At 39.7% G+C, this 72089-nt stretch overlaps 3 long non-coding RNA genes across 6 annotated transcripts; all 3 read left to right on the top strand.

The window, feature by feature from the left end:
* The first annotated feature begins 17102 nt into the window (after positions 1-17102).
* On the top strand, positions 17103-21291 carry LOC131239829 (uncharacterized). 3 transcript variants are annotated; one of them, XR_009168438.1, is made up of 5 exons: positions 17103-17675; positions 17800-17894; positions 18501-18977; positions 20900-21033; positions 21173-21291. It is a non-coding gene; the product is annotated as an uncharacterized LOC131239829 (long non-coding RNA). The 3 variants fall into 3 exon arrangements; XR_009168465.1 differs by having other exon boundaries at positions 21156-21251; XR_009168469.1 differs by lacking the exons at positions 20900-21033; positions 21173-21291 and adding an exon at positions 19482-19588.
* A 21366-nt stretch (positions 21292-42657) lies between these two features.
* LOC131244732 (uncharacterized) lies at positions 42658-45365 on the top strand. 2 transcript variants are annotated; one of them, XR_009170521.1, is made up of 5 exons: positions 42658-42912; positions 43042-43073; positions 44313-44803; positions 44892-45081; positions 45175-45365. It is a non-coding gene; the product is annotated as an uncharacterized LOC131244732 (long non-coding RNA). The 2 variants fall into 2 exon arrangements; XR_009170514.1 differs by lacking the exons at positions 42658-42912; positions 43042-43073 and adding an exon at positions 43871-44186 and having other exon boundaries at positions 45175-45363.
* A 721-nt stretch (positions 45366-46086) lies between these two features.
* LOC131239775 (uncharacterized) lies at positions 46087-47078 on the top strand. The gene is made up of 2 exons (XR_009168394.1): positions 46087-46355; positions 46548-47078. It is a non-coding gene; the product is annotated as an uncharacterized LOC131239775 (long non-coding RNA).
* Positions 47079-72089: the final 25011 nt, after the last annotated feature.

Here is a 72089-nt window from a genome sequence, read left to right as displayed (position 1 = left end):
CCGATTTCGATTGTCGAGGTCGATTGACGAGGCCGATTTCGATTGTTGAGGCCGATTGTCGAGCCCGATCCCGATTGTCGAGGGCGATTCTAATTTATGAGACTGATCATCGAGGCCGATTCTAATTATCGAGGTCAATTCCGATTGTCGAGGCCTAATGTAATGTATATAAGGCCCATGGGATGTGGCCCTTTGTGATGTATATTAGGCCCGTGTTAGAGGCCCATTGTGATGTATATGTGACCCATGTGATGCAGCCCACCTGATAAATATGAGGCCCAATGTGACATATTTATGGCCATCAATTGTGGCCCACCTTGATGTGATGCATATAGACACATGTGAGAGGCCCATTGCGATGTGTTTGGGGCCCATGGGACGTGGCCCATCCGATGTATATAGGCTCATGTGATGCAACCCATGTGACATGGCCCATTATGATAGAATGAGGCCCATTGTGGTGCATTTGAGGGCCGGGCTATGGAGCCCATTATGATTTATGTTAGGCCCATCGTGATGTGTATTAAGCTCTTGAGTGAGGCCCATGGTGTTATATTTTTGGCCTTTGTGTGAGGCCATGGGTCCACTATATGTTAGGTCCTATGTGGGCCATTCCTTGGGGGTAATGTTGGTTAAATGTCCACGTCGTCGAGGTCGATTGTTGATGTTAGTTATTAATATCGAATATGAATATGTGACAGCATAGCATCATGATACATGCATATATGCATCATCTGCATGTTTGTTATGAGGTGTGGTTGACCATTGCATATGTTATTGGGCAGGTTGTTATAAGACTCCCTGATAGGCGGAGGTTATCTCACATGAGTACACGGTATGCGCAAGATTGATGCATGACTGGATTATGTGACTCATGCATCTTGCATTATGTATTGTGATTACTGTACGCCCTGGCGACATCAGGGCCGTAGCCTCCACAGGCATATCGTGGATGACCAGATGGGACATCGAAAATATGTTATTAGCATCAGGCTGCCATAGATAGTCCTGGGTGAAAATCCCTTAACCCTCTTGGTACCAGAGGACGCCCCAACATTTAGACCGAGTGGATATATATGAGCGCATGAGGGTCGTATACCAGTATGTCGCGTCTCTCACTATGACGTAGTCGGTTAGGAGGGGGTGTGACCTTACCCGTCTGAGTGAGGGGGCAATATATAGGTTGAGTTTGACTAGCTTGAGGAATGGGTCCGCTATTGATGAGCCGAACTCGATATTGGCAAGCGCATAGTGAGGTCTCTTTCACTTACCTAGTTGTGCGCTCGGATAGGGGCGACAAGCTGGTGTAGAGTGTAATAGACCCTTGTGATGATCCTAGAGAGGAACCGTACCGATATGTGGACTTATTGAGCAGGAGTTGCATACTCATTCATTCATTCATTCACTACCCACTCGGGCTGGTGGTGCGCAACTATTTGTTACGGGTACCTTCGCAATGGTCAGGATTTTGATTGGGGCATGCGACTAACCTGAGATCAGGAGTCTACCACATTGAGTCTGAGTATCCAAATTTAGGTATGTGACTGGTTTGGATAGAAGTCCCTTACGATGGACCCCATAGCCTGCGATACTATGTACTATCATCCCGACTTCACACACCAGCATGGTCATTCCATTCGCACCGCATATTGCATTACATCCACGGCATATGACATTTTAGGTTACTATATTTCTACATTTATATGACCTAGATAAAGCTGATGGTATTCGTAGATCTTCCGAATTGCATATTGTATTGCATCCTCGATATCTGGTATCTGGTTCATTATGTTTCTGCATTACATAGCCGATTTACATTACTTTCTCAGTATATGACATTGACTTGCTATGTATTTTCATCGCATATCCTGGATGAGGTTGATGATATTTTTATGGACTTCCAGTATTTTCGCTTACTCTGATATTGTATGATTCATGTCAGTAATTCCGATATTGTATGATTAAGTCATTGTATTGAATACCTGACACTTATCTTGTGCACACACTTACACCACCCTCTAAGCTTTCTATAAGCTTATGCATGATAGATGCGTGCAGGTGATGATAGGACGCAGGAGTGTGCGACAGAGCTTCTGGAGATTTTATTATATGCATGTATTTCCTTTTCAGTATTGTACTCAAATAATTATATTAGTGGATATGTGGTGATGATGTTGTTCTTATGATTTGGGTATACTTATGGTTATGCTTCTTATGAAACAAATTCATATTAAAAATCCTCCTTGTAGGATCCCATTATCGGAATCTGGCGTATGAACGCTGGGAGCCGAGAATGGGGTACTACGGAGGCTGTTGGCACTGGATTCGACGATCGAGAAATTCGTGAGCCTAGTTTCCGAGTTTGGGGCGTGATAGTATACCTCACTTTTAAGCCTAGTATCTTATTAAGCCCTTTAAAACTTACCTTCCCATATTATCCCCTACTGTATGGACGCGCATTTACTGGACCAAAATGCCCCTACTTTATCAAAAATGTAATTTCTGAAAGACGCGGTTTCCTATAGCTACGAATTATAACTGTAGCCATTGAAATTGACCGCGAAGTGAACAAAGTGAATGAAATTCACTACGAAGTGAACGAAGTAAATGAAATTCACCGCGAAGTGAATAAAATTGACCGCGAAATGAATGAAATTAACTACGATTGAAATTGACCGCGAAGTGAATGAAATTGAATGCGAAGTGAATGAAATTCATGACCACAAAGTGAATGAAGAGAATGAAATTAATCGTTAAATGAGTGAAATTCATTTTGAAGTGAGTGAAATTGATTGCGATCTGATTGAAATTAACCGTGAAGTGAATGAAATTAACCGTGAACTAAATAAAATTCACCGCGAAGTGAATGAAATTAACCATGAACTAATTGAAATTGACCGCGAAGTGAATGAAATTGACCGCAAAGTAAATGAAATTGATCATGAAGTGATTGAAATTGACCGCGAAGTGAATGAAATTGACCATGAAGTGAATGAAATTGACCACGAAGTGAATGAAGTGAATGAAATTGACCGCGAACTGATTGAAATTGAACGTGAAGTGAATGAAATTCTCCGCGAAATGAATGAAATTCACCACGAAGTGAATGAAATTCACCACGAAGTGAATGAAATTAACTGTGAAGTGAATGAAATAGATTTTTGACCATCGACCTGATGGAATCTTGGAAAATAGCTAGGTTGGTTGGTTGGTTAAAGTAGTTTTTCCTACTCTAAAATCATATATGGCACATCAAGTAACTCATTCTGGTTTGGGAGATATGCTTGTTAAAATGAATAAAAAGAGAAAAATATTTTTATATGCGTATATATACATATTTACATAAATATGTATTAGAGAAAAATGTAGATGGAAAAAAATTTCTTCTTGTAAAAAAAATAAAAAAAAAAAAAAAAAAAAAAAACCACTAAACTGGACAGACTGCTGTGGCACTACCGCGCCATGTAACAGGAAGTGGATTAGCTAGTGCAAGTTCTGTGGGTCTTATAATGAGGTATGTGTTATATCCCAACTGTCCATCCATTTGGCGAGCTTGTATTAAGGATTGAGACGAAAAATAAGACAGATCTAACTATCAAGTGGACCACACTGTAAAAAGCAGTGGGGGATTGAACATCTACCATTGAAACTCCTTTATATATATATATATATATATATATATATATATATATATATATAATGCTCTGAAATGATCTCAAAATATGGATGAATGTTGTGTATATAATAAATACATAACTGTGGGGCCCATGTACCTTTGATCTCTTTTGAACTGCTCATACAACTCGGAGTTGAAGGAGCGTTAGCGCTCGTCTTCGCACACCAACCAATCCGCTTTCAAAAGGAAGGCAGAGGTATTTTGGTTCGGTGAAAAATTGACCATATAGCAGGGGCTTAGTTTGGTAAGTTAAGTTCGGACAAGTGTAATAAGGTATGTGGCTCAAAAGTTAGACGTACAATGGGAAAAAACTCATTCTCTTTTATTATGAAAGAACTGAGCACCTATAAGCAAGAGCACCACAACAGTTGTGGCAACATACCACCTAGACCACCGGTATGGTACTTTTATAGAAAATCCATACCATTAAAATAATAGATACTACCCGAAACAAGTATCAAGATAGTGTACTCATGAGATAGTCTCACCATTGCAAACAATAGACATCAAACAATCTAAATCAAATGGGGATTTTTTTTTTTTAATCAATTCTCCATTTTCAACATTTATCTATTAATGAATGTCAAATTATAAAGATACAATCAATCCAATTTTGTGGCTATGTTTCATTTGTGTGGGGCTATGGTTTGAAAGGTTTGGATTAGGTAAAATATACCACTTTTACAGTTGCAACGTGAAAGTATATGGATGTTCATACTTCGTCAACATAGGGTTATTTGTCCAAGTGTCCCTGTTGTGACATGATTCCAGCTTCGAATATACTTTTTCAAAATTTTAAGGATGAAAATGCTCTAGTAACTCGTTAGATGGACTCTCATCTCAAAAAGTAAAGGTTTTTTTTTTTTTTTTTTAAATTTTATTTTAAAGATATTACCTCACCTAAAATTAAAATTCGGCATATGCGTTAGCTAATTCGATCTGTTAATTTTAATTGGACAACGTTGAACTAATAGAAGGATATTTTACTGTTCTATGTTTAAAACTCTCCGTGACTCACAACTATAGTAACGTTGTGCATTAATTTTAAATTGTTTTCTCATATATGGTACACTTGTAATGAGTTTTGTCTTTAAATTTGTGCCAATGATATAAAATTAAAACCTCTTACATGTAAACAAAATGAATTTACTTCAAAATAACCTAGTGGGCCCACATAAGATATGGATTGATTCAAAACGTGAGTCCCTTCCACACTAGGGCCATTTGGTCGTTTACTTCTATATTTCTTTATTATTTTTTTCACATGAAAAGATGATTATGTTTTTTGGCTCCATTCCTTCTTCTTTCCTTAATTTCCTTTATAATTATTTTTTAGTTTTTTTTCAAAAAAATAAAATTGGTATGAATGGTGAGAGTTTGTGAAAAGTAATAATCTATGGAAGAATACAATAATAGATGAATTTTTATAATGAAAGGATATTGTAGTTGATGAATTTTATAATAGAAGAATGTTGTAATGCATGAATTTTGTAATGAAAGAATATTGTAATGGATGAATGCGATAAATGTTAGAATTGATTAATGTTGTAATGGATGAATTTTTATAATTGGTGAATGCCGAAATAGAAGTATGTTGTAATCGATAAATGTTGTATGGTGGATCATCGATATTTACTATGGATCACCAATATTCATTGTGGATTATCAAAATTTTCACTATGGATTACTAATATTCAGTATATATCGTTGGTATTTACTATGGATCACCAATATTAAGTGTGGTCATTGATATTCAGTGTGTATTATAGATATTCACTATGGTGTACCGGTCTGATGAAAACGATTATAACTCTATCGTTACATATTGAATTTTGGTGATCTTGTGCTTTTTAGAAAAGTAATTTGATGAACTTTTAAACGAATTTGAAATCATCTTATTTTCATAGTATTTAATTATCCAAAATTAGGCCCAAAATTCATCATTCATTGTGGGGTACTAATCAAATGAAAACAACCATAACCCTCTCATTATATGTCGAATTTAAGTGATCTTATGCTCGTTGGAAATGTAATTTGATGAATCTTCAAATGAATTTAGAATCATCCTATTTTGAAAATATTTTATTATCTAAAAGTGGGCCTAAAATTCATTATTCACTGTGGGATCGTTGATATTCATTATAAGGTACTGATCTAACAAAAATAGTCATAACTCTCTCGTTGCATGTCCGACTTGAGTAAACTTATACTCATTGAAAAGGTAATTTAATGAAAATTCAAATGACCTTAGAATCATCTCATTTGAATACCAGTTGATCGCCTAAAAGTGAGACCAAATTTTATCATTCATCGTATGCTAAATTAGACATGTAATGAGGGAGTTATGACCATTTGAAAGTGCATTAAATTACCTTTTCAATCACATGTGTCCAAATGATATGATTCTAAATTCATTTGAAAGTTCATCAATTTACCTTTCTAACGAGTATAAGATCATCCAAATTAGACATGTAACGATGGAATTATTGTCGATTTTGTCAGACCGATACCCCATAGTGAATATCAACAATCTCATAGTTAATAATGAACTTCGAACCCACTTTTGGGTAATCCAATAATGTTCAAACAATATGATTCTAAATTCATTTAAAATTTTATCAAATTACCTTTCCAATGATTACAAGATCACCCGAATCGAATGCAACGAGAAAGTATTGGTTGTTTTCATCAGACCAATACCCCATAGTGAATATCCTCAATTCTATGGTGAATAATGAACTTTGGTCTCAATTTTGGCTAATTAAATAATGTTAAAATGAAATGATTCTAAATCCTTTTCAAAGTTCATCAAATTACCTTTCCAACGATCATAAGATCACATAAATCGGAAATGTAATGAGAGAGTTATGGTAGTTTTCGCCGAATTGGTATCCATAGTGAATATTTACGATTCATAGTAGAAATATTAGTTATTTACAGTGAATATCGGCTATCCAAGGTGAATATTAGTGATCTACATTAAATATCAGCAATTCACAATATAAATATCAATGATCCATGGTAAATACCGATGATCCACCATACAGTATTCATCCATTACAAAATAAAACTTTATCAATTACAACATTCATCCATTCCAATGTTCATCACATTAATTCATTATAATATTCTTTCATTACAAAATTCATGCATTAAAATATTCTTGTATGAAAAAATTCATCTATTACAACATCATTCTATTATAAAAATTCATCCATTATAGTACTCTTCCACACTCTATTCTATTTCACAAACTCCCACCATTCATACAATTAAAAAAAAAACCTATAAAATAACTACAAAGGAAACTAAGGAAGGAAGAAGGGAAACAAAAAATACATTCCTCTCTTCTCATGAAAAAACCAAAGAAAGAAGAAGAAAACGGCCAAATGGCCCTTTGCGGAAGGGTCCCACATTTTAAACCTATTTACATCTTATGCGGGGGCTCATTGGGTTAGTTTGAAGAAAATCCATCCCGTCCACATGTAGGGAGTTTTAATTTCATGTCATCTGCTTAAGTTTTGAGTAAAAAATTTATCACAAATGGAGCACACATAAGAAAATTGTTAAGAATTAATGCACAACGTTAGTATAGTTGTGAGCCATAAAGAAATTCAAACATAAAACTAAAAAGACCCTTCTATTGGTTCACGGCTGTCCAGTTAAATGAACGAAAACGATGGGCCTAATTTCAATTTTGGGTGCAGCTCACGTCCCTTTTGAAAATAACCTTTCAATTTTTGAGACAAGATCCCACCATATGAAGCGCAGCGCAGCTGCGGCAGAGGGACATTTTTATCCTCCAAAAAATAAAAAAGTTGATTCAAGACTATAATTCTTTATTTCTAGTTCATACGAGCTCCAACTACAACCACTTAACTTTATGGTGCACCTGATCAAACTCTTGATGAGAATAGTCAACACTTAATTGGCCTTCCAAGATGCCAAACTTGTATAATGGAGTGATTGGATGGCATGTCCTATTGTGTTTCCGAGCCCAGTTTGACCTAGCTTTGCACCATTTAAAATGTGATGGCGACCTTTCAAACATTCACATGGCATAGTTGCATGGCGATCTAGACTGTCTGGATCACTCACCTGATGGTGGATGGAGCATAATCAAGAAATTGCATTAAAAACATAATATTAACCATCTGACCACCCACAATAGTTTTTAGCCATTCATTTCTAAGACATTAATTGAATATAGAGGATTGTTAGATTATTAGAAATGTTGATATGTGCTTCATCTATAAGGTCCCATAATTGGACCACATATGAGGAGGATGAGTCATTGCCATCTTTTAAATGATGCAGACCTACGAGGGAGCGGATTCGAGGAGAGCCTGGACTCACCCAAGATGGTGTGGCCCTTATTGTGGGTCCCACATTGATGTATCTATTCTATATCCACACCGTCCATCCTTTCTTCCATATCATTTTAGTGATTGATCCCCCAAGAAAAGTAGATCTAATTATCAGATGGACCATACCATGGGAAACAATAGTGATTGACCATTAATGGGCCGTAAAAGTTTTGGATCAAGCTTATATTTGTTTTATCCCTTCATCTAGGCTTATGTGACCTTATTAACGGATCCGAAGACAAATAAACACTACAAAAACATTAAGGTGTGCCTTAAGAAGTTTTGAATAGTAAAGTGTTTAATTTCCATATTGTCCTAGAGTATGGTCCACCGATGATTTGGATCTTCTTCCGTTTTGGGATCATACCCTAAAATGATCTGTGAACGGATGGACAACATGGATATAGAATAGATGCATCAATGTGTGTCCTACTGTAAGGGTCGTCCATCTTAGGCGAGGCCTCGTATCACCTAGGGCTGAAAGTCAGCCGGGTTAGGTTGAGTCAGGTTAATGCTCAACCCTAGCCCAAGCCAAGGTTCCTTGTCACGCCCCAAACCCGGAAATCAGATTCACAGAAATCCCGATCGCCGAATCCGGTGCCGACAGCCTCCGTAGTACCCCATTCTCGGTTCCTAGTGTCTATATGTTAGATTCCGATTCTAAGATACTACAAGGAGGATTTTTTTTTTGTGCATTTAACTCATAATAAGCATAACCACAAGATTACCCAAATTACAAAGAAAACATCATCATCACATATCCACTAATATAAACATTTGAATACAATACTGAAAGGGAAATACGTAAATCAAAAGTCAAGCTCCAGAAGACCGCTGCACGCTCCAAGCTCAACACTGCTGCAACCTATCATCATCTGCACGCATCTATCATGCATAAGCTTATAGAAAGCTTAGAGGGTGATGTAAGTATGTGCACAAGGTAAGTGTCAAGTATTCAATACAATGCCGTAGTCATATAATACCGAAAATACTGGTAATCTATAAATCGTACAATGTCGAAATAAGCAGGAATACTGACAAGATCATGAATTATCAGAGTAAACAGAAATACTGACAAGATCATAAATCATAAAATAACAGAATAAGCGAAAATACTAACATATCCATAAGTCATACAATATTAGAATACGCGATACGAATCAACTATGCAAATGGGAAGTCATAAAGAGTCAAATATCCGACGTCGTCTCTAAACTATATAAATGCACACACACAGGTAACACAAAATGCCATATGCCATAGATGTAATGCAATATGCGGTGCGAATGGAATAATCATGCTGGAGTGTGAAGTCGGGATGATAGTACGTAGTATCGCAGGCTATGGGGTCTATTACAAGGGACTTCTATCCAAACCAGTCCCATACCTAAATTTGGATAGTCAGACTCAATGTGGTAAATCCTGATCTCAAGTTAGTTGCGCGCCCCAACCGAAATCCTGGCCATTGCGAAAGCACACGTAACAAATAGTTGCGCATCACTAACTTGAGTGGATGGTGAATGAATGAATGCATGAATGAGTATGCAACTCCTGCTCACTAAATCCACATATCAGTACAGTTCATCTCTGGGATCATCACCGGGGTTTAGTACGCTCCAAATGACACTGTCTCTCTCCTAGCAGCACAGTCCAAGTGAGCGTAAGAAACCTCACTATCCGCCTGGCCAATAGTCTGCCAATACCTATCCGGCATGTCGATAGCGGACCCATTCACGAGCTGGTCAAACTCAGCCTAGTAATGCCCCCTACCCTCGGGCTGGTAAGGCCACACCCCCTCCTAACCGACCACGACACAGTAGGAGACGCGGCCTCCTGGTATTCGGCACTCGGATGCTCATGTATCCACTCGGTCTTGACGTCGGGGCGTCTCCTGGCCACGGAGGTTTAGAGATTTTCACTCAGGGACATCTATGGCGCCCGTATGCTAGAACTAAAAATTTTTAGTGTCCGATTGGCCATCCACGATATGCCTGTGGAGGCTACGGCCCTGATGTCGCTAAGGCATACAATAATCATATTGCAAGATGCATGAGTCATACAATCCAGTCATGCATCAATCCTGCGCATACCGCGCACTCATGCGAGATAACCTCTGCCTATCAGGGAGTCTCATAACAACATGCTCAATGACCTATGCAATGATCAACCACATCTCATAACAAACATGTAGATGATGCATGTAGGCATGTATCATGATGCTATGCTGTTACACACTCATAATCGGTATCAATAACCGGCATCGACAATCGACCTCGACAATGTGGACATTTAACCGACATTGCTTCCCAAGGAATGACCCGCATAGATCCTAACATATAGTGGACCTATGACCTCACACAAGGGATAAATATACAATACCATGGGCCTCACTCAAGAGCTTAATACACATCACGATGGGCCTTTCACATGGGCCTAACATAGATCACAATGGGCTCCATAGCCTAGCCCTCAAATACACCACAATGGACCTCATACAATCATAATGGGCCGTATCACATGGGTCTAATACGCATCACATGGGCTACATCACATGGGCCTATATACATCGGATGGGCCATGTCCCATGGGCCCCGAATACATTACAATGGGCCACAACCAATGGGTCTCAAGTGCATCACAATGGGCCTCTCACACGGGTCCATTATGCATCACATCAAGATGGGCCTTAATGGATGGCCATAGATACGTCACATTGGGCCTCATATACATCAAGTGGGTCGCATCACATGGGTCACATATACATCACAATGGGCTTCTAACACGGGCCACATATACATCATAATGGGCCTTTAGCACGGGCCTAATATACATCACAAAGGGCTCCATAGCCTTATATACATCACATTGGGCCTCGACAATCTGACTTGGCCAAGATACTTGGCCTTGACAATTAGAATCAGCAAATCGGTCACGTTAATTAGAAGCGGCCGAACAATCGACCATGACAAATCAGAATCGGCCTCAATACTCGACCTCAACAATCGGAATCGGCCGAACAAGGCCTAAGGAAAGGTCACAATGTAGACATTCGACCCCCATTACCCATCAATATGGACATTTAACCGACATCGCTCCCCAAGGAGTGGTCCACATAGAGCCATACGTATAATGGGCCCATGGCCCTACACAAGGGCCTAACATACATCGCTATGGGCCTCACTCATGGGCCACATATGCATCACATTGGGCCACGCCCATGGGCCTTGGATACATCATAATGGGCCACATCCCATATGCTTCTCATACATAACGTCGGGCCTTGCCATCTGGGCTGGAAATATATCACAATAGGCCTCAACCCATGGGCCTTAATGCACAATGGGTGGGCCCTACACCTAGGTCTAATATACATTATAGATGAGCCCTGCATAGGGGCCTCTTACACAACAAGCATGGGCCTATCAATGGGCCCTAGGGAGGGTTATAATGCGGACATTTAACTAACATTATTCTTACAATGTGAACGTCAAACCAACATTGCTCCCAAGGCATGGCCCGCCATAAATATCATTACACAAACCATGGTGGAATCACACTCAATGGGCCTCATGTACATCCCATTGGGCCTCGACCTATGAGCCTTAAATACATCAAATGGGCGTCAACCCACGGGCCTTTATACATCACAATGGGCCTAACCCATGGGCCCCAAATATATCACAATGGGCCTCAACCCATGGGCCCTAACACATCATAATGGGCTTTACCAAATGGGCCCTGATACATCACAATGGGTCTCAACCCATGGGCCCCAAATATATCACAATGGGCCTCAACCCACGGGCCCTAACACATTACAATGGGCTTTACCAAATGGGCCCTAATACATCACAATGGGCCTCATAAATAACAAGGTGGGCCCCAGCAACAGGCCACAAATTCATCAAGGTGGGCCTCCTCAAATGGGCCTTATGAATATCAAGATGGGCCTCAACAATAGGCCACAAATTCATCAAGGTGGGCCTCCTCAAATGGGCCTTATGAATATCAAGGTGATTTCAGTGGTAGACATTTTAATGCTCACATTGCCGTGTGGTCCACTTGATACATAGATCGGTCCACTTGATAAATAGATCTGTCTTATTCCGTTTCAAGCCTTAAAATGAGCTTGTCCAAAAAGGTTGGATGGTTTGGGTGCAACACATGCATCATGGTGGGTCCCATATAACAGTGGCCAACCACAGTAATTATATAATATATAATATAATATATTATATGTATTATATATACATATATACATATACATGTGTGTGTGTGTGAAGCCATGTAGTGGCAACGTCCAGCGTCTCTGGACGCTGGACGGCCTTAATGAAAGGAAAAATAAATTTCATATTAATCCAAAACTTAGGTGAAAACCTCAAATGGGTTCCAATGGCAGACATTCAATCCCACTATTTCTTGCCATGTGGGCCACCTGAGCCACGTATATGGCTGAAATTTGGAGGGTGGCCCACTTCCCTAAGCACCTACAAAATGGACGACGTGGATATGCAAAACACATCACGGTGGGGCCCACATATGGGACCGTGCTCCCTGGCTAATCTGACCATCCACCCACCCGCGCAGCAGCGCCTGCTGCAGCGGCTTGCTCTCATCTCTTTTTTTTTTGTTTTTTTTTGTTTTATTAAGGTTTTTCATATGTGGGGCCTGCTTCTGGTGGATCCACTCCACCCATTGGATTCCAGGGCTTAAGACCATCCAAATGAGCCCAATATGCAGTATATTTTTAGCGAGTAAAAACATCAAGGTGGGTTTCAAAGGTTAAAATACTGTTTCCTACGCTATGGCCTGCCAGAACATCGGATCAGCTTCATTTTTCGACGCATCAGCTAAAATGAGCTCGGGAATGAAATGGATGGTGTGGATTAACAACGTGCATCAAGGTGGGGCCTGTATAAGTGGTCCTCTCCAAAACCTTTATATCTAAACTTTTTTTTTTGTCAGTACACTCACACAGTTCATGCTTCACTTTGACGTCTAGCGTCAAGGACGCTGGACGGTTTTAGATACCATATATTAAGGTGGGCCCTACCTTCACATGTGTTGTCTAGGTGGACCACCATAGGCACGGATGGTGTGGATAAAATATACACCAAGGTAGGGTCCATCTGAGTGGGCCACACGACCATCTACCACAAAACAAAAAAAGAAAAGAAAGGGAGAGAGAGAAAGAGAGACACACGTGCGATGGAGGGGCCCTAACACTATGGGCCCTCCGATCTATACATTCAATTATACATCAAGCGGGTCCCAATACATGTGGGCCCACCAAATCAAAGGTCAACGGTGAAGATTCTTCCTCCACCCAAAATGGACGGTCTAGATGACCTCTAGCTATGCAAAGAAAATAAACATCAGGATGGGGTCCATGGAGAATGGCCCCATCATGGAACGATCATGTGGATCAAGGTGGGCCATCGGCCACACCTAGGGTCCAAAGTGAGATCTATACCATCAATCGGTAGGCCTCACTTGGCCCTTCATTAAAAAAAAAGAATCTAGGCCTAATAGAGCACCCACTATGATCCAAAGGTCAAGATCTACACAAAAGAAAATCACTCACCTCGAGATCTCTTCTTCCTTCTTCCGCCAATGCATGATAGAGCCCCAAAGAGACAACTTCAACGGTGGAGATGATCCTTAGATGGTGGAGATGGGAGATATGGAGGTGGGCCACACTAGCTCTCTCATGGGAGTCATGGACGTGGGAGTCTCATGGTTGCTTGAAAAATGAAGAAAATAAGAGAGAAAGAGAGAGAGGATGGGATGGGTGAGTGAGGTGATGGGTGTACTTGTGTAAGGGAGAGAGTTGACTTTAAAGGGGGTGGTTGTACTTGAGGATGGGTGTGAGTGATGGGAGTGATGTGTACTTGATTGATGTGATTGATGTGATATTTTCTAGGGATTGCAACGTGCGGCGTTCATCTTCGAACTGAACGTGGGCCCACATCTCCTGGCCAGGGTACTGCATCGGCGTGCAAGACGCAGCATCGGAACCGCGGCGACGGCGTGGTTGCACTGGTACAAGTCTCGGGTCAAGCCGACTCAAATATACCAGACACATCTCAGGGTCGCGCGCAAAAATCGATAATTATTCGCGAGTCACTGGAATTTGACCAGGATGACCGCGGAAGCCTATGGAACAGTACGGGCTAGGATACGGGTCTTACATTCCTATACCTCAACCCTAACTAAACCTAACCCAACCTCATGTGGAAAATTCTCAACCCAAGAGGCTTGGTCGGGTTGGTCAGGTGGATACATGCTAATATTTTCCTTATCAAATTAGTCTATTATACTTCAATACACATTTAAATTTTTTATATCTATAATTTTATTAATTATATATATAGTTATTTATTGTAAAGAACTATTTTTTTTCTAAACAAACAAGGACAACTACTCCATTAAAAGTCATGTTGTGTAGCATGCAATCTATTTTGGAGAGAGAAATCTGGCATATCTTGTTAGCTTGAGTCATCGAAAATGACGTGGACCAATGATAATACGCGACGGCATTGGAATTTCCTGACCTTCAATATGGATGATCCATACTCAATTATAATTTATAAGCGTTTGAGTTGGGTCAAGCAACCCGAGACCTCAACCCAAGCCTGACCTTAGTTTTATAGGGTTGGTGTTTGTAAAGCCTGAGCCCGAGACCGGGCCCTATACATCCTTCCCGAGCCCAACCTAATGTGGGGTCGGGTTGAACCCAACCAACTTACAGCCCTATTATCACCTAATCGGCCTAGAGTCAGGGCCGAGCTTGAAATCTAGGCCCATCACACCCACGTGATCAAAAGACTGTCGACAAAAGCACTTTTGGTTTGGGAAGTAGATTGGCTGGTGTTGGCACACCACCAACCCGAGTGATGTGGGTACGTGTCATTCTAAGACGAGCGCTGACGCTCTTCGAGCTCTAAGTTGTATGGAAATGGATTGGCTACTCCCCCTGCCACCATCCAATGGCTGGGGGTCGGTGCTCTGTGGGCCCCACCATGATGTACGTGTTTCATCATGCCGTTCATTTATTTTTCTAGATCATTTTATATTATGCGACCAAAAATGAGGTATATCCCAATCTCAAGTGGACCACATTATAGGAAACAGTGTTGAATGAACGTCGACCATTAAAAACTTTTTGGGGGCCATAAAGTTTTGGATCAAGTTGATCTTTGTTTTTTCCCTTCATCTGGGTCTGTATGACCTAATCAACAGATTGGATGTCAAATAAACTGTACAGTGGGCCTTAGGAGGATTTTAATGGTGGATATCCAATAACTATTGTTTTCATGTGGTGTGGTCCACCTGAGATTTATATCCCTCTTAATTTTAGGATCAAGCCTAAAATGATCTTTAAAAATAGATGAACGGAATGGTTGAAACTCACACTCAAACCCCCCCCCCCCCACACACACACACACACATATTGGTCTTTACACAAACTCACACACACCCCACACATGCCACAATGGGCACTTTAACACATGACCTAGTGTTGAAACATGTGGAGTTTACCATGGAGCCATGAGTGGAGACCCTTATATTTAAGGTAAAATTTATAAAATAGTATCTCATTAATATAGTATTTACATCCTGGTATTTTTATAAATTACATAAAATACCTTATTAATTAAGTTATTATCAAAGGCATACCTTCCGCTACTTTTTCTTCAACTTCCGACATATTTTTTCTTAAAATGATAAAAATGCCGATATATTATGAGGTTCGGTATGAAAATTAAAAAGATTAATAGATGTAATTATGATTAATGAGGTGTAATTTTATAAAAATGATAAAATATCCTAGAATTTTTTTCGAAGCATATTGCATACACTACACCAAAATCATTAAACTGGTACGGTTCAGATTTTGGTTCAGAAACGGCTTTAAGCCGCTCCTGATTTGAAACGGTAAGGAACCGTACCAGATTCATTGTGTTATACATTGTTCTTTCCACTATTTTGTTGTTGTGTCCCAATTGAGTGTTGGATCTTCTTATTTCTTCTTATTTTATTTTATTATTTTATTTTGAAACAAATGGACGAAATGGATTCGATTAAAAACCTCTGAGTGGACCCCACAAGGCCCAAGAGGCACATTACTCTATATCTGTTGCAGACTACCAATGGGTTTTAACCCTTTTCATACGCCAAAATCCCTAAATTCCTCAATTGCATCTCTGTCTCCGTCTCCGTCTCTGTCTCTCAATCTCCCTCTCCCTCTCTTTCGATCTTCTGATCTCAACCCTCTCTCTCGATCTCCCTCTCACTCTCCCTTCTCCTCCCTCGATCTCCCTCCCCCAATCTCCCTCTCCCGATCTCAACCCTCTCTACATCTCCCTCTCCCGATCTCAACCCTCTTTCTCTCCCTCCCTCTCACTCTCCCTCCCTCTCTCAATCTCCCTCTCGTTCTGTTTAACAAGTCTGGTAGTATGACTTTCCCAACTTTGAGAAATATTCCACAAGATCAGTGAGTGCTAGTGTAGACGATGCACCCTTCGTCATCATGTCACCAGAGAGCTTCAAAAGTGCGTCGTGAAATGGCTATGGCATAGATCCCAAAGCTTCATCCACACCAGCACTAACGCGAGGAGGCAATTGAATCCCAACACTTGGAGACCTTGTGGGAGTTGAACTCTCTGCAAGTGATTTGGTGCCAGGTGTCCTAATTTTATTAGTGCTCAACAACACATTTATCCTCAAGGGATTCAAGCGCTGAGTTGCAACAGCATCACACAGATCATCATCATCCACAAGTGTTACAGCATCACCATCTTCATCAACATATGTAAGGGTGAAATCAGCATCTGGGTTGAGTTTGAAAAGGTCAAGGATCTTTGCTCTCAGTTCATCCACATTGAGTTTTAAATGGCAAAATTAGAGGGAAAAAAGGTTTCCCCAAGAAAATTGCAACCGAAACAATGAAAAGTGCAAAGGTAAAGCACTTTCCTTTCATAGTTTCAGTACGAAAACAAACAGGTGCAAGGGATTTCCTTCCGCTAGTGCTGATGTCAGTTTATTATACACTTAAGTTTATGTTACACTGATGCAAATACTCAGATTTGGACTTCTTTTCTCATTACAAGAGGTTTGTACTGAAAGCATTGTTGATATTGAAAATAGTCAGTTGTAGTCAGGGTTCAAATTATCATTTGAACACCATACAATTTTTCTTGCAACACATTACCAATACCAGCACAATTCGATTCTATCCACTATAAATCTCATGTTCTTGATAGCCTACACTTGAAGTTTGAGCAGTAACAGTAATAGTAGCAGTAACAACTCCACCAGAGATTTTTGAGTAAAGCCCTTCTCTACATGTGCTAGTGCTAGTGCTAAAAGCCCTTCTCTACATGTTCTATTGCTAGTGCTAAAGCCCTACTAGTTTGATTGAAATTCTGAATTTTATCTTTTTGTAATTTCATGTCAGAGCCCTTGTTGTCCTAACATTCTAACTTGAACTGTTTTATCTTTTTGTTTATCATCGGTAGTGGTATATGATTACTTAAGGGCATTATTTTTACTCTTTACCGCGATGTAGATACGTCAATGGAAACATTGGGAAGATTCTATTAAGAAAGATAAATATGATCAAGACAAGGGTAATGCTTTTGGATTCTGAAAACTCTTTTGAAGCTGAATTGCTGGACAGTTAAGGAGCTGGAGAGAGCCATCTTTATTTCTTTTTTGTCTGATTTTTCTTACCAGGTGGCAATATTTGTGCAGTTGTGAATAAGAAGGTGACTCATGTGCATCAGCATGCTTTTATCAGGGAACATTTTCTTGGAATTGGGTTTTGTTTAACCATTCTGAGTTGGCTGGTAAGTTATTTAATCATGGGGTGTAAATTGCCATCCATCCCTATTCTTAAATGGTTCTTCAACATGAATTAAAGAACTTTGCACTGGTGGGTTACTTTGTTCTCCTTTGTAGGATATAGATCTTTTCTGCCATTGTAAAATCAGGAATACGCTAATCTAATGAAAGAAATTGAGAACAGAGGAACTTTGGGGGTTTACTTTTATTCTCTGTTTCTTTAATAAGTAAATGTGGGAATGACCAAGAGTCAAAAGGAATATTTATAGAACAAAATGTAGAAGAAAGATTATCCTCACTAACTCAAACCTATAGGACGTCATGCATCCTCACTAACTCTAAGAACTGTGTAAACATTTTCTTCTTTTCTTCTTTTGAATCAACATTTATGGAATATCCTTGTTATTTTCATGAAAGACTACACTGAAATGTCTATGGAATTTTTGGATATTTTAGAGATAAAGAAAACCCCTTGCTATTTCTTATATAACATACGTTTGGATTCTCAATTGAAATGTAAGTACAAATATATTTCAGTTTTTCCATCAAATATTTTTTTTTTCCCCCGGCTCTAACAGATATGATCAATACTTCTACACTTTGATTCATAGGGTCATAATGTTGTGTTGATCTCCAACCATCAGACAAAAGCTGAACCAATGATAATTACCTTGTTACTTGAGACATCACACCCTCATGTTGTTGAGAAGATGGTACGCTACTTTGTTGTTTGTTTTATTTTAGGCCACCGAATGAAAAGACAATCTTGATTGTTCTTATTGACTAAATATTGTGCTTTGTACCACAGACCTATGTTGCTGGAGATAGGGTTGTGATGGATCCTGTTTGCAAGCCCTTCAGCATGGGAAGGTGCTCATGAAGCTTAGTGATTTGCAGTGGAGAAATACATATCTTGTGATTTGACTATATTTATTGAACTCTCACAATGTTTATTACTGCATACTGTTTTGTGCCAAAAATCTTGTCTGTGTATACTCAAAGAAGCAGATGCATGACATTCCTGAGCTTGCTAAGATGAAAAAGAAAGCCAATACCCTGAGTCTTAAGGAAATGGCTCTACTTTTATGGTATATCTTCTTTGTTTAATTCCTTTTCTTTCTTGATGATACATTTGGAAATACCCTTCAAAAAGATAAGACCTTTAGAAATGTGAAAGATGCAGGAGAGAGATTTGACACACCAATGCTAGTGACATAACAAGAATCTATGCATTTAATTAATTAATTAATCAATTTATTAAGGCCTATATGAGTTTTTAAAAGGTGCACCGATATTTCGAACATTGGCCTTTGAAATGTATCTTTGCTGCCAAGCATATGAGACTGCATGTGGGAGGGCCCTCAGAGTGATCTAGACATTGTTTGGGTCATCCATTTGCAAATGATCAAAGCCGTTGATCCTGTCCCTCAATAGATTTTATCTCGTGATCCATCATTCTGCAACTTGTGGGATTCGTTGGTCAGGCAAACAATCGTGTTGATTGAGTCCACTGTTTGGATTATTTATAGCCATCCATTGTCCAAGAACTTGTGTGGCCAATCTAATAAATTGACTGTCCTAAATTCCACCAGGTCATCTACATGGCAGGGCCCACCTAATGCACGGGCTAGACAAAACATCGAGATGGAGGTCAAATTACTTGGCAAAGAAAAAAGGCGTTAGAGTTCTATCAAAGGTTATATTTTCCTTTGGCACCAAGGCTACAAAGGCTATACACGTGTGCATTCAGTGTTAAATATAATTTTAATATTATCCTATATACCTTTTGTTAAAAAAATTAATTAGTAATCTTCTTTTTAAAAAAAAAAATAATCCAATTCTGCATGCATTTGCTTTCTACCTATTTTTCTATTCATGTTGTAACTTCCACTCGAGAGTGTATCTGATATAGAGTGGATGATCCCAACCAACAATGAATGAGATCAACGCCCCTAAAAGAGGAAGAGTTGAGAAGTGTTGATGTCCAAGTGGGCTCCTTGTGCACCAACTACTATGCTTTAGGGGTGTTATTCTTATTTTCTGTCTGGGTGAGATTACAGGGCTGACATGTGGTGTGTTGTTTATTGGGAGGTTGATGTCATGTACAAGTGTCATGTGAGTGGAGAAGTCATTTAGGGATGTTTAATGACAAAAAAATGAGATAGATTAGAAGAAGTGGATCTGGAAGGGAGTCCAGGCAATAAAACAATAACTCATTTTAGGAAGAGGAGTTACGGGATTTTACGTTCTATTTTGGGGGAAAAGAAGCTCCAAGTGAAGTTTGGAGACCTTTTAGGGCTGTCATTTTTATAGTGTGGGACCCTTCAATAGAGAAAGTAGGGTCGAAATAGGAAAAAATATTCACTGAATGGGAGGGAGGGAGAGAGAGAGAGAGAGGAGAAAAGTCCAATAGTCATGGAGAGGGTAAGAAAAGAAACGATTTAGAAGGATATTATTCGTTTTCTTTTCATTGAAGAGGTGGGGGTGTGGGAGGTTTTTATCCTCTTTTCTTTGTTTATACAAGTTGTAACACTTATCTGGATGGTATTGCATTGATTTGCCTTGAATATCTCTTGATTATTTTCTGTTTGTACTCTTTCACTGGATTCATTTGTGTTACTATAATGTCTTATTTCTCTCAAGTGTTAGTTTCTACTAGGTTGCCAATTGTTTCCAGGTGCTACTGTATTAGGTCACAAACAGATTGTGATGGATAGATGTTAACTGTCACATTGTATGTTGCTTCATTATGTTGGTCATGCAGCAAAATAAACCCAGTGAAGTCTTGTAAATTTCCATCTGAATCAAGTTTGGCTGAAATATGTCCTGAAAAGTGTGTGCATGTAGGCTTTCTTAGATCCTCAAGAGTCAGCTGAAAAGTTGACTTGGTATTTTGAATGAGAAATTCCTCAGAGAGCTACAATGTTGCTTGAAACTTTACTGTAAACTCGATAGTTTGATACTTGAATTAATCACATTACTTCAAGCTTAAATGAAATCTTTTATGCAGGATGATAGTGTTAAATGGAGAGCATTGCAAGTTATTTCAAGTTCACTTAGTATTCACTTATTATTGCAACGGACCCTTTGGCAGGGGAAACTACTCTTATACAACTGATTTTCGGGGCTTACCTTCGATCTAAGGTACATCCATGGTCCTCAAGATCGAGAGCATTTTCATCAGATCTTTGTATTCTTTTTTAGTTTGAGTCATTGTTGTTTCTGCAACAAAATTTTGTACTGAGTACTGAATAGATGCTGGAAAGTTGAATGGTTAATGCAGATAAAGTGCATGAAGTGCCAAGGCAAGTCTGAGAAGCATGAACTGATGATGGATCTAACTATTGAGATACATGGGGATATTGGAACTCTTGAAGAAGCACTTGTACAATTTACGGCTACTGAAATCTTGGATGGAGATAATAAATACCACTATAGCAGGTTGTTTGGTGCTTGTCTGTTTTGACTTAAAGATGAATATTACAGTCAATAGGTGCCAGGAATGACATAATGCCAATCATCATTGTCTAAACCTTATCCCGACTAATTGGGTTGGGCTACATGAATCTTATTCCGCCATTCACTCAATCAAGGACCATATCGTCAGTTAAACTATAGGTCAGCAAGTCTTTTTCTCACACGCTCCACTCACATCCTTCTAGGCCTTCCTATTGCCTTTTTAGAGCCTTGAACCAACTCTCTCCTAACAGGTGCAGGAGAATCTTCACAATGAGACTCTCGAATGTGACTCAGCTAGTAGTAGTCCCAATTGATAGAATAATGGAGAGTAGATTGCGATGATTTGGTCACGTCCCAATAGATAGAATAATGGACTACGGTCTATTAGTGGTGCAATGGGGTATGGTGATTTGCAGTCCTTGAGGTTGTCTATGAGCCCTAGTTCTCAATCTAGCTGTGTTACAGCTACTGCACAATAGCTATCACATGGTGGGGTTGATTTTGTAGCCATGGACACAAAGAAGAGAGGGGGTGGGAAGGTGGGCCAGAAGCAGCCAGTTCATAGGAAGCCCATTGATACATTTGGGCAGATCACAATATAGAGGTGTTATAAGGTCAATAGGAGCCCTCTTTCTCTCCTCTTGTTTATCATTTTTTGTTTTTTGGTTATTTTAGTTCATATATGGTGGTTTGTCATTATAACTATTTTTGGGGCTTTTAGTCTCTTGCAATGGATCATGGCGAACCTGGTGAAGCATCAGGATGTGCAGGTCAAGCTGGTGAAAGAGATCAATCGGGTTGTGGGGGATGGACGAGAAGACATTGAAGAAGAGGATTTGCAGCTAATGTCATATCTGAAGGCAGTGATCATTCTAGAAAAGAGCAAGGAATCGTTGGATTATAGAAGCCTGGAAATGAAATTGAAATGTGTACTAGAAAAGAAGGAAAAGATTATTGTGTGTGAATCATTCTATTGTTGTTTTCTTTTATTTGTATAATTATCTGGTATATAATACAAGTAGATTACATACCCCACTCTCTCTCTCTCTCTCTCTCTCTCTCTCTCTCTCTCTCTCTCTCTCGTACAATGAACAAAGGGGTTTAAAATTGTTCTTAAAATTTTGTCCTAAAATCTGACCGTTGGGAACATTTAATAGGCATTCAAAAACGTTTCTAAAATTGTGCCTGAAATGTGACCGTTGGCACCAGAACGGTTTAAAACCGTTCCTAAAATCTCATTTCTAAAAATTGAAACGGTATCCAAAACGGTTCTGAACCGTTCCTGTTTTTCTGTGACGCCTCAGGAATGGTTTAAAACTGTTCTTGAAGCATTTAGGAACGGTTTTAAACCGTTCCTAAATGACCATTTTGGTGTAGTGATAGGGTGCTATCAGTCAATGCTACGTGGGTCCCATCATGATGTATGCATTTTATCCATGCTATAGGAAACAAGGGTGATTGAATGCCCACCATTAAAAACTAACTATGGCCCACCATGATGTTTATTTTCCATCCAACTTGTTGATTAGGTCATAGAGACCTGGATGAAGAGAAACATGTAAAATTTCATCCAAAATTTGTATAGCCCCTAACAAGTTTTTATTGGTGGCCATTGAATCACTACTGTTTCTTAAGGTGTAGTTCAATCCAAACGGTTGGCCCAAATCACCCCACCATCTATTAATCTAGGGTCCACCATGTTGTCTATGCAACATCCACTCCATCTAGTAGGCATGCTCCTTAATGCTACACCCAAGGGCCAAAAATCAGCCTGATAAACAACTTAGGTGAGCCACAAGGCATTTCATGGAGATTTCATGATTACTAAGTGGTTTGTGTCTGGGGCCATCATGCAGTGTATTTAAGATACACAAATCAGCCTAGTCAACCTTAAGCAGGCCACATCTCGATACGAGGGTTTTCACTTGATGAATGGAGTGGGTTTCATATATACAAAATAGAGGCCCTGTGGAAAACAAGTGTAATGCAGGCAATTCCAATCACCCTAATGAAGTAAAAAAGGACGTCTAATTGACATGAAAGAAACATGCAGTACATAGCAACATGAGGGAGATGTGCTTTATGTTGGATTATTTTAAAAAATAGAACAAAGAAAAAACAAAAGACAAAAAATGTGGCTTCCACCTTTTTTCAAGTGCTAAGGATAGTCTTAGATTATTTAGGGAGACAGAATACGATGGGTATGTAAGGTTGTTTTTTTAATCTATCCAAAAAAAAAATGTTATATTATGTGCTTGTGCATGATAAGGTAGAAAATCAGTTAATTGGGCATATGTGTATGATAGGCTAGAAAATCAGTTAATTGGGCATGTGTGCATGATAGACTAAAGTAGTTGCAAATGTGACCCTGGTAGGCTGAGCAAGCCTCTTTGTTTGAGTTTTCATGGCCTTATTTTTATCAAAAATCCTTTTATTTTTACCTAATCCTTTTTTAATTGGGCTTTTTGTAACCATTAGACTTAGCACGCTTTTTAAAATCACTAACTATAGTGAGATGTGCCTCGTCAAATCCAAGCATATCTTTTTTGGGAAACTGCAGAAGGACACAGAGATGAATCAAGCAAAGTATTCCAATCGCACAATTAAGTCCAATCACAAACACTCCAAATTTAACGTGAAAAAATCCTTTCAGGAAAAAACAACAGCACAAAGCGATAATAATGCACCATGAAAGTAGAAAATTACAAGAGATAGAGATTACCTGATTTGAACAATCATCAAATCACCCTTCAAGCCCTTAAAACCCTATAGAATGAATTAGAAAGCTCAAAGATACACCATATTCCTAATTACACCCACATATATATACTCTATGAGAATCACAATCGAAATAGAAAACAAATCTTGCACTTATCCAACTCTACGTAACTTTGCGTGATTGTTCGATGTTACTTCAATGGCATTAACAGACTATTGATGGCATTGAACATCTTCGATCTCATCGAACCAAATAAAGGAAAAAATGTTCCAGCAATAAAACATGGATTTTTTGAATTTTTTCGATGATTCCTTTGATGGGACTTCGATGCCATCGACGACTCATTGATGGCATCGAGCAGGATAGTACAAAGTATCCAAAAACCAAGATGGGATTTTCAGATTTTTCTCCATTGCATCAAGCAGCTGTCAATAGCATGAACAACTCTCGATGGCATCGAATAGTCTGTCAATGGCATCAACAAACCCTGTTGCTGTAACGTCTCAGAAAAATCCATACACAGACCTGAGTACCACCTCAGGCAGAAATACCTAAGGACCATATCCTACTGTAATTAAGACAGAAATTAATTAAATACTAAACTAATTAATTGATGAATTTAGCTCGAACCACCATTTTAACAAATGGCAAGACATAAAACCATTAATACCACTGACTTGACATCACTTAAAGACCTAGGAGAAATCTCATAAGCGTGTTGCTCTCGGGAGTACATTGAAACCCCGTATCAATCCTAGACCGCAGGTCGAGAGTCCGATGACCGCGAAACTAGATTATGTTCGTCCTACTGGGCTTGACGACCATCGCGAGAATCGAGTTTAGATAGTGTGTAAAAACGCATAACTTGAGCCCTGAATGAAGTGTGTGAGAAATGCGAATATCTTTAGAAAACGTAATGAAACTTAGAAAACATAATGAAACTTAAGTAAATTGGGCTTTTCACTTATGCGCGAAATTGAGGATTTTAAATCGTCAGTTTCTGACCAAACTTCACCTATGGGAAAAGGAAATTTCCCTGCACATATCCGTGTAACTGTGGCCCCGATCGAGCAAGTATGACCGTTGATCTGACATAGGTCCCCCATGGTCGATTGGCTTATCCAATCGCACTAAAATCACATCCTGACATAGATCCACTGTCAGAGAACTTCCCCTATGATGTAAGTGAATAAAGGACCTCCTTATGAGCCCCATTTATTAGAAATAGTCGCCCTTTAGATAGAAACTAAGTATACCAGGGCCCTGGGGCCAATTACATCACTTTTAGGCCTATATATAGCCCTTAAACCACCCCATTTCTATTCCATATGAATTTATCCAAACCCTAGGAAAGAAAAGAGAGAAAAGAAGAGAAAAGAGAAAAGCGAGGAGAGAGATTTTGGGAGATCGTTGCTGGGATTCTCTCCCACTACTCCACGCACTGAATCACCTTTCCATTTCACTAACCGATCTGTTTTGGCTACGATATTGGATAAGAAAACCTAACCCTAATCTTGGTATAGAGATCCAAATTGATTAATCGTCAAACTAGCTAACCGTTTACGTTAATTAGGTGCCCGACGTTTTATTTTCGGGAACGTAGTGTTTGGACAGGGTCCGAATTGAGTATTCCGACGAAAGGTGCGGACTATAAGCATTTATGTTATATTTGTCAATGCTTTCAATGTCAGTTAATGATTTATTTTTGACTTGATTGCTGCCATATAGTCTTACATACGTCGTTTTCGATATTATATACATGTATAAACTATGTTGAACGAAAGATGTATCCCATGTGTTTGTTGAAATGTTTGAGTGAACATGTAGACATGATATATGCTTGCCATGATTACTAATCTAGGATTCATCATTGTTATATGCATGTTAACCTCTCTGTATAAGGATTTGCTAAAATATACGTCATAACTAACTTAGTCTATATATTTGGTGAAATATAGCCTAGGTGTTTGATAAATTGTCTGAATGAGAAATTGTTGATGATTTGTATTTATTAAGAATATTAAGATAGGACTTTCAATTACCTTATCCATATGTATAGTTTTCTTCATGTAATCTCATTTGCTTCTATGCAATTTATGGATAAAATGCTAGTATTTTGTAACATGACTAAGGTGGTTGATGAAATGCTCAAATAAGGATTTCACTTAGATAGTTTGTTAAATGCTGGATTGATTATCACATATATTTAATTACTGCATCTGAGCAAGATTGGGGCTACAACCTAGCCCAGGCAATTGGTAACAATTCCTGTTCGGGTGGCCGAATTAGTCTCGCCACATTAGGTATACTTGATGAATCCGGGTCGCACGATGATTGTCGACAGTGGTTAGGCCAGGAGGGGTGCTTATGTACTTCATGTCGATTAAGTCAGTGTGTGCCCAAACCAATCAAACTTGCCTAACAAACCGATCAGCCTATTGTGTGTTTACCATGTATGGACACTATTATTTGAATCTAAGGTACCCCTTTCCAATGTAAAGGCCTACTCTAACCATGGTACCATAATCCGCTAAGACTCATGAGCTGGGCATGGTGGTATGGGACACCGTGGTCGAGCTGTCAGCTTACGCTGGGGTAACGAGCCTCCCCATAGTGACCAATGAGCAACTCAGACTCATGAGCAGGACATGGTGGTATTGGACACCATGTTCGAGCTGTTGGCCTACGTTGAGGTGGTTAGATACTCCGTAATAACTGCGAGTATTTGAGTATAAACTTTTGAATTTTCCTATCGACTGCTTTTCATTGGGAGTGATGACCTTATAACTTGCCTATCATATGTACTTGACTAGGAGTGATGAGCCTAGATGGATCCTTGGATTTGGGTCAATAATATAAAGGGAGGTACCCTAGCTTCCCAAATCTACTGTATGAATAAACTTAATTAATTACTAGGCTAACATGACCATGCATTGCACTGCATTAGTTAAGAGTGCTTCAAAGGCGTAGAAGTCGCACAGGAGGCAGTGTTGTCATATGCGATATTGGTGTCGGTGTCGCTTGTTGAGGGAGCTTTGATTTGAGGGCATGCATCATTACTTGCACTCCATTCCTGCATTAATAAGAGTAATTAGGAAGTGATTGCTATGTTGCTTTATCATTACTGCTTGATTAACTTGACAACATGTTAACCTTTGTCATATAGTGCCACTGAGTTAATCACTTACTCCCACTCTAGGACGGTATTTTAAAACACCAACCAGATACTGGTTTAGATGCAGATGATGATGAGGCCTATGCGGCAGAGCAGGATTTCATGGATGAGGAGGAAGAGTTCTCCTATTTTCAGCTCTTGGGCAGGTCTATGTAGACCTCGTGTCGATGCGCAGGGATTACAGGGACATCTGGATTAGTTGAACACTTTACATTTGACATTTTGTATATTTTGAAACAATATATGTATATATTTAGCCCAGTTATATACTCATACTCTAGAGGTTGTGAAACACTTACCTGTTCAAATATATATGTTTCAATCTTCCACTTGCTTAAATTAATTATATCCAGAGTATGATATGATGTTTTAGTATAATCTCACTCATATTTAACTCATTAATATGGACGAAATCTGAACATCATTATCCATGTTGCATAAGTGATGTACTGGATCTCGGGAGTAGAGCTTTGCTCAACCTACGAAATTCAGGGCGTTACAAGTTGGTATCAGAGCATGATTTGGATTAAACTAGACTAGGGGTATAGGTAACACGATGCACTCTAACGTAATCTGACTTAGGACGAGGGTGATTAAATTTAGAAACGATTGTAGGATCCCAAAGTTTCATCGATGAGCGAGATTGACCACTGTAATTTAGCCCATACGCGTCTAGATCATGTGAAGTGATCTCAGCCACTTTTAGGCTGTCAATCGACGGGTTTGAACCGTTAGTCGACAAATCTCAAATTTGAAACAGGCCAAAAGACGCGAATACGCGCGTGTTGAATAATGAAAATAGAGCCTGCAGGCCCAAGGGCCTGAATTTTAAAGAATTTGTGGGACCCAGGGGGCCCCACGTGTCAAATCAGCACCCTAGGAGGGGTGGTCAACACCCCAGGGTGGAGCCACCGCCAGACACCCCAGGGGGGCATGGCGGCACCACCCGCCTCCACAGCAGGGCGTGGCAACACCACGGCAGCGGCGGCGTGCCGCTGACCGGCTGTCCATGTGGGGCCACTCCCACATGTGGAACCACCCACTTAACCCTCTTTGCTCCATTTCACCCCCACTTCATCATTTTTAACCCTCAAAAACCCCACTTCTCTCTCAAATCTCCACTTTCATTCACTCAAATCTTTCAAATCTTCTACATTTTACACCCCTCCACTACCATTCCCTCAAAAATCTCTCTTACAACTCTCCATCTTCCTTATTCTCACCTATTTGGGCACAAAAACCCTCTTTTATGTCGCATATTTTCCATATCCTCCAATCCAATTCATTCTCCGAGCTCTTTCACCTCAATGTCTCTCATTGAGCTAGTCACCACCATTTTCTCCATCTCAACGCTCCTTTCCCTTATGGGAAAGAAGAGGGTGGCCTCGGATGAGGCCGGGCCTAGCCGTCCAAGCCGCTCTAAGAAGAAGGCGAGTGCCGAGACTTGTGCAAGTACTGAGCGAAGATCGAAACGGGACCTCGATCCTTGAATCCCGTTGGAAAGGTCTCTACCGGCGGGTGCCGCACTTAGTAAGTTCCGTGACTACAAAGTTGTATGTGGAGCTCATGTTGATGAGAAATTATTTGGGTTGTATCCAGTTATTGACCTTCTGTTGGAGACCGGGTGGGATCCCATATTCGAAGGAAAGGCTCATGCAAGTGAAGACACCACACGAGCCTTCTATGCTCACATACGGAACCCAACTCTAGAGCCCCTCCAGTTTACTATTCCGTTGGAGAGGCAGGAAGCCAGAGTAGACGTGGATGTTATGGCTTGTATTATGGGAATAGAGCATGGTGTGGTACATGCTAGTGAAACCCATCTCGCTAGTGGACGAGAAAGAGATTGCCGTACACGTTTCATTTGCGGCCGATTGGTTCATTGGAGGTGCGAAAATAACCTCGCATCGACACGTATGACGGCAAACTTCTGCCTGTTCCACCACATTTGCACGTATAACATGTATCCTACGTGTAGTAACTGCACAGAATGCACTTGTTTTATAGTGGACTTCTTATATAGATTTGGACAAGGGGAAAAAGTATGCCTGCCTACTCTTGCCTTGTCTCAGATAATCAAGACCGCATGATCTACTCGGCGGGACGCATCCCTCCCATTCGGCCGACTCATCTGCAAGATCGCACGTAACTTCGGCTTTAGACTTCATATGGATAATCTTGCGCCTATCCACTTCATTAGTGAGATAACATTCAACAATATGGGCATAGGCCCCAGCTAATGCCAAGCAAGGCTTGATGAGTACCATGATGAGATAGAAGAAGAGACTGAAGAGGAGGAAGGAAGTGAAGAGGAGGATAACAATGAATAAGAGGAAGGCAGTGAGGAAGAAGAGTAGGAAGAAGAAGAGGAGGCCCAAGACTTAGATGAAGGACCTCCTACAACACATGAAGACCACCATGATCGGGCCGCCTTAGAAGCCTGCATGGCCAAGATTGAAGAAACCCAAGTCCATTTGAAGCAAAAGTTTAAAGAGAACTAGGCCTATCTGAAACAAAAGTTCAAGAGAATGTCTCGCACCCTGAAGACCCTCCAGTACTGTATACAGGATAAGGGTGTGCCTCTACCTTCACCAAAGTCAGAGGACTAGTTATGTGTTGTAGTTGTTTTCTTGTTTTCTTTGTAATAGCCTTAGTAGGCTTAGATGGATGTTAGGACGGTCAGTGTTAAAGTTTTTTGTTCAATTAGCTTACATGCATTCTTTGTCAAAATTCATGTAATGCTACATCATATGTATTGTGACAAATTTTGGTTAAATGAAATGCATGAAGCTCCTTTGTTTAGAGATGCGTAGAATGTGTGGAAAAAGTAGATGATATTATCCTAATCTTACACACGTTTAACCCTATGTTGTTTATAGGGAATGCCTTCTAAAACCACTCGGAATATGGCACGTCTCCCACTTGGCAGATCGATTGACGGGACACCTCCCCGGAGCGATAGCCACACGGACCCCAGTTTAGGCCCGAATGTTGAGACAATGTCAGATTCACAACCGGCCACTGGCCCCACAAATGGGCCAACACCTAGTGCACCACTGATTCTAGGACAACCGTGCGTCTACATCGATGTCACACATGCCTCAGGCGACGTCTCCCCCTGATAGGTTGGAGCAAATGATGCTCCTAATACAGCAACAATAACAAGTTTTAGCTACTATTGCGGGGGCCATTGCCCAAAACATGAATGTGGTCCCACCTATGCCATCCATGCAGCCCACTGGAACTATGAATATAAGTGGCTTATTTGAGCTCTTTCAGCGCTTTTGCTCTCTTACTTTTGTGGGTACTCACAGACCCGAGGAGGCTGAGTACTGGTTGGATCGCATATCCAAGATGTTGAAGCCGTTGCACTGTACTGAGGCAGAGCAAGTTAAGCTTGTTACTTATATGTTAAAAAAGGAGACTAGTCTTTAGTGGGATAGCATCTTACGAACCGTCCCCGCAGGATGTGTGGACGTGGAACACGTTCGAAACTCGTTTCCATGAAAAGTATTTCCCCCTCACTTACCGTAATGAAAAGGAGGGTGAATTTCTTCGCCTCCGATAAGGAGGAATGACCATGGTAGAATACGAGAATCAATTCACATAACTGGCCAGATATGCTCCATTGATCCTAGCAAATGAGCCGATGAGAATGTGGCGGTTCAGAGGGTCTGTGATGAGGGTCGAATATTGCATATTAGACCCTAATCATTACCAGATTTTACGTATATGATAATGCTTAATGGAGTATTTTAATTGTATTTTTGTTACAGGATGAAGTCAGGAGCGTTAATTGAAAATTGATGTTAAAGGCATGGATTTCATGATCCAAAGTCTCCAGAGCACGGGATGGACTCCAGAGAACGAATAATGAAGATTTTACACGCCTGGGATCTGAGGAAAGCAAGCCAAAGGGGCCCGAAAAGGGTCCAGAATGCAAGATCACATGGTTCCCGCTATCCGATCAGTTCGAAACTTAATACATGAGATGAGGGCCGTAAATTAACTGTACATATTAAATTTCAGCCATTGAGGATCTCGGGAAGTGGTCCAATGGATAGATCATCCCATTAATCTTCACTTTGGGGCCCACCTGATATTTGGAACTGCCTCAAACTTGGTTTTGGCGGTTGGAATTATATGAAGGAAAGGATGGACGGTGCAGATTTCCCACAAACATTACATTGGGCCCCACATGCGTGAGTGTGTGCGTAAAGCGCACGTGCGCTGGCACTACACCACACCGCTGGGACGGTCAGCGAGAACGCTGACCCGTCTCTCTCCCTCGCCGCTGCAGCGTCCGCGCAAGCCGACCGCCGTCGTCGGTTCTGGGGCCCACCTAGTGTCCAAATGGACAATCCAAACTGTCCATCCACTTCCTGGGGCAGCCATTAGCATTGCCTAGGTGGCGAAAACTTCAAATGATAGCATAGATCGGTTTTTAACCGTACAAATGCAGGATGGACGGCAAGACAGAAAACCACGTGGGCTGCACCGAATCCACCCCAAAACCAGTCAATTCCTACTGATTTTTCGAGCTGAAACCAATGGACGGCGTGGATTCCTGTGAAAAGTCCAATAATGGACCCAACCATCATCGCAGCGTCGGTTTGGCGTCCGCGAAACGCACGGACGCTGCCAGTTTTACGAAAATTAGTGGGCCCCACTCGTCAACTTTCCAGAAGATCTGATCCGTCCATCGTGTAGATGGGTTTGAGAACTACAAAATCATGCTGATATTTCACTCCCATGCGAACACACGTGTGCGGTATAGAAGCCACAAAAGGGCTACCCGGCAACGTTCAAAACGGATCTTTTTGTATTTTTTTCTCTGGGCCCTGTCAATGGACATTCAAAACCACCCATTCTTGACTGAAATTTCGTTCTGAATCCAATGGACGGGGTGGATTTTCCAGAAAACACCTCTGTGGGGCCCACCGATCACGGCTGCGAAAATTTATACTCCGAGTCCTTCTACGACTCTGCCACCGACCCCAGCCATCCAGCAGCTATAAAAGGGGAGTTTTGGAAGTGGGAAAGGGATTCAGGACCAGAGGGGATTCCAGATCTGAAGCAAGGGAGAGAAGAAAGAGAAGAAAGAGAAGAAAAAGAAGAAAGAAGAGAGAGAGAGATTGTTTGGTTTGACGTTTCTTTTATGAATTTTATTTAATATTTTTTATGGATTTTATGGGTCACTAATCTCTCAGCTAGGGCTGAGATGAAGCCCCTAATTTGATTAGCTCTTGTATTGGTTAATTTACTTTGAATTTCAATTAATTTGTTTCTTTCTTTAAGTGGGCTTTATGGGTTTAAATTCTATACTTCTCCATCTATGAACTTGATTAAAGTATATATATGGATGTTGTTTGGATGCTTATTATAGGTGCTTGTGTCTGATCAAGAACAAGTTTCCTATAAAGGAAGAAACAGGGTGCTTTAATGAATGTACATTCCATGTACCCGACCAAGGACATGGGATATGTCATTCATGGCATTGCTTAAAGGAATTAGACAGTCTGTATGCCCGATTAAGGACACAGATTGTGCTTTCTCTGTATAAGTGGTATCAATCTAGATCAAGGTGAATCAACAGACAAAATAAGGGTTAGGATAATTAGGGGTGGATTCGGAAGTCCTAGTGCTCTCTCTCTGATTGAATTTTCTTCCCTGTTCTTAATTAATTATTTTTCATAAAATTGTGCTTAGTAATTCATCCCATTATTTGTTGGATTAGTTAAGGAGAATCATAGATTTGAATTGTGACGACCAGTCCTCGTGGGAACGATCTCGTAATACGTACCGTATCTGCATCTGATTCGTATACTTGCGAGTTTAAATATCATTTAAATCGTGTTGGTTTAAATAAAACATCATCTCCCCATCCCTAAAAGTCTTTCTAGTTTTTCATTACTTTGGGAGAATTTGTAACTTCAAGCCGAGCAGGATGGTGAGAAAGTGTATCGGACACATATGTCAATGGGCCTGAGGCCTCGGCCTGAACTACAGAACCAACCAGCTCTTGGTAAAAGGCCACTTGTGGACTCGCCTCCTAGGCTAATGGCTCCATCGACCCAGCAGAGGCAAACTAACCGTTGGTGTACTTATTACAATAAAGGGGGACACACTAACCCCTTCTGCTTTACCAAGATGAAGGAAAATGGTTTCACGCCACCTCAAAAGATCAACCACCAGCCACTGCGTATTGTCATAGCTCCACCTCTACGATCTGCACCAATAGCACAACCATTCTACGGACCACTCGTACCTCGAAATAACTACCTCAACAACCTATGGCAGCGCAAGCAAATCATCGACAACAAGCTCATGTACATGCACTTGCAGGTGAAGCATCTGAGTCAACAACTGCAGCACCGTCAGCCTTTGAAGTCACTGCCCACATTCAAGGTACACCTGTGTTTCTGTTGGTGGACACCGGGTCCACTATTTCGATGATAGCATACTCTACAATCAAGTGTTTAGGGCTGAACACTAGCCTTATAGTTGGGGTGAGAGTCATTACGGCAGGAGGAACCTTCACCGACGCTACTAAGCTTTATAAGCAGTGCCCGATAGACTTAGGGAGAAGAGTAGTGTACATTGACCTGATTGTCACTATGTATTTCATTACGACGTCATCCTCGGCATGGATTGGCTCACCAAAATGAAGGCAGAGATTGACTATGAAACCAGACTAGTGACAGCCCGTGGGTCCGAGGGCACGTCCTTCACTTTCCCAGTTTAGGTCAGTTGTCCTTACCACATTCGTTGTTACTCTTCCTTATTGGAGGATCACGATGGTCCGTCACTTGGGGACACACCAGTAGTTCAAAATTTCACAGACGTGTTCAGAACAATCCCTGGACTACCTCCTCAGTGCGAGATCAACTTTACCATCGACCTTGTGCCTGGCGCGACACTTATTTTCATACCAATGTACCGCATACCTCCGTGTGAAATGGAGGAATTGAGGAAATAGATAGATGATCTGTTGGATTCAGGTTTCATACGGCCTAACGTATCTCCTTCGGGAGCTCTTGTGTTGTTTGTGAAGAAAAAAGATGGATTGCTACGGTTATGTATAGATTATCGTAGGTTAAATCACGTCACAGTGAAGAACAAGTATCCTCTGCCCAGGATAGATGACCCATTTGACCAGTTGAAGGGAGCGTAGTATTTCTCTAAAATCGACGTACAGTCTGGGTATCATCAGTTGCGCATCAAGAATGAAGACGTGTAGAAAGAAATATTCAGAACCAGTTTCGGGCACTACGAGTTCCTCGTGATGCCGTTCGGACTTACAAATGCACCGGCCATATTCATGGATCTCATGAACCAGGTATTTCGGCTGTATTTGTATCGATTCGCCACCGTATTTATAGATGACATTTTGATATACTCCAAGAGCCGGAAGGATCACGAAGAACACCTGCGAGCAGTCTTTGATACCCTCAGGCAAAATTAGTTATTTGCTCAGTACCGGAATTATGACTTCTGGAAGGAAGAAGTCAATTTCCTGGGACACATGGTTTCCAAGGAAGGAATTGCCATGGACCTTACGAAGGTGACGTGGTACAGGACTGAGAGCAACCCAGTTCAGTAACAGAAGTAAGGAGTTTCTTTGGACTTGCCGGCTACTATCATCAATTCATTAAAGATTTTTCCAAGATGGCCCGACCATTGTTGCAACTCACTCGGAAGGATCTTAAGTTTGCTTAGAACGGGAGATCAGAAGCAGCCTTTCAGGAATTAAAGGACAAACTGACGTCTGCACCTGTGCTTGTATTGCCAGAGCTTACACTGAAGCCTCTCGTGTTGGTTTGGGATGTGTATTGATGCAGAAGGATAGGGTGATCGCCTATGCCTCGCGACAGTTGAGGAAGCACGAAGAAAACTACCCCACGCACGAACTGGAATTAGCGACAATCATCTTCGCATTAAAGCTCTAGAGACATTACCTCTACAGAGATGAGTTCGAGCTCTTTTGTGACCATAAGAGCCTCAAGTACATCTTTACGCAGAGGGACCCGAATATGAGGCAATGACATTGGATGGAGACCTTGAAAGACTTCAAGTTTGAGGTCTCCTACCATCCTGGAAAGGCCAACCTTGTGGATGATGCGTTGAGTCGCAAGAAAATAATAGAATTTGTAGCCTCACTGATGATAGGAGAGTGAAATATGGTAGAGTTTGTGCGAGATTTTGAACAGAAGCTGACGGTAGAGGACCCGTTCAAGAGCGTCGCACACATCCACATACAACCACTTATTGATGACCAAATCATTGTGGCTCAGAAAGAAGATGAACTGCTGGTGAAAATGAGAGAACGTGCAAGTGATAGTGAAGAATCCGAATGGAGGGTTGGTTCAGATGGAGGTTTGCGAGATCATGGCCGCCTATGCGTCCCGAATCTCCATGACTTGAGAAGGAAAGTCCTAGAAGCTGCTCACGATTCAAAGATAGCGATACTTCTGGGCAGTATGAAGATGTATCGAGACATGAAGCGTTCGTATTGGTGGGACAACATGAAGACCCAGATATCAGATTATGTATCCTGTTATCTCATATGCCAGCAAGTCAAGGCAAACATCGCTGACCCCCTAGTTTACTACAGCCCCATGCCCATAGCCGAGTGGAAGTGGGATTTCATATTCATGGATTTCATTTCCGAGTTACCCAAGATGAGGAAGGGGCATGACTCCATTTGGGTGATTGTGGACCAGTTGACGAAATTAGCCCATTTCCTCCCGATTAGAGTTTCTAATTCAGAAGATGACTTAACCAAGCTATACATTAAGGAGATAGTACAATTACATGGAATTCCTATGGAGAGATTGTGTCGGACCGAGACACATGATTTACGTCTATTTTCTGAACTCGAATCCAAGAAGCAATGGGAGTGAAACTGAAGTTCAGTACCATGTTTCACCCACAGATTGATGGGCAGACAGAACGGGTAAATCAGATACTCGAAGACATGTTACGACAGTACGTGCTTGATTTTAAGGACAGTTAGGATGACTGTCTCCCTTATGCCAAGTTTATTTATAACAATAGCTCCAAGCAAGCATTGGCATGGCTCCCTACGAAGCTTTCTATGGGCGCCCATGTCGAGCTCGACATTGTTGGGCAGAAGTTTACGAGAAGAGCTTGGTTGGCCCAGACTTGGTTCAAGCAACCTCAGAGAAGATTGATATTATCAGGCGTCGACTTCTTACAGCCCAGAGTAGATAGAAAAGTTACGCCGATACAAGATGAAGGCAACTGAAATTTGATGTTGGAGACCACGTATTCCTGAAGGTTTTTCCAATGAAGGGAGTCCTTTGTTTTGGCAAGAAAGGGAAACTTACGCTGCGATTCATTAGCCCATTTAAGATTCTAGATCGAGTGGGTGTGGTGGCATACCGTCTCGCCTTGCCCACACCACTCGTAGGCGTGCACAACGTGTTTCATGTGTATGTTCCTGACCCTACCACTACAAGAAAAACATGCAAAGGCTACAGACAAAAACCATAGCTAAAGGCCTTTTGCTACGGATCTAGTCTGTAGCACGTCCGTAGCTATTAGTGGTGTAGCTAAAAGTCCAAAAACCAATGGCTACGGATTCAATCTATAACAATAGAGATCAATCGCTACAGACAAAAGTCGTAGCTATAATTTCTGTAGTGAAATATAACTATGGCTACTGATAATATCAGTAGCTAAAAGTGGAATGAAATCCGTAGCAATATGTTGTAGTTATCAATAGTTACGGTTTTCAGAACAATAGATATGACTAAAATCCATAGCTATTGTTTGAAAATTTTAAAAAAATTTATAATAATGGTGCCTATTTCCATTGCAAGAACCTGCTGTGATTGATAACTCATCTAAGCTTAATGCTGATAGGAATAGTACATAAAATGCAATCAGGAAAAAAAAAACTATGCATTTATTACAAATAACAATCAAATCATACAATGCATCCCACATTCACATTTCTAAATAAACAATACTTCACTTTACTCAACCTATCATAAGAAGATAGAGCTTCTTCTTTCCCTGAAACTGCAGATGTAACTTCTGTGGACTTTGACACAAGATCACTTTCAAGTTCTGAAACCCTTCCCTTAAGAAAGTGAATTTCATTCTCCAGTGACTTCTTTAGCTTGTCAGCTTGTATAAAATAGTATTTGTAGACACAATCAAACAAGCATGCCTTTGTACACATCTCAAAAGAAAGAAAGACAAAAAATACTGAAAACAGGGATTACAACTTTCAAACAAATGAGGTTCAGGATACAGGGATGTACCTCAGCCTTGAATTTTTCACGAGCAGATTCAATTTGATTCAATGCAACTTCATCCACTTGTGCTATTTCTTTATGCTGTAAAAAAAAAAATCATAAAATATTTAAATCCTTAAGAGTATCAGATAATAAATCCAAGTAAAAAATTCAAACAACCTGTAGCATGTGATCCTTGTAGGCTTGTACCTGCCCTTTCAGTTTTTCCATCTCTTCCTTTGTTTTCTACATGTCCTCAATAAGTTATTACATATATAACTAACAAAATTGGAACATACTTGTAGAAACATTACATAGTAAGAGAGAAAGACATGAGTAAGAAAAGGAGGAGAGAAAAATCAGGCCAAAATGTTTCTCATATAGATTTTATATATATATATATATATATATATAAGATTATAGGTTTAGGTTTAGGTTAAGGTTAAGGTTATAGGTTTAGGTTTAGAGATTTGAGAATAGGTTATAGGTTACAGGTTTAGGTTATAGGTTTAGATGTAGGTTATAGGTAGGTTATAGGTTATAGGTTTGGGTTTAGATTTAGGTTTAGGTTTATGTTATAGGTTATAGGTTTAGATTGAGGTTATAGGTTATAGGTTTAGGAATTCGGGTTCGGGTTCAGGTTCAGGTTTAGGTTTAGGTTAAGGTTAGGGTTATAGGTTTAGGTTTAGGGATTTGAGAATAGGTTATAGGTTATAAGTTATAGGATTAGGTTTAGGTTTAGGTTTAGGTTTAGGGATTTGAGAATAGGTTTAGGTTTTAGGTTTTAGGTTTAGGTTTAGGTTTAGGTTTAGGGATTTGAGAATAGGTTTAGGTTTAGGTTTAGTTTATAAGTTTTAGGTTTAGGTTTAAGTTAAGGTTATAGGTTTAGGTTTAGGTGTAGGTTATAGGTGGGTTATAGGTTATAAGTTATAGGTTTGGGTTTAGGTTTAGGTTTAGCTTTAGGTTATAGGTTATAGGTTTAGATTGAGGTTATAGGTTATAGGTTTAGGTTATAGGTTATAGGTCTAGGTTTTAGGTTTAGGTTTAGGTTTAGGTTTAGGGATTTGAGAATAGGTTTAGGTTTAGGTTATAGGTTATAGGTTTAGGTTTAGGTTTAGGTTTAGGTTTAGGTTTAGGTTATAGGTTTAGTTTATGGGTTATAGGTTTAGGTTTAGGTTTAGGTTTAGGTTATAGGTTTAGGAATTGGGGTTCGGGTTTAGATTTGGGGTTTAGGGTTTAGGGTTTAGGGTTATAGGTTATAAGTTTAGGTTTAGTTTATAGGTTATAGGTTATAGGTTTAGGTGTAGGAAATCGGGTTCGGGTTTAGGTTTAGATTTAGGTTTTCAAGTTTAGGTTTAGGGTTAGGAAATCATTGTACCCACCATATGTAGTTTGTCTACACCATCCATCTGCTTTTCCAGATCATTTATGGGGTTGAAACCAAAATTAAATCATATCTAAAACTCAGGTAGACCATTCCACAAGAAACAATGGGTAAAATGATTTCCATCATTGAAACCTTTCTAGGGCCTATAGTGATGTTTATTTATCATCCAACTTGTTCACAAGATCACACAGACAATGATGAAGGGAAAAAATAAATATCAGCGGTTCCCACCTTCTAGGGACCCCTGCTCAACATCCGGATAGCTCCGACGCACATCCGGATCTGCTTCATCAATTTCGAGATAATACATAAACACAGGCTTGTCCAAATGGTCAGACTACCTATATTGTTGTCCATAGGAAATAGACAAATTCATCATGGTCATAACAGCGGTTCCCACCTTTCAGGGACCCCCGCTCAACATCCAGATAATTCAAAAGCAAATTCAATATTAAACTATAATACCTATATTTATAAATAAATAATACATACCATCTGATGGCGAATAACAGCCATGTTATTCCTCCCAAGACACGCTGGTCCTTTTAGCTTGGACCAATTGACTTTATTCCTTTCGCTTGCTCTCTTGAATTCCTTAGTGATATGTTGATTCACGAAGACCAACCAATCCTCCATAGGGATACCTGGGGGGGGGGGGGGGGTGGCAAGATATCTCTCACAACTGTAGGATCCTTTCTTTGATGAAATCCCGCAGAAACAGATTACGTTTTCTATAGTTGGTAACAAGACATGGAAGGAACAAAAGGAACACACTCCTAAATCGCATATAAATACCTTGAAGGCAGCAACATCAGGATATTTAGTTGCCAAAGCCCTTTGCTTTAACATCTCTCATGTACAACATGTATAGGCAAGAAACCCTATTATGTAAAGTTACACACATTGGAAAAACCCTGAAAAATAAAACAGGGCCCTCTATAATTGCTTGTTCATGTTCATGTAACTATCACTAGCTTGTTTCAGGTACCTATCCCAATCAGACTCAAAGATCCAATGCAGTTGAGGCTAAAGCTTTGTCAGAAGTTTTGACATTGTTCAACGTCTCAATTGCTGAACCACCTCATGGTGGATGGGTCTTAGCTAATGTTATTTCATGGGAAACAAAGATGGATGTGGAACCTACGAAGTAAGTTGGTCTAACATCAGGGACTGGGGAAGAGAGATAATTCAGCAGATGGTTAAAGAGTGCAAAACAAAGGGAGATCTCTGTGGGATCTCTCTTTCAACAGGTTTGTGGTCCATTTTGGCAGATCATGATTAGAGAAACTTCTATAATAGTCATCAACTCCCTGACGAGGTGTTCAGGAGGGTGAAGTTGGATGTCATGGCCCGAGCCTCATCTCTCAAGTCCTTCGCTAATTGTTCAATTGGTTCTGCGAATGTTTGGTCAAGGTTGTAAATTTGGGGGTGTGGATTCCTCATCTATGCCATCTTTCTTCTATTCAAGAAAATAGCGTTACTTCTCTAATATAAATATATGTGAACCTATGCCACTTATCCAATTGTACTCCTTTAATTTTGTTCTAATAAATAAAAGTTTCATTGTTTGTTTGAATAAATAAATAAATCAATCCTTATAATTATACCCGGTGTTGATAAGTGCAAACAAAAAAGTGAAACACCATTTTGCGCATCGTCAATGGTGTTTGAGTAATTCTAATTTTCACATTTTCAGTTTTGTTGCATGAAAGTAAGAACTCTCTTTGGTTGATGAAATAGTATGGTGGTTGCCATCCTAGTCATCTGGCAGTCTTAATACGCTGACCGGCTTATGGATCCTATGGAATTCATTGGCAAAATCTGAACAGTTGGAGTATTGTCTATAGTCATATTCTATAGATGGGACATTCCCTCACTTGTGACGGCAGTAAATTGACAGTTCTTTTTTGCATAATTTAAATTGGAAGGAGACAAGGTCACACTACACCAAAATCGCCAAACCGATACGATTGGCATTTTGGTTCAGAAACGGCTTTAAGCCGTTTCTGATTTGAAACGGTAGTGAACCGTACTCGAATAGTGGCTCTTATACATTGTTACTTTCACTTTTTTGTTGTTGTGTCCCGATTGGTTGTTGTATATTCTTATTTCTTATTATTATAGTTTATTATATTATTTTGAAACAGATGGACGAAATGGATTCTATTAGAACCCTCTGTGGACCCCACATGGCCCGACAGTCACATTTACATAAATATGCCGTAGACTACTGGATTATTCTCATCGCCAAAACGCCCTGATCCCTCCAAAATGCCTAAAATGCCAAAACACGATCTCCCTCTCCCTCTCTTTTGATCTCCCTCTCCCGATCTCAACTTCTCTCTCTCTCTCTCTCTCTCTCTCCCGATCTCCCTCTCCCTCTCTCAATCTCCCTCTCTTTCGATCTCCCTCTCCCGATCTCGACCCTCTCTCTCGATCTCCCTCTCCCTCGATCTCCCTCTCCCGATCTCAACCCTCTCTCTCGATCTCCCTCTCCCTCGATCTCCCTCTCCCGATCTCAACCCTCTCTCTCAATCTCCCTCTCACTCTCCCTCCCTCTCTCGATCTCCCTCTCCCTGCAACATTCATCATCCCACGATAGTCCCCAACACATGGGGTATCGAACATTGTAGAAGCAGCAGCAGCAGCAGCTCCATATCTGTCGTCCACGGTTGAATGGGGAAGACTGAAGGGAGGGAGTGAATGCAGCAGCAGCAGTAGCAGCGTGCAGACAGGTACGCCCATCCCCTTCTTACAACATTTGTTGCAATATTGATAAATCCCCTATTTCCCTGCTTTAGAAAACCATGAAGGTTCTAGTTTACCATATTATCTCTTTTCGGGAAGTCTGTTTCCCCATTTGCATTTTTAAATCCCGGTTCCTCGATTGACATGACAGTACCTGTGCAAGGAAAAGATAGAACTCAAACATTCAGGATAGAACAACTTTCAACCAACTGCAAGTGAAGGTTTGATTGAGAAATTACCTGTTTTAGTGCTAATTATGGTCTAAGCTTATTATTGACAACTATGGCCTGTGACAATAGCATCTGAGGACCATGAAATAGAAAATAGAAGAATAATGTCTTTTGTAAGGTGAAGACAAGTAAAACAACATTGGAAAATCAATAATCAACACAACCAAAGCAATTTTCAGTTGAAAAGCAAAAACCAAATCCTGTTTTCTTATGTCTGTAACATCTCTGTAGTCTAACTAACTAAGGATGAGAATATAGGCTAATTAATTAGAGCAGTTCTATTTATTTTTATTTGATACTTGTTTGACACTTGATATCACACAGATGGTTGGGAAGAGAATGCATTAACTGGTTGTGATATTGGTAAATTACTTGGTTGAATTCTTGTTCATTGGGATTCAGCCTCCTGCATCAGTCCTAATTCGCTATGTTTTGTCCAAGGAAACAGGTAATTCCTGATTCCATAGCAGGGCTAGAAAATCTAGAGGAGCTTCACCTTTTGGATGCAATCTTCTTCTGGCTATGTTGCTAGTAATCTAGAGGATTTGATAATGTCAGTATTCCAATCCTAGTAACAGTGGAAATTCATAACTCAATCACTAAAACAGGAAATTTAATTCAAGTTAGCACCAGCTGTAAGAAACAATGTCAGTAATGCTTGTCAATAGTAGAAATATTGGATGGAAAAAAGAGTTATGTTAATGATTATTATCCATACTTCCGATTGAAATGCTGACGTCCATCCATTCATGCCAGCTCCTCCTCCATTTGAATTGATCAGTCTGATTTTTGAGCCAGTACATCCCACCTAATGCACGGCTTAGATATCCTACTCATATGGTAAGGGTGCATGTATGGGTGTGTGATGGCTTAGAGAAGCTCTTGGAATTGTAGGTACTGAGTAGTTTGTTGTGTCCTGCTTGTTATGTGTGCTGATTTTTATGTGTTTTGCAGTTTAGCAGTTATATTTGGTGCAGGGATGGTGACTAGTTTGTCTCCTTGTACACTAAGCGTTTTGCCTTTGACTCTTGGCTACATTGGTATGTACAGAAATTTATTTAATATTATTTTGTTTGTGATTATATTATGGAATTGGGAATCACACATTTGACATGACATTTCTTTTCATAACTTGGGTTGATGAATCGCTGTTGTTGGAAATCCTCCAGGAGCTTTTGGCTCTGGTAAAAGTCGATCTCGGGTAACAACTTTTCCTCGATAAACTTCCCCCCTTTTTTTAGTGCCTTACAACCTTGCCATATTTTTCACTTGGGGATCTCTTTGTTACTATTGCATCAAAATAATTTTGTTTTTCACTTTCTTTCTTTCTTTCTTTCTTTTTTTCTTCTTCTTCTATCTAATTTTTTTTTTTTCTGAGAATTTAAACCAATTTGGAAATATCTCCCCAAACCGAGCAAAATTGATTCTAGGAGCTAAGACAGTTTTTATCAGTCATATGGGGGTAGGGCTGTCAATGGGCCGGGCTTGGGCTAAACAAAGTCAAAATTTTGAATACGGCCAGCTCATCAGACCCAGCCCAAACAGTTCAAAATCTGGGCTGAAGCCAACCTCAGGCCTGCCCCATTTTGCTTTTGCCATGACTAACTCATCCAAGCTAGACTTGACATACATGCACACCGGTCAAGACCATCAAAATCATTTCCCTTTGTGAATGGAGCATCACCCGAAAGTTCTGCTGCTACAGGCCCAATTGTCTTGTTCATGGTTTTGACTATTGGTTATGATACATCCATATTCATCCATATCCTAACTGTATTGGTCATTGAGTTCAGAAAGGCTTTTATTAATAATTTAGTAGGTTTTCATTTTTGGAAGCAGCAAGCCAAGGTTCTCATGTAGCCACAGACACGGATTTGCTTCTTGCATCAGAGTTCAATATCATGAATGATTATATGCTGTCAGGTTTGTCAATTCAAGATGATTGTGTACAAAACTCGCTTGAGTTCTCTCGTTAAGCTCAGTGCTTCAAAGGGGGCTGAAGGAGCAAACGTTTGCTTCAGACCCTACAAAAATGGGATTTATCAATGTTGTCAGGCTTATCTTCAGCATTATTTTCTTTTGGTTTTAGCATCTCGAGTTGTGTATTGTGCATAACTTGTACTTTAAGGAGATTTTTTTGCCCATTTCAATTAAACTTTTTTTTTTCCATATTGTTGGTGTCACATTTTTTCATTTTATTTTTCATCACTAATTCTTAATTGTCAATATTTTAGGTTTTGCTTAGTCTCATCGATTTCGTGCGTTGGTACTTCTTGGGAGGTTCCTGGATATGGGACCTTGGGCTGCAGATCTGGTATTTTTTTTTTTCCCTCAGCCATTCTTTTTTTTTTTTTTGGCCTACTATGCGTTTGTAGCTTCTCTATGATACAACTTAGACTCTCCAATTTACCCTTCTTCTTCTTCTTTTTGGGTCTTTTAGGCCTTGTCAGTTGGCATCTTTCCCTACGTGCTTAAATTGCTGCAAACAATAGCCACAGAATTACGCCAAATTCTTGCATTTATTTGGACAAAGATCCTTGCATTGGATAAGGCATTCACGTTTTACTCTGGATTGCCCTGATGCTTTCTTATTTTCTCTTTTGCCCATTAGCCTTTAAAGCTATAAATAAACTCCTTGTAGCAAATTACAATTCCACTCTTGGGGAGGGCCATGCTTTTGTTTTGGCAGTTGTTGTGGATGGAAACCGGCGGGAACAGGAGGCCTGTATTCAGGCGAATTTGATACATGTATGCTTGAGGCATCTGCAACTTGCAAATCCACATGATACACAGACTGAGCCTCTACTTCTCCAGTGGCTTTGTCTCTGTCTTGGAAAGCTGTGGGAGGATTTCCCATAAGCACAGACAATTGGTTTACACGCAGATGCACCAACAATATATGCGCCTCTGCTCTCAGAACCTCAACCTGAGGTATGTTTTGTTCTGAGGCCTGTAATTCCACTGAAACCCAATCAATTAGTGCATGCATTTTTAAGCAGTAAAAGTTGCCTAGTTTCAGGTCAGAGCTTCCACTGTTTTTGCTTTGGGTGCCCTTCTTGACGTTGGATCGGACACTTTTAGAGATGGGCTTGGAAGTGATGGAGACTGTGATGATGATGAAAAGAATAAAACTGAGTTAAATATTGTCAAAAGCCTCTTGAAAGTTGTTTCAGATGGAAGCCCTCTGGTTAGGGCGGAGGTTGCTGTAGGTCTGTGAAATGGTCCCCCATATTTTTCATTCCCCTACAAAAATTATTCTAGTATGTACTGTAATTAATTAGAATTCTATGTTATGGTAGCAGCAAGGAAACAGATCCAGTTCTTCTGCTTGTGGAAGTGCCAATGTGTTAGAGGCATTGGGGGTAAACATCAATTTGGACCCTGAGGTTAGTGTTATAAAATGATCAAATGATTCCATTTATACAGAGTTTCTTTTACTTCAACATTGATATGGTCGTTTGTCTTTTTAATGCTTTTTATTATGATGAGCTAGGATAGCCAGATATATTTATATGCTTATAATACCTGTATCTTGTTTTGAAGAGCTGAATCGTGCAAATTTTTATTGAATTTGGTTCATTTCCGTATTTATGATTTTTTTTCTTTTCCTTTAGGACATGGTAGAAGTGATGGGCTTCATGGCTATGTTCATTCCCTTTAGGACATTTTTATTTTCCTGTGGGTTGCTCCCATTTCTATTTTATTTTCATTGCTTTCTATTTTTCTTATAATAAGGCTATTTGGTTTTATTTATATCAAGCATAGGTGGACTGGTAGATATGAAGCCCGTCTATGGGACAACAGCTACAAGGAAGGCCAAACTAGAAAAGGATGAGCTTCAACAGCTTACCTCCTGAACAGAGATCAGGTGGATCAATCCTCGTAAAACCATTTATAGAAACATCGAGCCACTTCAGCTGAGAATTCCTGCCCAAGCTCTGCAGCAGCGGGCCTGAGAAGAGATTGTTCCATATTAGAAGTGTATCGAGGAGCGGAAGGTCTGCAATTCCATCTGGAATTGAACCGCTCATGCTGTTATACATGAGACTGAGCAGACGAAGATTCTTCAAGCCTGCGAAGCTCTTCGGTATGGATCCAGAGAGATGGTTTTCAGACAGGTCTATGTTCATGAGAGACGTTATGTTGCAAAAGCTCCATGGAATCAATCCACTGAGTTGGTTCCTGAAAAGAAACAGAGTATGAAGATTGGCAAGGTTGCTGAGATAGTCGGGGATCGGGCTGAAGAGATTGGCGTGGGCCATATCGAGGTACTGAAGTTTGGTCATGCTTCCCAATTGCCATGGGATGCTTCCATGGTAGAAATTGTAGCCAATCTCTACATGGGTCACTGTCTTTAGGTTACCTAGCTCAGGAGGGATTTTGCCACTCAGTAAATTCCTTGCAAGGTGAAGGAATTCAAGGCTCTTGAATGACTGTACTTTAGGCACATCAATTTATCACATGGAGACTAGAGCAACTTCTGGTATGTGCTTTTCTGGAGTGAGGCTTACCATTCTCACTACATTTCTTTTGATGTTTGGAAGAAGGACAACTTTTCTGAATATCAATTTTGTTAATTACAGTCAAATCTTGGCCATTTTAGATTTTTAAGCAGCAGGACTGATTATAAATATCCTGATGAACTTCATACATATTTGTGATGATTTTGTGGCAGGTTGATAAGGGGATAAGTTCTGAAATAGTCCGTTCTGTTCTTTCAGAGCGTGCAAATTGCCAATGCTGAGGACCGCTTGCTATTGAGCGCTTCTTCCCATTCCGTCTTCACTTTCTTGCTAATGCTGGGAAAGATTATCTTTCGAAAGCAGTGGAAGGATGTCTTGGCGATACGCAGAAGACAAGAAGAGATTTTCATCCCTCTCATTTGGACACAACGTCTACATCACTACAGTGGATCATGGTGAACCTGGTGAAGCATCAGGATGTGCAGGCCAAGCTGGTGGAAGAGATCGATCGGGTTATGGGGGATGGACAAGAAGACATTGAAGACGAGGATTTGCAGCGGATGTCATATATGAAGGCAGTGATCATTCTAGAAAAGGGAAAGGAATTGTTGGATTATAGAAGCCTGGAAATGTAATGTTATATTGAAATTGGAAATTGGAAATTGGAATTGAAATTGAAATGTGTACTAGAAACGAAGGAAAAGATTATTATGTGTGAATCATTCTATTGTCTTTTTCTTGTAGTTGTGTAATTATCTGGCATATAATATAAGTAGAATGTTCCTAAAATTCCGTCCTAAAATCTGACCGTTGGCAACATTAATAAGCATTCAAAACCATTTTTAAAAATGTGCCTAAAATGTGACTGTTGGCACCAGAACGGTTTAAAACCGTTCCTAAAATTCCGTTTCTAAAAAGTGAAACGGTACCCAAAACGATTTTGAATCGTTCCTATATTTTTGTGATGACTGTTCCTGAAGCATTTAGGAACGGTTTAAAACCGTTCCTAAATGACGATTTTGGTGTAGTGTCAATAGCTAAAAGACTATTTGCGGGTTTCAATACCTAGGGGCTGCAAGCAAAGTTCTGTTCTGGACAAATTGTCCAGGTCATGCCATTTTGGATAGGTTATCTTGAACTAGCTTTTCACAACGAATGTATCCCGAAACATATATCAACACAGGTTTAGCACTTCTTGAAGATCAAATTGTGATTAAAAATCTTGGTCACAAAGCACATACTGTGCAGCTCGTGAAACAAAACTTCTTAAGTATTGGCTGAGAGTAACAATACACAAGCCATCATCCATTACATTAAAAAAATAATAATTATTATTATAGATGCAGTAGTACCATCTCAGGCGAGCCATCCATATGCACACAGTAGGACCTAAAATAGGAGACAACTTTTTTAAGAATGAAATATGAGACATCTATAATGGCAGCTCATCTTGGATGAGAATCTAACCATGCTTCTAGTAGATTCTCAATATACTTAATCTAAAAGAATCTTCATAGCATGAAAATTGCCAAAAACCATGATTAAAAAATGTTTCATATTTCATTTTCAATGGCATTGTAGAATGGTAACTGAGCACAAGTGGGAACCATATCATTATCGGAATCATCGTAACCTTGTCCCAGATATTTGGAGGCAGCTTTACAAATCCTGTTTCATGCATGTAACTAACAGGTGGAGTTTGGGCAGGAACTAAACACAAGGATTAATTCGCATGAAACATTTGCAAGCTATAATAATAGCTCTACATCTCCTATATCAAGTGCCTTGCAAGCTGTAGAGGATACAATCATGAGCATGCATTCCCAACTAATGTTGTGGCACAAACAACCAAAAAAAAAAAAAAATTGCAAAAAGGGTTGATGATGTAAACATTGTATATGCAAAAAGAGTTACTAGTAGCTTCTTAAAAGATCATTCATTATCACAATTCAACCAAGATGCCTACTTGCTTTTGTAGTCAGCACATTCCCTGTTCTCTGGCAATTTAAGAAGTCCTTCCAATATCTGCAAATGATGCACCAAATGAAGGGGAAAAAATATCAATCCCAAATTATAATAGAGAGATGAAAAATAAAAAAATAAAAAAGAAGAAGAAGAAAAGAATCTCTATTGCAATCCAATGTAATTGTGACAGATGTTCCTCTGTGATCTTTTGTAGCCCACAAACTTCTTTAATCTCATGGTATAGATAGTCCTAGAACAACAATCGAAATCAGAAGCATATAAAACTGAAAAGGTAAAGATGAAGAGATGATTGAATCTATTGAGAGAGCTAGAAAATAAAATCTGATATCTAGCTCATTGTTGTTCCTTCTTACCACATCAACCCAAAAAGTAGCACCTTGGACAAGTTCCCCAAAGTAGTACCCTTTGGTATAATGGGCATGGAAGGTTGTAATGGTAATGGTCTTAAGTTACAAAGATGTGAAGGCAATGGTTGTCAGTTGATTGGGAGGTGACTAAACTTTCTCTAATCATCATAATGGGAAAAACAGTGGTGGTTATGGATTGTTTGTGCTATAAAATGGGTCCTTAGGAACCCATGGAAATCATCCAAAAAAAATTGTATGGTTCACTAGGAAAACCTATTGACAATCAGCAATTACTAGTGTTGTGACAAAAGTCACCTCTTCTGGGCTTCAATTCTTTCCAAGCATCAATGATTCCATTTTAACTAAGAGTAGTTGAGTAACAAAGTGCTCTACACTGTTAAAAAGAGACATGGGAAGAGGGGAGCAATGTTGTTATTTTGTTTTGCTTTTCTTTTTTTCTTTTTCTTTGTTTTGTGTCCACCTGAAATTTTGGCCTGCCACAAACAACCAGCCAGATAATTAGTTTCAAACCCAGCAAATAGCAGCTATAAATAGAGCTAGAGTCAGAGTCAGGCAGGGCATCAATTGAACAAATGTTGCAAAGTATTTGCCCAACCTAGCCCATTTTTTTTGTTAAGGCTTGAGCAAGCCAACAGGCTTAGAAGTTAATCCCAATTTCAGCCATGTGGCTGAGCCCAAATAGCTAAGCACGCCAGTTCTTACCTCTATTCAGCATTTTATGTTTTAGTAAATCCGTGCATGGACCAATTTACTTTGGAAATTATATTAACTAATTTGCTACTTGGCCTGTGTTTAGATATATGCTACATTCATTCTACAATAAATTAATTATTGACTATTTCGGTATTTTCCCACCAAGAAATGCTAGTTGTCTCTCTATTTAAATGGCACTTCTTCTTCTTCTTCTTCTTCAAATTCAACTAGAAATGGAATTAGTCAAATTCACTTAAAACAAGATGGGACTAATCTAACTTTAGATTAGTTTCAGTTAGGGGTTGCTTAATTATTGCAATCTGAATTGAATTTCCACATCCAACAGTCTCTAGCTAACTGATGAATGAACAACCACTTACCTTGCTCTTGATGATAAGAGGATTGAAGTCAGGTTTGAGATGATCGGAAAGCAATACCCCAAAGAAAGTTGTGTCCTCAACCATTGCATTATATTTTGCTTGCAAATTGATGTATTAGTCATAACAAGAAATAGAAAGTGTAGCTATACTAGCAATGCAATTGACACATTATAACATGGATTAATTGATGACAAATTTGTCAAACTATACAATGACATCAAGAAGCTCATTTCGCAAACTCATCTACAAACATTGACAGAAAGCAATCACTTGGCTTGGTCAGGTTTGTCAAACTGCATATAAAAAGAAGAAATTAGGTGAAAAATGGAAATGATAAATGAATTTGTAGGATTTAAGTTTTAAAGCTCCTTTGTCAAAGACAAACTTCTACTAATGTTGCAATAAAGTGCACCATCACCATCCATTTTTGTTCTTCTTCTTTCTTTTTTCCCTAATTCATGCAAAACAAGTCTATGATTGACAAAATGGTCATATTAGTGGCCAGTTTCATTTCATGATGAATCATAACCCATGCCCCTTTCTATGATGCAATTTTACATATTGTAAATAGAAACACAAAGTAATGTTAAAAAAAAAAAAAAAACAATGACTAACAACAATGCTCAACAAGAGAGGGACTTGATTTCATAAAAAATCACTTAGTAATTTTCCATTACTTTCAACAAATTCTACAGTTATGAAAAGGAAACTAATGATTTTATAACAATGGCATAACAAAGTAAAGACCCAAAGTAAGAACATGGAAGATGAGAAAAACTTGGATACTCTGGCAGTGTTATGGGTGAAACACGGGAACTTATAAATTACTTAGATATTGCACATGTGGCATAGGCACAACTTATGGTATCTAGTGTAGATGTGTCATGAACCAAAAATTAAGCTTGATTGATTATCTGGTGAAAGAAAAAAATGAAGAAAGAAGCATGTAGAATTCTCCTTTATAGTTAAAAGACCAACTCACCTGAAGCTTTGAAGCATTGTACATTGATATGGTGAAAGTCATGCTTACACGTCCAACTTCCTTTGTGATGTTTCTTGATAAAGGAAAGGAAAAAAGAAAAAAAGAAAAAGGGTGCAACGAAAGCATTAATACAAACGCATAGCACGTGTATGTGCAAGTGCATGAGCCTGTGCATGCAAACAACAAAGAAAACACGTAGGATTCTAGATGTCTATTCTCTACAACCAACTGTTCTTGTTGTGCCAATTCTAATGTGTTGCTACTCATGCAGCGAACACGCTACCATAGAAGGCAATATTGTTTGGCAGTGCATTTGGTCCACTTTTATCCCTTTTAGGATGTCTTTTGTGCATGTTTGTGTGTCGGGGCTTTAGTCCTTGAAACTGGGTTGTCTCCCAGTGATCCTAACCATCTAGACAATGAGTCTTGCTTTGTATCATGGATAGAAAACAATAAAAATCTTTTAGTTGGATTATCTTAACACTTCGAAATTCGGCTCTTTTGCTTTGAAAAATGGATGCTTTCCAAAACACCTTTGTATAATCAAAAGATTGAATCATTCAATCTGAGAGATTTTTTTGGGACTCCACCATCCAAAAGAAGCCTTATCTAATAAATGGATTGTGTTATTGATAAAATTCAATTCAAAAGGCTAAAGCACTGGCATATCATATTGTAATACGTTGGGATGCATTCAACCAAACCTCTATTATGAGATCAAATCAAATGTCAAAAAAAAAAAAAAAAAATTTGTTTATACGATGTCTTACCATTGCCATGTAATATTGTGTTGGGAGCTACAAAAATCAAGCAAAATCATATCAATAAATGTTAGGATAGCATGTTTAGCTTGCAAAAAATTCTATGCTAGATGCACAAGGACTGATGAACTGTTGTTGGAACAAGAAAAGCTAGATTGTTGGTCAGTTTCTATCACTTAACTTATGTGATTCACTTTTTGTACAAGTGGTACGCACACAAGCGCCCTCCAATAGAATGGTTAGGATTGTCAAGGTTTTTGATTTGATTTTGAGTATGGCCCATCCAAGGTATAGCCTACTTGATGATTGGATTCAATCTCATACACCGCACTTACAAAAGTCAAATCACTTATAAGTTGAACAAAAAGAAGTGGCAAACACCATAATCTAGATACTTAGTATTGCTACTAATTTCAGGCTATTGATTTGTTATCTTTTCCTATGAATTGAATACGAAGTAGAAGATGGGAATTCCTTAAGTCTTCTCATTGAAGGTATCTGATATGCAATGAACGTATTCGACTCCGAAGATATTAGTGTTTTGGAAAATCCCACCTTGAGACAAGAATTCCCCCATAGTCCATGGTTGGGATTTTGGTGACAAAAGGCCTAACTACAGCTAGTAGAAAGATTAGCCATCTACATTCTATTCTTTCCAAATCTACCACATTAGGTGGGCCCCACCATGTATATGTAGTAGCTTGATACTGTTTGGGTCATGAAGTAGGCCCCATTATGTATGTACATTGAATGTGGATCACTATCACTCCTTAATTGTTGCTTTCTCATACGTGGTTGGCCCACCTAATGAGATTTTCGGTCCATGACACATGTAGATGAGCAAATATCTAACAAACACATACATTAGCTAATGTTGGGAGGTGGGATTTGCTTCAGTTCAACAGGGGCAAGCCCATTCCTTTTTTCCTTTCCGCCCCTGCCCCCGCCAATAGGAAATTCTTGTAGGAAGAAGGTGTGGGAACTAGCCTAACACTATTTCTTATATTATTAAATATAAAGATTTTTTTTACAAAAAAAAAAATAGCAAAGGAACTGGCTTAACACTATTTCTCATATTATTAAATATAAAGATTAAAACAAAAAAAAAAAAAAAAAAAAAAAAAACAAAGGAACCGAATTGACACTATTTCTCATATTATTTCTTTTCTTTTCTTTCTCCGGTTTTTTTTTTTTTTTTTTGGGTGAAAATAGGGTGTCGCTGCCCCTTTAAGGTGAGACTATTTCTCATATTATTTCATTAAAATCATTGAAAATATTTTACTGTTTTTAATGGAAAGTCGCAAAATGTAACAAAAAAAGAAAACTGATTTTTACTGTTTTAGTTTTAGTGAAAATAACATGTAATATGTATCCTAGGCCAAGTAGCATGGGATGCATATCATGTCCTGTATGCCACATAGCATGTAAAGCTACATGCAACTTAAGCTCTTTTCATGAGCAAAGATGCGTGAAGGCCACACCACACAATGTAAGCTATTTAAGACACAGTCATACAGTGGGGCTGCTGGATAAGATTAGGTTTTGGGAGAACTTCATTGAGGTTATGAATCATTTTGTGCATGGCTTCTAGGCACCTCTATAGTATTGCAGCATCGAATAGGGGGTTCCTACAATTTGCTATGAAAGAGTGGGGAGGGAAGCTGAAATAGAAATTCGGGAGGAAATAAGGAATTGGGGTAACTAAAGTTTACTAGGAAACTGATGAGGGACTCTGATAAAAAAAAAAAAATTTTAAAATGCATGAGAGCCTAGAGAAAAACCTGCTCTTTGGGATCACCCATTCATAGTCATTGGTTAATAAGATAAAAAAGGGGCATCGGGCTTCCCTGTCTCCTTCGAACGGATAGTGAATGAAGACATCCCACAACCCAATGCAGGGATAGCTCAAAATAATATCCAATGCCACTAAATTTTTGTTCTGATTGGGCAATACATATTTTCTTATGTATCACTGATGAACCATGAAACACAAAAGATGGTCAGCACTCACAACATACAGACAATTCACACTTGTATTTTCCAATACATATTAGTTGTGAAGTGGGTGCCTGGTAGAGGCTTTTTAGGGTAGCTGGGAGGATTCTTAGTCAAATGACCTCTCATCATCAGCTACTATCGCTGTAATTCCCTTTCTTTAATAAAATTTCCAGATACCTTTCAAAAAAAAAATCCGTCGAGGAGTTCGGTGATTTATGCTCCAATATTAATACAACCATGAACTCAAGGGAGTTCACTATCCCACATAAGTGTGTATTAATATATTATTAATCTCATCCAGCCATTTCAACAAATAGATATCATGCCATTTCATCAAACAGTTAGCGTATATCAAATCTGAAAGACAGGAAAAGAGATAGAAGTAGAAGAAGATATCAAACCTATGGAGAGGAGCTTCACGGCGTGTGTTTCTTCGGGTAGGAGATTCACAGATGTTGCAATAGAGAGATAGAGAGAGAGAGAGAGGGCATTCACAGCCTGTGTTTCTTCACGACTGATGCATTGAGAGAGAGGGAGGAGAATGAGAGAGATGAAGCAGAGATCGAGAGGGAGAGAGAGGATTAGGGAATGCTCTAATTAGGGAACGAAGAGAGAGAGAGAGAGAGAGAGAGAGAGAGAGAGTGAAATACCCTCCTTGGGCGTGGCTCTGTTTTGAGCGCGCGCCTAAATTTGGGCCGGACGGACGCAGACGGTCTGGATAGGGGCTCTGTAGGGCCCACCATGATGTATTTAGTTAACCATTCCGATAAATAATTTTAATAAATTATTTTAGTTTATGACACCAAATTTTAGGTATATTTAAGGCTCAAGTGGACGACACCATAAGAAGCAACTGTAATTTAATATCCATGTTTCCTACTATGTGGTCCACTTGAGGCTTCAATCTAGTTGATTTTTTTTTTCATCCTCTAATGTAATATTTACAAATATATAGATGGCTTAGATATAACATATAGTTTTTTTTAGGCCTCATTGAGCCCCTTCCAACACCATTAATTATTAATGGTGTATCAACTTTTTAGCTACGGATTAAAACCGTAGCAGAAAACTAACGTGGTCTGTATCCTTTGCCCCTTTTTTTGGTAGTGTACCCATATTATCAAATAAGAGCAAGTGCAGCTAATTGAAGATGCTACCTATGTGTTGCAACCAACATGTATTCTAAATAGGAAGGAACAAGTGCTATGCAGTAAAGTTATCCTACTGGTGAAAGTGTTATGGACATATCACACTAAGGAAGAGGTTACTTAGGAAACGGAAGCTGAAGTCCATAAGAACAACCCTCAGATCCTTGAAGAATATGAAAAGGTACTAATTTCGGGGATGAAATTTTTTCTTTAAGAGGGGTAGATTGTAACGTCTCGAAAAAATCCATACAAAGACCCGAGTACCACCTTAGGCAGAAATACTTAAGAACCATATCCTGTCGTAATTAAGACAAAAATTAATTAAATACTAAACTAATTAATTAGTGGATTTAGCTTGAACCACCATTTCCACAAATGGTAAGACCTAAAACTATTAATACCATTGACTCAACATCACTTAAAGACCTAGGAGAAATCCCATAAGCCTGTCGCTCTCGGGAGTACATTGAAACCCCGTATTGGACCTAGACCGCACGGCGAGAGTCCGATGATTGCAAAACTATAGGATTATGTCTGTCCTACTGGGCTTGACAACCATTGCGGGAATCGAGCCCAAATAATGTCCAGAAACGTATAACTTGAGCCCTGAACGAAGTGAGTGAGAAACGCGAATATCTTTAGAAAACTTAATGAAACTTAAGTAAATTGGGCCTTTTGCTTACGCGCGAAATTGAGAATTTCAGACCGTCAGTTTCCGACCAAACTTCACTCATGGGAAAAGAAAATTTCCCTGCACATATCCGTATAATTGTGGCCCCGATCGAGCAAGTATGACTGTTCATCTCACACAGGTCCCCCACGGTCGATCGGCTTATCCGATCACACCGAAATCACATCCTGGCATAGATCCACTATCAGAGAATTTCCCCTATGATGTAAGTGAATAGAGGACCTCCCTATGATCCCCGTTTGTCAGAAACAGTCGCCCTTTGGATAAAAACTAAGTATACCAAGGCCCTAGGGCCAATTACATCACTTCTGGGCCTATATATAGCCCTTAAACCACCCTATTCCTATTCCATACGAATTTCTCCAAACCCTAGGAGAGAGAAGAGTGAAAAAGAAGAGAAAAGAGGAAAGTGTGGAGAGAGATTTTGGGAGATCGTTGCTGGGATTCTCTCCCACTACTCCACGCACTGAATCACCTTTCCATTTCACTAACCGATCTGTTTTGGCTACGATATTGGGTAAGAAAACCTAACATTAATCTTGGTATAGAGATCCAAATTGATTAATCGTCAAACTAGCTAACCGTTTACGTTAATTAGGTGCCCGACATTCTGTTTTCAGGAACGTAGTGTTTGGACCGGGTCCGAATCGAGTATTCGGACGAAAGGTGCGAACTATAAACGTTTAGGTTATGGTTGTCAATGCTTTCAATGTCAGCTAATGATTTATGTCTAACTTGATTGTTGCCATATAGTCTTAGCTACGCCGTTTTCGATATTATATACATGCATAAACTATGTTGAACGAAAGATGCATCCCATGTGTTTGTTGAAATGTTTGAGTGAACATATAGACATGATATATGCTTGCCATGATTACTAATCTAGGATTCATCGTTGTTATATGCATGCTAACCTCTCTATATAAGGGTTTGCTAAAATATATGTTGTAACTAACCTAGTCTATATATTTTGTGAAGTATAGCCTAAGTGTTTGATAAATTGTCTGAATGAGAAATTGTTGATGGTTTGTATTTATTAAGAATATTAATATAGGACTCTCAATTACCTTATCCATATGTATAATTTTCTTCATGTAATCTCATTTGCTTCTATGCAATTTATGGATAAAATGCTAGTATTTGGTAACATGATCAAGGTGGTTGATGAAATGCTCAAATGAGGATTTCACTTGGATTGTTTGTTAAATGCTGGATTGATTATCACATGTATTTAATTGCTGCATCTAAACAAGATTGGGGCTACAACCTAGCCCAGGCAATCAGTAATAGTTCATGTTTGGGTAGTCGAATTAATCATGTTTGCATTAGGTATACTTGATGAATTCGGGTCACACGATGATTATCGATAGTATTAGGCCATGAGGGGTGCTTATGCGCTCCATGTCGATTAAGTCAACATGTGCCTATACCAATCAAACTTGCCTAACAAACCGATCGACCTATTGTGTGTTTACCATATATGGATACTATTGCCTGAATTTAAGGTACCCATTTCCAATGTAAAGGCCCACTCTAACCATGGTACCACGATCCACTAAGACTCATGAGCCAGGCATGGTGGTATGGGACACCGTGGTGGAGCTATCGGCCTACGCTGGGGTGACGATCCTCCCCGTAGTGACCAGTGAGCAACTCAGACTCATGAGCCAGACATGGTGGTATGGAACATCATGTTCGAGCTATCGACCTACGCCGAGGTGATTAGCTACCCTGCAGTGACCGCGAGTATAAACTTTTAAATTTGCCTATCAACTGCTTTTCATTGGGAGTGATGACCCTACAACTTGCCTATCTTATGTGCTTGACTAGGAGTAACGAATCTAGATAGATCCTTTGGTTCAGGTCAATGATATAAAGGGAGGTACCCTAACTTTCCAAATCTACTGTATGAATAAACTTAATTAATTACTGGGTTAACATGACCATGCATTGCACTGCATTAGTTAGGACGTGCTTTAAAGGCGTGGAAGTCGCACAGGAGGCAGTGTTGTCATATGCGATATTGGTATCGGTGTCGCTTGTTGAGGGAGCTTTGATGTGACGGCATGCATCATTACTTGCACTCCATTCCTGCATTAATAAGAGTAGTTAGGAAGTGATTGCTATGCTGCTTTATCATTATTACTTGATTGACTTGATAACATGTTAACCTTTGCCTTATAGTACCACTAAGTTGATCATTAACTCCCATTGTGGGACGATGTTTTAAAACACCAACCAGACACTGGTTTAGATGCAGATGATGATGAAGCCTATGTGGCAGAGCAGGATTTCATGGACGAGGAGGAAGAGTTCTTCTATTTTCAGCTCTCGGGCGGGTCTATGTAGACCTCGTGCCGATGCGCAAGGATTACAGAGACATCTGGATTAGTTGAACACTTTACATTTGACATTTTGTATAGTTTGAAACAATACATGTATATATTCAGCCCGGTTACATACTCATACTCTGGAGGTTGTGAAACACTTACCTATTCAAATATATATATGTTCCAGTCTTCCGCTTGCTTAAATTAATTATATCCGGAGTATGATATGCTATTTTAGTATATTCTCACTCATGTTTAACTCATTAATATGGATGAAATCTGAACATCAATATCCATGTTACAATTGCTGAAAGATTTGAGACATCAACAATAATCTCAACTTCATGTATTCATGTCATGGACGGATTAGAGCTTCCTCTCTCCTTATATCTATAAAAGAGTGTGCGCTCTTAGGGTTTATAAAGAAATTTATGGAGAAAAAAACTCATTTTTTTCTCTTCTTCTCTTAGGACATGTGAAGGGTGTGGTGATGGTATTGATGTTGGGTTTCATGAAGCCTATGCACATTGTTGAGACCATATGTTGAGCATATATATCTTGGGAATAGTGTGCTGGGAGCTTGCTACACCAACTAATTTTATCGAGAAGCACGGACAATCTTAAAGAGAGTGACTGCGTCTGTACCTTACACTAATAAGAAATCAGATTCATCATTGGCTGAGGTGTTGCGTTTGCAATCTTTTAGATAGGTGTGACATTTCATATTTTTTATTTATTGTTGTTCTAATAATTTCTATACCATTGTTTATAAGAAGATATGGGGCACACATGGAGAGAGAGAGAGAGAGAGAGAGAGAGAGAGAGAGACCTGGCAGCCTAACATGGATAAACTTAGCCATATCGCCCAAGTCCACCACACTCCAATGAGTTGGCACAAGTCCCCACTTGTAGTTGGCATACACACACATGGAGAAAGAAGGGGCCAGCCTAATGTGGCCAGATTTGGATGAGTTGTCACAATGCCTTCCTCTCCAAAGAAAAATTTATGTCTCCAATGAGATTTTACCAAGCATAATATGTTTGAACATGATCTAGATTTGACGATGCAGATATAGCCATGTAACGAGCATGAAATCTGTATGACATGCGCTAAATATACAAAGGACAACTCATTAATAAGTAGGTCTTCGAAGAATGGTAACACTTAAATAACCTTTGGATAAGAATTAGGAACCATTAAGGTTATGTCAACATTAAAGCACGTTCAATAATTAACTATCATGATAAGGACGTATTTGACAAAAACAAGGCACAATCGAATAAGGATAACTTTTATTTACAACTGGCAATATATGACATCACCACGTAAGCAATGGTTACTCTCACAACGTCGCCAGGAAGTCTGTAAATATCAAAGAGGAATGTGAAGCAAGCCCTGAACAAAATCCCAAAATCAATTCGACAATCAATCAATCAAATAAAAATCCAATGCAACACTACTTATCCAGTCCTCTGAGACACTTATCATCTCCATCGTTCATCAGCATGAAACCTTTAGCTTTTAAGAGTAGTTCAGTCTATCCCTACTTTACACCAACTGACTTAATCATAACCAGTAGGGAACTATGTCGGCGTACCGAATTTGAAGGAAAATCATAGTTTTAGAAATTATCTACCTACGCTCATACATTAGGTCAATAGTAGCTTGTAATCTCGACATTATCCATTCCTCGCTTATCAGTGCATTGTTCAGTCAAGCACCCCGCTGATCTAACCCAGGATAGTGATCCCATTTTAGTGGTATGTTCACTTTTTTGTCTCAATCTTTTGGTTTTTTATTGGTAAAACACTTGTTGCACCTTTAAAAGTCTTTGTTTTCAAGGCAGACAAAATTCATTGGAGGAGGAGCTCCAACATCCATAAATCGTTTAATAAGCTCACTCGACAGTTGATAGAATAGGCTGTTGGTCTTCCAATAATTTAATTATCTATCGCTCTATCTCAACGTTAGGAGTCAGTGGCATTCGGTTTGAATCGGACCAAAAATTGGTTCTAGTATACCCATAAAACACACATGTGCCACGTGGCCAAATTCCAAACCAATACATTGACATTTCATTCTCAACAACCTTGCACCAAAAATTTCTCAAGAGATTTTCAATTTTTGACAATTCTTTTCAAATACTATTAGGAAAATCTCACCGAAAATAAAATATTAAAAAAGGTATTATAAATTTATAATAAATTTAAATTTAAATATATGATTATATATGATATTAAAAAAATCCTTTAAAGTTTCTACTATTTTTTTAGTTAATATCATCACAAAAGGCCATATTTTAAATTTTTTCAATATTTTGAAAATCTCAAGATAATATATCATCTAGCATTTTTTATTTTTTTTGCCACAGTATTGCAAGAATTTTCAAATTTTCTGTGCAAATCCAAGTCACTCCCCACTCACTCCCCACTTGAGCTAGTCTTAAAATTTTGAGCAATACTTGTAGGGTGCTGCCTAAGACTGCTGATATTTGTGGATAGTCCATTCACCAAAAAATGTACGAGAGTGAAAAAAGAAATTCTTAACCATTTAAGATAGTCGTGGTGTTTTCTCTTTTGCACGATCGTGATCATGTCAACCGTTTGGACACTAAACCATGGACCCCACTTGCAAAAGTCAAAAGAACATGCGGTATAATACAAACTTCTGGCCCGAGCATTAAGTGATATCACTGGGAAAAAAAAAAAAAAGAGAAAAAGAGAAAAAGGCCAGTGTGAGGCAGAGGTCTGGCTCTAGCCCATGTCTCACTATTCTCATACACGGGTGATCCATACACGGCATATTCAAAGTATTCACTACCATCCTTTTTGGACCAATATTCTCATACAGGTGTGGCCCACCTGATGAACAAGCCTGATCATTTTCAAGAAGGACAATCTTAACGATGGGACCTACCGTTTTCACGATTTTGATTTACTACACAGGTTGTACCTCAGCATCGAAGATGGTACGATGCTAGAACTTGTGGGCCGGCCTCAGGCTTAAAATCAAAGGCTGTGCCTCGTCCAAGCTAGGGTCGGACTAATGATGGATGGCTCAGCTCACGATGGGATCCAGGATTATTTTTAAATGACCAAAATCATTTATACTATGGGACTTGTCACTGGACGGATGAGATAAGCTCCAAAGTTCTAAAAATGAAACAATTTTAAACCGTTGACCATTTCAGTATGTTTCCCATACAGTCCCGTGTAGGGCAAGGCCAGGGTTTAGGGTGCTAGCGCCAACCCCGAACTGATAGAGTGATCTTAACCATCTGATTTTGCTTCTTGAGTTTTAAACAGAGGCTGCTTTTTATCTCACCGTCCATTTGACAGCCACAAATCGTGCGGCTGGGATTGTTCATAACTGTCTTCTCTATCAGCAATGGGATCCATAATTCAAACAGTCTGAATTGAACTGAAATGCTGCCACATGTTTGGTTGATGAGATACCATAACTAAAAAGGTTGTGGTGGAGAAAATTATAGCTGCTGCGGGCCCCACTTAGTGGACCATTGAACGCTTCTCGTGTGCCCAGTGCTTTTGGACACGTGGATGGTGGAATCATTGATCCGGTCCGTCCATTAGCTTCTACCCACTTTTCATTTAAATGGGCATTCATGAAAAATTCGTACTGAATGGAGGAACTTTTTCTTCTGCTTAATGCCAAAGAAAACGTACGGTTCAGATCAAAGTCGGGCCAATAATTCACACGAATAATCCGTTCGATGGGGTCAGCCTTAGATAAGACACCTCTCCAAACAAACTGACAGTCATGAAAAGATAGGATAACGTTTGGACAGTTCCTATCACCCGATCAATATGAGTTTTTTATGGTGGCCCATGAAAAGTGGGTCTAATCTACTGGACGGTTCAGATTATGATTTGTTCTTCTGTATAAAAGCATGGGGCACACCAAGAGCGTGATGGCCAAGGCGCACAAAGGCTGAGTTGGGACTCGTACCCGAGAGGGACACGATTCAGTGATCCGAACCATTGAAGTGATGGGCCACGCCATGGGTGGCCAATGCATAAGAAATCACCTAGATTAGAAGACCGTAGCTAAAGAAGATTTTATCTTTTGTTGGTTTGATTGGAACCGTTGCTGTATTTTCTTTCTCAACCGTTCGATAGCTGTAGATTCTTACACTTGAGCAAGACAGGGACCGTTCATATATTAGTAGATCCCATCAGGGGAGATCCAAAGCTCAACAATTACACTACTGATACTTCAAATGGTTACTTATACACAAATTAGTAACCGTCCAAATTTCGTGGGCTAAGGTATTATGATCATCAGCAAGTGTAATTCTTGCAATGCCTAACTAATGGTCAAGATCACCTGAGCATTCGCAGCATGAACGGATGAGATCAAAAGCTGAGGTATGTGGGGCCCAATCGTCTATGAGTGATGTAAGTTTACACGTGCAACTCTTCAATCGAAATGTTTACAGTTGCATTCCCACGTGCCAAACTAATACATAGCATACTTTTGATTATGGCACATATCCTAGGAGATCTGATCCGTTCATCTGGTGGCCTCCCACGGATCTGGCATTTTCCTCCGAAAAAATGACCGGTTTAAGAAAGTCGACCATTTGTCCGCATTCAGTGATCGGCCTCAGCAGTTAAGACAGTTAGGGCGGCACTATTTCTTGAAGAGGTCGCGTGTGGAGCCCACTCCGGTGAACGGCTTGGATTAGGTGCGACTTGTTCACAAAAATCGATGCACCGGTATTTAAATCGTCCATTATTCTATAATAGTTTCCCACCATTTAGAACCGTGGAGGGCATCGAGGCGAGTCGGACCGGATTAGGTCTACCTCAACTCATATTCGGTTTTTGTAAGTACTTGACCCGGACTCGATTCAATTCGGGACCGAGTCCAGTAGGGCTGACTCGATCCAAACCGATTTCTTGCTGGCCTAACTCAAACCGAGTCGGATCGGGTTGGGTATGGTTCAGATTGAGTCTTCTGCTTTATATTTTTTCTTTAAAAAAATTTAAAATATCAAAAAATATGAAAAAAAGATGTAAAAAAATAATAATAATAATAAAAAAATAAAATTAAAAAAAGAAGAAGAAAAGAAGAAGGGTAACTTTCCTAAGTTAATAAATAACTAATTTTATATATATTTAAAATATATTTGAGAGACATAAAATCAATTAAACAATGAATTAAATAACAAGTGTTTGAATCCTTATCTTGTAACTTCCAAGAGAGGGAATGTAGAGAGAGAGAGAGAGAGAGAGAGAGAGAGAGAGAAACCACTTGGAGTAGAAATATAAAAGAGAGAGATTAACAGTCCATACATCGCATATGCGAACATATATTTTTGCATATGCAACATATGCGATTACATATGTGCATGATATCAATACGTTAGACCATTTAGCTAGGTTATTCAATTGTTAAAAACTTAAAATATCACAGATCCAACTTTCAAAATAAATAAACTACATCTATAAAACGAACAAAGTAAATAAATTCTATACAAAATCAAAAGTAAATAAACCTAACATGCACATATAGACAAATAAAACTTTCATACATTCAATAACCTTTCTATGATGAATGTCTTTGTGGCACGTAACCAGATGAACCTTGTCCGTAATAGTAACCCCCTCCTCCACCTCAACCTTCGTCGCCAGAATCATCCTTTGGTTCTCTTTTTACGGCTTCAACTGCAGGAGAACTCTGGGTCGACTCCGAGCTGGAGGTGTCCAAAAGATGGTCGTTCACCTCTACTAAATCGAATGGTGGAGATGTCTTCCCATCGTCCTCATTCATTTATTGAACAAGTTTTTTCAACTGCTTTTTATGATCTAATTTGTAAGGGATTCTCAACCGCGTATAAAATGCCGCGAGACTTTTAAGAAACTTTGATTGTTTACTCGTGTCCGTGCCTACTTCATCATCATGTTATCTTGGAATGGGTGACCATTGTTGTCTAGTACTCCTGGATGTCATTTTCAAGCTTTCTTATATGACCTCTTTATAATCGTGTTCTTTTTGTTTCCTTAAAATTTTCTCTTGTTCTTCTTCTCTACTAACTGTGGAGGGCATGGAGGCAGTTCCTCTATTTAACCCTTCTTCATTATAATAGACCTACTTCTATATATTCTATGGCTGGTTGTATTGGTTGTAATTGTAGGGGGGGAGGTGTAGAAAGTCTTTGTATTTGAGTCGAAAATGGCTCAAAATAAATTTCAGAATTCCTGAGGATCTTTGTTGTATGGTACAGTGTCTCCTCCCCGACAAGCCAAATATAATTTTAGCCGATTTATTTTGTTTACAAATTGCTTTCCACACAACTGACATTGTAACTTTATTTTTCCATCTTGTGAATAGACTTGGACTCCATAATCCTAAATATTTGTCCATGCATCATCTTCCGATGACATATTTATAGGTGTATATTTTTAAAGAAAAATATCTGGTTAGGTTAAGGCAATATAAAAAAATAACTTATACTGATGAATGAATGCAATTACCTAACCATATAATATGAGATTCAAGTAATATTAACTAATTGAATAGTACAAATGTAAAGAGAGAAATATCCATCCACCCATAAAATATTACAATTTAAGCCATCAAAAAATAATTACAAATATCATGTTGTAACTTGTAAGCAAATACAAGAGAAATAAAAGGTATCGTCTTATCTTGCTGGTATTGTCTCATCTTGCTTATCAATATCCTCATCTTCGAACTCCTCATCAATAGAGTTCCCTTTCCCCTAGATCAGACATAGCCAATCCTGTGTACAAATGAGCGCTTCAACCGATTCTAGTGTAAGTGAGCTTTGATACTTGTTCACGACCCTACTCCCCATACTAAAAGAAAATTCTGAAGTCATAGTTGAAATTGAAATTGATAATGTCTTGTGCCATTAACGAGAGCATATGGTATTATGAATCATGAGATTTCATCTTTCACCACTCCAAAACATCAAATATATCGATTTTGTATTTTACAAGTGGTTCTTTGAGATAGTTTACGAGTTCTGATTAGGGTGTCTGCATTTGAGTCTCATGTTATGCCACGTAAGACATGAAATCATCTACCATTTCTTCTGGCGGTTCATCAATAGTAGAACTAGAACCCACTTAATGAGTTTTATCTTTTGCGGAACACACATAAAGATTATACAAATCATTGACTGCATCATGAATCTTATCGACCTCAAGGGTACTCATCACACCATACAACTTATTAGATATGAATACAACCATGATCATCTTGTATCGAGGATCAAGAATGACTGCAACAGCCATTACCATACTACACTTAGACCAATACTTATCAAATTTTAACTGCATACCCATGGTCATTAATTGTAAAAATTCTCGTCTACTATAATTTCTGTGCAAGACATCTTTTACCTCCTAAAGTTCTGGTAGAAATATATTTGCTGTCAGATACTTGCTTTCCGAAAATTTCTTCGTTGTATTGTAAAAAACTGAAATGAACTTACAAATTGATTCAACTCTTGACTAATCATCTTCATAAGCAACCAAACATACGCACTATCACGCTCCACATAGTAAGAGAATGCATTTTTGAAAGCTATCGCTGAATCCAACATTTCAAATGTTGAATTCCAACATGTCATAACATCCAACTTCATCATTCTCTGAGATGACAAATTCAATCACTTCACGATCTTGTTTCATGTATATAATCATGAAGGTGACCCCAGTATGTACTTCACACTCTCTCTTATGTTCATGATTGTTGGCTCAATTGTTTTAAAGCCATCTTTTACAATCAAGTTTAGGATGTGGGCACAACACATAATATGAAATATCTTTCCACCAAAATACAAGTTACAGGCAGCCTTAAATTGGTTCCACAAATTCATTATCACGCTATCATTTGTAGAGGCATTATCAAAAGTTATTGAGGAGATTTTCTTCTCAATGCCCCACTCTACAAGATATTTATACATGTAGTCTGAAATTATCAATCTAAAGATGCATAAGATAACAAAAGTTTATGATTCTCTTGCAGAGCTTTCATTCGGCATCAACGGAATGAGTAGTTAGTGACATATACCCCTTTCATTGATTCGATGTCAGGGTAATTCGAGGAATCGATTCCAACCGTCCTTTTAACTTGAGCTTCTCGCTTTCATATATCTTCATGCAGACTCTCTTTATTATTGTATGAAAGACCTTCTCGTATCTGGGGTTAAGGCATCTGGCTAATTCAACAAAAGCAGGACTCTCTACCATTTAAGATGGTCTTTCATTGGCAATAATAAATTTAGCCATTAATTCATTCACCCGGTCTTTGTTATACTTGTAAATGGACAATGTACCGGACCCACTAAAGATTGGTTTAATAAAAGTGTCTGTTGCCCTGAGGTCTGAGTTCTCACTTTTTCATGACACTTCAAACAGTGTTTTCTCAGAGTTGTGGTCAACTCATCTGCTTTCTTAACATATTAAGTCTTACAGTACTTGGATTATATCTTCACAGTGTCGTTCTTCAGGGTTACTTCCTCAAAATCGTCCCACACTACCGATCTTTTTTTCATTTTCTCGCAATATGTGACTGTAAGGAACTAGTATCAATGGGACATCTTCATCTTCTAGACGTAATCCTTCATCTTCTAGGAACATCAGCGATGTAACTTTCAAACTGCCCAGGGTATTGAAACGACCCTCACTAGCCATCTAATAATTGAAAGATACTAAATCATATTAACATTAGCAATCTAATACTAAAAAGACTTATACTAAATCCTAAATTAGTTACCCATCTAAGGTTAGATAGATTGTAATACTTTCATATTCCCATCTAAATGCCCACATCGAAAATTTGATAGCATCTTCCCATGCCTCTCCAGATAAATTGATATTCAGTTACATTCTAATGACAAATATCTAAATAATGTGAAGATATTTGATTTTAAAAATGAAAAAGAAAAAACATATCTAGAGAGAAATAAGGAGATGGACTGCAGATCAGGCATGGACATTTAAATAGGTTATATGAAAGTATACTATCCATCTAACATTGAACTATCCAAAATGGGATAATTTGAGCGATTTCTATGCCACCAAAAACATACTATATCTATGTATGACCACATAAAAATCCTCAAATGGGCAACTAATTATCTAACTCACAATCACAACTCACAAGTCACAATAATAAGCTAAATTAGTTACCCATCCAAGGATGGATAGATTGTAATATTTTCATATTCTCATTTAAATGCCCACGCCGAAAATCCGACAGCATCACCCCATACCTCTCCAAATAAGTTAATATTCTTTTATATTCCGATGTCAGATATCTAAGCAATGTGAAGATATTTGACATTAGAAATTAATGAAAAGAAACATATTCAAAGAGAAATGAGGAGATGGACCGTAGATCAGACATGAATATTTAAGTACGTTATATGAAAGCATACTATCAATCTAACCTTGAATTGTCCAAAATGAAAAATTTTGAGCAATTTTTATGGCACCAAAAACACACTATATTTATGTATGGCCACATAGAAATCCTTAAATGGACAACTAATTATCTAACTCACAATCACAACTCACAAGTCACAATAATAAGCTAAGCAAGAAAAGCAATGTCAAACATATTAAACTAACTATACAATGCACAAAACTAAGATAAGCAAAAAAACAATGTAATACAATTATACAAACGTATTAAGCTAACCAGTAAGCAGTAAGTATTAAGCAATAAGCAATGTAAATGGTAATACCAAAAAGCAATGTAAGTGGTAATTCCAATAAATTAACTACTAATTATTTAATTCAAAATTTCAAATAAATTAAACATTTTTACAATTTAGGAATTAGGGTTTAGGGTTTTGGGTTAGGGAGGGTTAGGGTTTAGGGTTTAGGGTTAAGGTTAATGTTTAAGGTTTAGGGTTTAGGGTTTAGGGTTAGGGTTAGGTTTAAGGTTTAGGGTTTAGGGTTTAGGTTAGTGTTTGGGTTAGGATGTAGGTTTAGGGTTAGGGTAAGGTTAAGGATTAGGGTTAAGGTAGGGTTTAGGATTATGGTTAGGGTAGGGTTTAGGGGTTAGGGTCAGGGTTAGGTCGGCTGGACCATCGGTGACCCAGGGTGGGACGTTGCAGCCAAGCCAACGAGGTCCTGAGCTCGATTGGACCATCAGCGGGCTAGGGCGGGACCCACCATGAAGGTCGATCCTAGTACAAGGTCGAGCTAGGGCGGGACGCTGGCTGTAGTCAAGCCTACGAAGTCCCGACCTCGGCTGGACCATCAGTGAGCTAGGGCAGGACCCACTATGAAGTGCAATCCACTAGTGAGCCAGGGCGGGACCCACCATCATGTTCAATAGTTAATCTGCATCCATCTGAATCGAGGGCAGGCCACGACCGATGTCCCGAGCTAGGGCAGGCCACCAACGGCCTTCACGGTTGCACCCGACATTTTAAGCTAGGGCGGGAGCTCGAAAATACACAGAAAAAAACATATAAATGGAACCTACCTGATGAATGGAAGAGGATGAACGATGTAGATAGGGTGCTGGGCTACTGAGTGGCCTGGATTCTGATCGAGTTCGGTGCGGCGCCGGCTCGGGTAGGGTTAGGGTTCGGGTATAAGAAGGGTAAAGGTTAAAAAAAAGTAAAATTTGACTTTATAATACCCGATTTCGGTCCTGATCGAATCGAGTTGTTACATGACCCGAACTCGACTCGGTTTGGTGTCAGATCCGAGTGGGTCTACTCAATCCAACCAAACCCTGGCTTTTGGGTCGGGTCGGATCCTTCCCACTTCTAGTGGTGACTCTTCCAACGAACATACAGAGGAGTTGAATGACAACCCAAACTGTCAAACTCGCTAAACATGTCTTTAATAGAGGACGAACAAAAAAATGCATTGTAAGTATGATCACAATGTCACGCCCCAAACTCGGAAACCGGGCTCACAAAATTCCCGATCGCCGAATCTGGCGCCGACAGCCTCCGTAGAACCCCATTCTCGACTCCCAGCGCCCATTTGCCAAGTTCCGATCCTGGGATGCTACAAGGAGGATTTTCAACATCAGTTTGATTCGTAATAAGCATAACCAAAGGCATAACCCACAAACACAACCAAAAACATTCATCACATTTCCACTATAATCAAAAACTTTACAGGTACAATGAGCATAAGGGAAATACAATGAAGATAGACCAAAACTCCAAAAGAAGATCAGCCACGCGTCCAAGCCTCAGCGCTGCTGCGATCCAACGTCACCTGCACGCAACGGTCGTGCATAAGCTTATAGAAAGCTTAGAGGGTGGTGAAAGTGTATGCTCAAGGTGATAATGTAGTTATGCAATATCAGAGTAATGCGGAACATGCTGATGAATGCTAAGAGTCCCATTAGCCGTACCAAGGCCATGCGGTGCAAAGAATGATGTCGGCCATACCAAGGCCATGCAATGTAAAATGCAAGTCAAGCATATAAATCCTCATCTAAGTCCACATGTCAATACGGCTCAAATCTGGAATATCACCGGGGTCTAGTACACTCCAAGCCAGATTGCCGCCCCATCGCGCGCAATAAGGTGAGTGGAAAAGACCTCACTATCCGCCTGCCAATATCGGGCTCGGCTCGCCAATAGCGGACCCATTCCTCGAGCTGGTCAGACTCAGCCTAGCATTGCCCCCTACTCTCGGGCGGGTAAGGCCGCACCCCCTTCCAACCGACCACGACACAGTGGAAAGCGCAACCGTCTGGTAATCGGCAATCAGCGCTCATGCATCCACTCGGTCTAGACGTTGGAGCAACCTCCTGGTACCATAAGGGTTTAGGGACTTTCACCTAGGGATATCTATCGCACCCCATGTAGAACAGTATTTCCGGTATCCAATCCTGCCAACCACGATACGTCTGTGGAGGCTACGACCCTGATGTCGTTAGGGCGTACAGTAACCATATCACTCAATGCGAATGCATGAATCACACTATCCAGTCATGCAGCAATCCTACGTGTATCGTGCGCTCATGTAGGGCAACACCCCCTGTAAGGGAGCCCCTAAACAATCTGCCCGAAGGCTATGTTATGATCAGTCATTTCTCATATCAAGCATACATATGATGCATATGATCATGAATCATGGAATTAAACATGTTATATGGGGTGGATGACGTGCATACCGAAAGTGGCCTAGACGGCCTACACATACCACGCATGAGCCTAACAATGGGCCCTAGGGAAAGTCATAATGTGGACATTTAACCACATTCTACTTGCAATGTGGACGTCAAACCACTATTGCTCCCAAGGCATAGCTCTGTCATAAACATCATTACATAAATTATGTTAGGATCGTACATTGCAATGGACCTCAGGCACGTCCCATTGGGCCTTAAATACGTCAAATGGGCCGTATCATAGGGGTCTTGTATTCATCAAGTGGGCCACATCACTGGGCCGCACCAATGGGCCTTATGTACATTGCAATGGACTATAAACCGTGGGCTTTAGAACGTATCAAATGGGCCTAATCTTATGGGCCTTACATGTGTCAAATGGGCCTCGACAGTTGGGCCCCATATATGCATCAATGGGCCTACTCACATGGGCCTTATATGTATCAAACGGGCCCCGCCAATTGGGCACCATACGTGCATCAAATGGGCCTCAACCCATTAGCCCCATTACATCTTAATGGGCCTCGACCCATTGGGCCCCAATACATTTAAATGGGCCCGGACCCATGGGCCTTGCATATACATTAAAGTGGGCCTCAATCCTAGCCCATAAGTGAACTAAAAATGGGCCTACCCCCACCTTTATATTATATGTGATATAATATATCATATATACACATTACATATAATATTATATATATATATATAAATATATAAATATACACACACGCACGCACCACACACACACGCGAGCACCCACCCACACAGTGGGCTCCACATTCAGTGGGCTCCACGTACACTGTCCAGCGGACAGTGAAACACTTGCATCATTGTGGGCTCCATGTGGGGCCCACCATAAGGTTTAGATGCCATCCAAACCATTGATAAGGTCACATGGGCCCAGTTGAAGGGTGAGAACAAATCTCACCCTGATCCCAAACTTCTGTGGGCCCAGGAAGGGTTTCAAAGGTAAATGTTCAATCCCACTATTTCACACGGTGTGGGCCACCTGAGTCTTGGATCAGGCTGATTTTTGGGGTGGGCCCACGTCAGATAGTGGCCCACCCGATGAACGGGTTAGATGGCACATAAACGTTAAGGTGGGGCCCACGGCTAGGGCCGTGAGTGGCTGCTCGATCAACGTCCGCCCGGACGCTGGCGTGCGCTGGCGGTGCCTGCTGCAACGCTGACAACCGCTTCTTCATTTTTTTATTTTATTTTTTTGTTGTTTTTCAGAAAATCTGCAGATTTTGCAGGTGGGGTCCACATCCAGTGAATCCACACCGTCCAGTGCTCTTCCATGGCTCACCACGAGCAGTTCAAGTCCAATATCGGACATATTCCAGTGTACAACCCATCAGGGGAGGTTTCAATGGTGAAAACCACCTTTTGTTATGGTATGGCCCGCCTGAAGGTCTGATGGATCCCACCTTCTGGCTCAACGCCTAAAATCATCTTAGGAAAGGAATGAACGGCATGGATTTAATACATACATCAAGGTGGGTCCTACATGAGTGGGCCACCCAAAGCCTTGAACCAAGCTAACGTTTGTGTTTTCCCAATTGAACGTCCAGCGTCCAGAGACGCTGGACGGTCTACCATACAAGGTGACCTGCTCAGGTGGGCCACCACTGATGAATGGTGTGGGTAGTACACATATAAGGTGGGCCCCACTTAAATAAAATACCTACTACATGGTGGGGTCCATTCGAGCGGGCCACACAACCTTACCATCATACAATAAAATAAAATAAATAAAAAGACATAAAATAAAAAGGGAGACATAGAGAGTGAGACCGTGTGATGGAGGGACCCCGACACTATGGGCCCTCCCTTGCACTAAATCATACATCAAGCGGGTCCCATTACATGTGGATCCATGAAAGCGAGATCCAACGGTGGAGATCCCTTCTCCACTAAAATAAATGGTCTAGATGACCCTAAACATATAAGGAAATAAACATCATGATGGGGTCCATGGAGAATGGCCCCATCATGGAATGATCATAATGATCCAAGTGGGCCATCGGCCACATCTTAGGGTCCAAAATGAGATCCAAACCATTGATCGGTTGGCCTCACTTGGTCCATCTTAAAAATATGAAAATCTACCCTATCAAGACACCCACCACTTGATCTTCTTGCTCCCTTGGCTTCCTTAGCTCCTTGTGCTATTCTTTGATGGAGGAAGATGAAAAATGGATGGTTGAGATGAGAGATGAAGGGGTGGGAAAGGTGGGCCACACAAGTAGCTTGGGAGAAATGGGAG

Source organism: Magnolia sinica, chromosome 1, assembly GCF_029962835.1.
Source record: "Magnolia sinica isolate HGM2019 chromosome 1, MsV1, whole genome shotgun sequence".
Taxonomy (NCBI): domain Eukaryota; kingdom Viridiplantae; phylum Streptophyta; class Magnoliopsida; order Magnoliales; family Magnoliaceae; genus Magnolia; species Magnolia sinica.
The sequence above is the reverse complement of the archived record's forward strand: the minus strand, read 5'-3'. Positions and strand labels throughout refer to the sequence as shown.